The sequence below is a fragment of the Aegilops tauschii genome, chromosome 6 (assembly GCF_002575655.3).
Source record: "Aegilops tauschii subsp. strangulata cultivar AL8/78 chromosome 6, Aet v6.0, whole genome shotgun sequence".
NCBI classification, from domain to species: domain Eukaryota; kingdom Viridiplantae; phylum Streptophyta; class Magnoliopsida; order Poales; family Poaceae; genus Aegilops; species Aegilops tauschii.
The window spans coordinates 180081816-180153904 of NC_053040.3; the positions used below are offsets into that span (position 1 = coordinate 180081816).

General features: G+C 45.8%; 1 protein-coding gene and 2 long non-coding RNA genes across 3 annotated transcripts; 1 reads left to right on the forward strand and 2 right to left on the reverse strand.

Moving 5' to 3' along the window:
• Window positions 1-37809: 37809 nt before the first annotated feature.
• On the reverse strand, window positions 37810-38877 carry LOC109782099 (uncharacterized). The gene is made up of 3 exons (XR_002237437.4): window positions 38543-38877; window positions 38194-38402; window positions 37810-38111 (listed from the first exon to the last, which is right to left on the reverse strand). It is a non-coding gene; the product is annotated as an uncharacterized lncRNA (long non-coding RNA).
• A 6764-nt stretch (window positions 38878-45641) lies between these two features.
• On the reverse strand, window positions 45642-47124 carry LOC141025590 (uncharacterized). Its single transcript, XR_012187493.1, has 2 exons — window positions 46754-47124; window positions 45642-46663 (listed from the first exon to the last, which is right to left on the reverse strand). It is a non-coding gene; the product is annotated as an uncharacterized lncRNA (long non-coding RNA).
• Window positions 47125-49201: 2077 nt separating this feature from the next.
• LOC109782098 (23.6 kDa heat shock protein, mitochondrial) lies at window positions 49202-50166 on the forward strand. The gene is made up of 2 exons (XM_020340685.4): window positions 49202-49559; window positions 49641-50166. Exons 1-2 carry the CDS (start codon window positions 49205-49207, stop codon window positions 50024-50026), a joined length of 741 nt encoding a protein of 246 aa, XP_020196274.3. The 5' UTR covers window positions 49202-49204; the 3' UTR covers window positions 50027-50166.
• The last annotated feature ends 21923 nt before the right edge of the window (window positions 50167-72089 follow it).

A 72089-nucleotide genomic window follows, 5' to 3' on the forward strand; every position in this document is an offset into this window, starting at 1 on the left:
CTTATAGTCAACAGTTGGCTATACTATTAAGTAATATTAACCATGCCCTTATACACCTAGACGGGGGGATTAAATCAGGATGACTTGCAAGCGGGCAGAGGAGATGTAATAAATGGTTCATCATAAGTCTTTCACCAGTACTGTAGTAAAAATTCATACATGGAAGATTCTAGACTAAACCATAAACGGATACACTTTTATTCATGCGCGATACTCCAATAGAGCAAGATCCTGCATGGAAGTCTCCACATGCTTAGACAGCGGATTACATTGAGCGAAGACTAATGATCAACATTTAACTTGATAATGCGTACTTCCAGGTGAACCTCCTTGGAGTCCCCGTGCACCGCGTCGGCGGGTAAAGGAGGCCATGGGTTTTCCAAGTCCACATTGGCAGGATAGTCCCAGCTCCCCAGAGTCCAAGTCCGTTCGATGAGGCCGGTGTCGCCGCCCACGCGACCCGGAGGGGTAGTAACACTGACCACGCACTCGTACATCGGCCTCGTGTCAGCCCTGACGCACATTACAGAGACGGGGCGGCGGCCTGCGCGGGCCTCGCCGGTGCCCACGATCAAGAGGAAGACGCTGCCGTCCTCCTCCGAGACTAGCAGGCGGCGGTGATCCTCCAGCGACTCCGGCATGGTGAACGGGTAGCACATCTCGTACTTGATGTTCTCCGCCAAGGGCCAGCAGTGACCGCTGCACGCATCCGTGAGGTGATGCACCATGTCCGCCGGCGAGCCACAAAACGGCATCGGGCACTCATAGCAGTGGACGAAGGGCTCCTTGGAGGCATCGACCAGGTCGTCCATGAAACGGGAGTGGCTGTAGGGGACGTTGCGCCAGTTGAATATATGAGCAAGTTACTGCGAGATTTAATCCGAATAAGCACAAAATAAATCATGACGGCTATAACAGAGATGAAACTAATCATGTGGACTAGCATAGTAGTAGGATACAGAGTAGAAACATGAATTCTACCATGATTTCGAACAGGAAGGACAGAAACACATACGGTGCAACAGGAGCAGCACCGTTGGCGTTGAGGTTGTCGCCCATGTCCAAACACCACGTAGACACGGTCTTTGAGCATAGTTCATAGTCGTTCCACGCTCGGGCATTGAAGTTTGTAACTATTTTAGATTAGAATATACTACTCCTCCGGTGCTAGTAGTAGAGCAGAGTCCTACTCTACTACTCTACTCAAGCAAGTTAGGGCATAGCACTGTAGGGAGTACCAGTACTGTGATCACTCAAGCAAGTTGTCTGGCATCGACATGACCCTACACTGCTGGTATGTGTCTCGTAAGTCAAGCGGCGTGTTGTAGTCATCATCACCTGTCCACTTCCCGCAGCACATATTCGCTTCTCCATCTTTGTCCGCACATAATCTCGTCCAATCTTCCATCCCCGCTAACAATGGCAGAACCGAGCAGCGTCCGCCGAAAGAGTGGCTGGAATTCGCTCCCCACAGAGGTAATCAAGCTCATTGTTTCGCGTGTGGACAATCTCAGTACCATGCCGCTTGCTGCGTGCTCGTCGGGGTTGTACCGTTTACTCAAAGCCCTCAGGCCGGAGCTTTTTAAGCCAGCTCCTTGCTTGCTCATGCCGCCTGATCTTCAGAAACGGCGTGTCACGTAGCATAAGATCGTAGGGTGGCGAGCATCAACCCCCTTGACTGCGATCCGATCCCCGTCAGCCTCAACTACATTAACGGTATGTACTGGGTGGGCATGAACACGTCTTGGATGGTGCTCGTCGACGGTCGCGGCAGCTGGATGCTCGTGGACGTCTACACCCGGCGATTGATCCCCCTTCCTTCGATTAACACTGCACTGCTTTGGCACCGCGGCCCAGAATACTCGGAATCTTACAGTAGCCAACATGATACCAAGTTTGATTTGCTCAAGGTTGTAATCTGCCAAGTGCCCACAAGATCTGCGAATTATAAAGACTTCAGGCTAATTGCGTTCTTCAACCGCGGTCTCGCCTATCTGACAGGTCACTGCGGTAAGTGGATAAATCTGCACGTCCATCGCAGGATCATACATCCTCCATGGTTCTCTGATGCCATTGAACACAAGGGCTTCATTTACGCTGTCGACTCCTTCTATGGCTGGACGTATTGCTGGCCTACTCCAGTCATCGCTACAAACGCCTGTTACAGCAGTATGTTACTTTCCTATGATATCATGATGGCTTGCTTATATTACTGTCAACATTTGCTGAAAATATTCATGCTCATAACATGCTGTTCTTAAGATTGACTAAATCAAGAGCCCTTTTTTATTTGACTCCAACTTGATATGATGTTGTAGGCCGCCTGGTGTCCCTACCCTTCCTAATCCCAAAACCTTTCAAAGAAAAGCGGCATGGCAGTTGCAGGTGGTTCCTGGCTCGATCAGACGACGGCGAAAGATTGATGATTGTTCGCACATACCGGACGTGTTGTTTCGCGGAATACAATCACAGTCACTGCAAGGTCTTTGAGCAAGATCCCAGCTTCTCTGGGCCTTCAGGAATTTTTGACTGGAGGCTGGTAAGTAGCCTTGGTACACGCTCTCTGTTTGTCGGACTGAATTATCCGATTAACCAGGAGATAACCGACGGCAAGGATCATGATGGCAGCGCAGTTTCGTTCATCAGGCAAAACTGTGTGTACACAACGTACCATGCGTCTCTGCATGCACCATACCCTGATATGTGCCGCCACGCTCTGCAGCCCAAAGTAGGAGAGAGGGTCGCAAGTATCAGACTTTGACCTGCTGGCTGGAGTTTCCCCCGTCAGGCACCCATCTGGTTCAAGCCGTCAGCCAATCTCCACTGCTTAATAAATAGTAACGTCTAACTGAGCCAGTTAGTTAGATGCGTACACTTGGTGTAGTAGGATCTTTATTTAGTTTGATGCATACACTTGTTCTTTTTTGGTAGCCCTTTTGTAATGATGGCTGATGTTTGGTTTGGAAGAGAGAGCTGCGTCTTCACTCTTCTGGCCTGCTTACTGCTTCTGTTGCACCCCCAGCCCTGGTTGCTGCTGCTACTGTTTTCAATGTACAATCAGTAGTATATTTCGACTGTTGGTTGAATAAATGTGTTGTTAGAACGACAAACACAATGTCTTGGAAGTCGTTGCACGGTTCGATCCTTTAGTGCCCCGTACCGTACGTAGCGCATACTATTTTTCGTACGGAACACATTTTCCACTTGTTGAGAACATGCAGCCCACTGATGAAGGCCCAATAGAGAAGCCCATAATTAACTGGAAGGGAGGCTCTCACATGAATCCAGCCTAGGTACATGCTCATGGTCCCCTAAACATAAATAAGTAAATAAATAAATAAATAAAGCTAAATGCTCATGCACCAGTTCTTTGGGAAAATAGGTAGCCCGGTATTTCTTTTTGAAGAATACCCAAGCTAGGCCTATTTGTCTTCTCCGAATTACTGGGCTGCAAATCTTTCAAGACGAGGAGGGATGCATTCTGGCCTGGCTTAAGAGTATGGTCAATGTCTGTTAAAAGTAATATCAAAAGGGGTTGAAAATTCCAAAAAAAATTGCAAATGGGATATAAGTTTCTTTTTTTGTTTTTGTTCTTCACTGATATCTTATACGTATTTCATTGGATTTAACATGACATAGTACTAATTTATTTTTAAATCTGTTTTAGTATGGCTATTAATTTTTGGATTAAGAATATTTCGTTCCCCAGCAAAAATTTGCGAATTTTCAAAATTTCCCACATATTTAGTTAATTTTTTGACCCTGGTACTGACCAGAAAATGGCCAGCAATTCTCAAAATGGAAAACGGGCTGCAATAAATTCCATATGAATTAGAAAATGAGTAAAAATTATAAAAATAATAGCAAATGGGTTGTACACGCTACAGATTTCGAGGCTGACTTGTTTACGCAAGGCTTTGTCAGTGAACACACGATTCTAGTAGCTGTTGGATGTCCATCCAACGGCCGACGTGCTTCTTCAATCTCTGATCTTCCTGCTCCAGCCGCCTAAACTAGCGCCGACGGGACTGCCTGCTCCCTCCTCTTGTGGCCCGCTGTGATGCCGTGCAGGCTTCTCCGGCCCACCCTACTCCCTCCGCTGGCCTGGCCGCACGCAATCAACTGCCTCCTTATTACGCGAAAAAATGATTCCTCCCACTGACATCTGGGGCGCACCGGTTGGGAGGCTGGCCTGTTGGCCTACTAAGTTGACGCGTACGCAGGGCTTGTCAACTTAGTCAACAAACGATTCTAGCAGCAGTAACCGTTGGATTTGAATCAAACGGTCCTGCTGCTTCTTCAATCGCTGCTCTTCTTGCACCAGTCGCCCAAACCAGCGCCGGGGAGACCGCCTGCTCCCGCCTCCAGTGGCCGGTTGTGCTGCCGTTGAGGCCTCATCGCCCCCTACTACTCCCACCGCTAGCCAGGCCCTGCGGCGACGGCAGCCTCACACCGCAGCCGAACCAGTGAACCCTCGTACTCCTCTCCGCGTGGGCATCCACTGCCGCGTCTTCCCCGGCTCCACGTCTTCCACTTCCTAGGCCTCGCCGTCGTCCACCGCCTTGGTGCTCTCGGCGCGGCGTGGTCAACGACATTCCATCGGAAGAGTACTGTACGTGGAGAGGCTGACAGCTGGGTCCACGGCCACAGTCCAGTTTTTTTGTGATTTGCCAAGTAAGTCGCTTTGTCAGGCCTATTGGGTTGCAAATTTTTCAAGACGAGGAGAGCTTTCATTCGGCTGGCCGAGAAAATGGCCCATCAGTAATGAGAAATGGGCTATACATTTTTAAAACACATCAAACCGGCAATTAGTTTCAAATATCTTTTTTTTCATTTCGAGATTTTAAATTACATTAATTTTTATGCGTGGAGAATTTGTTGGATTTTATATTGATACACATTTATTTTTAAAATCAGTTTGAATGTGAGTCGAAATTTCGGGATTAAAAACAGTTCGGACCGCACCGAAATATGCAAAATTTCATATAATTTTTTAACCGTGGCCACAATATGGCCTATAATGCTAACAAAAAGAATATGGGCTCCAAAAAAACCTTAATAATTAGCAAATGGGTTGTAAATTATTAGAAATAATGGCAGATGGGCTGTATGCTGTTTTCCACAGATTTGAGGCTTTCCTAAAAAAAGGTTGACGCACAAGCACTGACTGTTGGATGTCCATCCAACGGCCGTCGTGCTTCTTCAATCTCTGCTCTTCCTGCTCCAGCCGCTCAAACAAGCACCGGTGGGACTGCCTGCTCCCTCCTCCCCGCGGCCGGCTCTGCTGCCGCGCAGGCCTCACCGCCCCACCATACTCCCATCGTTGGCCTAGCCATCCCTCTACTCACCCACACCTGCTGTTATTCTCCGGCGACGGCAGACGAACCAGTAAACCCTCGTACAGTCGTACTCCCCTTCGTGTGGGAAACAACTACCGAGTCTTCCCTGCCTCCGTGTCGTTCCCTTCCTAGGCCTCGCCGTCGTCCACCGCCCTCGTGCTCTCCACGCGGCCTGGTCAACATGGTCAACGACCGACATGCATCTGAAGTGGACTGTACGTGGAGAGGCCGACAGCTGGGTCCACGGCCGCACGCAAGGAAATGCCTCCTTATTACGCGCAAAATAATGATTCCTCCACCTGACATCAGGGACCCACTGAAAGGGCCTCTGTATTTCACGAAAAAAATGATACCACCGCTGACAGCTCGGACCCACCAGCTATATCTTCGCACGCAAGGAAGTGCCTCCTTATTACGCACAAAAAAATGAATACTCCCCCTGTTAGCTGGGACCCGGTATAGTGGCAGGCTGACTTGTGGGCCTACTAAGTTGACGGGGACGGAGGGCTTTGTCAACTTAGTCAATATGCACGATTCTAGCTCCAGTGACCATACGATGTCCATCCAACGGCCGTAGTGCTTCTTCAACCTCTGGTCTTCTTGCTCCAGCCGCCCAAAGCAGCGCCGGTCGTGCCGCATGCTCCTGCCTCCCGTGGCCGGCTGTGCTGCCGCAGAGGCCTCACCGCCCCCTACTATTCCCACCGCTGGCCAGGCCCTACGGCGACGGGAGCCTCACACCGCAGCCGAACCAGTGAACCCTCGTACTCCTCTCCGCGCGGGCTTCCACTACCGCGTCTTCCCCGGCTCCCCGTCGTCCCCTTCCTAGGCCTCGCCGTCGTCCACCGCCTTGGTGCTCTCGGTGCAGCGTGGTCAACGTGGTCAAGGAATGACTTCCATCGGACGTGGACTGTACGTGGAGAGGCTGACGGCTGGGTCCACGGCCGCAGCAAGGAAGTGCCTCCTTATTACGCGAAAAATAATTATTCCTCCACCTGACAGCTGGGACCCACCGGACGGGCCACTGTATTTCGTGAAAAAAAAAAGTTTCCCCCTGACTGTTGGGACCCACCAACTACATCTTCGCACGCAAGGAAGTGTGTCCGGGAAAAAAATGATTCGCCCCCCTGACTGCTGGGACCCACCAGCTACATCTTCGCAGGCAAGGAAGTGCCTGACAGTCGGGACCCACCTGGTCAAAGCGTACATAGCGTTGTCATTCTGGTCGCGAACGTGTACGTACATATATACTGGTGGATGTAGAGGCTTGCACATGTCGTAGTAGAGGCGCGTACGCGTCGTAGTAGAGGCGCGCACGTAGCATGTACACGTACGTACAGCGGCCAGGGTGCAAGAAAGAAAATACGGCCACATATGTGTACATACGGGCGGGGTCTCGAACGCCTACTCGCGCATACGTACGGCCAGGGCTCGTGTAGATGGTTGGGTCGGAACGGAGAAACAGCGTCGTCGTCGTGTTCATGGGGAGCCAACCGGCTGGGTCGGAACGGAATGCGTCGTCGTGTTCATCGGGAGGGCTTGGACGGAACAGCCGATGGAAACGAGGCCTGGCGTACCGCAGAACGGAGGAAACGGCCTTGTGTTCGACCGGCCATGTTTGAAACGGGATCCTGTTCATCGGGAGGGGTCTGGCGTACCACAAAACGGAGGAAACGGACCTCCTACGGTCGAAACGGGGGTCCTGTTGATCGGGAGGGGTGTGGCGTACCGCAAAACGAAGGAAACGGACTTGTGTTGGAGCGCTAGGGTCGAAACGGGGGTCCTGTTCATCGGGATGGGTGTGGCGTACCGCAAAACGGGACTCCACGGGATACTGTTCATCTCCACCGTCGACCCCCTCCAGCCTCCACGGGCTACTGTTCATCCACCGTCGACCTCCTCCAGCCTCCACCTGCGACTGTTCATCCACGGGCTCCTGTTCATCCAGCCTCCACCACGCGCTACTCCATCGGCTACTGTTCAACCAGCCCTCTCCACGGGCTCCTGTTCAACCACCCCTCCACGGGCTACTGTTCATCCAGCCTTCCACCGTCTACTGTTCATTCTGCCCTCCACGGGGTGGTCCTGTTCATCCTGCCCTCCACGGGGTCCTGTTCATCCAGCCCCAACCGGCTCGATCGATCGGGGTCCTATTCATCCACCCCCACCGGGAACTGTTCATCCAAACCCCCCCAGCAACGCTCACTGTTCATCCAGAGGCAGCATCGATCGACTTCAGTTAGCAGCAGTAGCGAAGGAATCGCTCGATCGGGTTCAGTTAACAGCCATCGATCGATCGCTCGGGTTCAGTAACGCGTAGCCTGCAGTGCAATCGCTTGGGTTCAGTTAGAGCCCAACGCCTCGCTCGGGTTCAGTTAGAGCCAACACCTCACACACACGTGCGTACGTGTACGAGAGAAACGCGCATCGCTCGGCCCCCGACCTCCCACCGTAACCGGGAACTCCCCGAAATTTTCCTCGCCCTCGCTTCTACCACGGTTTTTTCCGTCATGGACGGCCCAAAGAATGTCATGCAGCTGCGTCTCTGGCCCGCCCAGGACGAAAAGCCCATTTTCTGTCATGATTTTTTTTCATAGAAGTAGGAGCCCACCACATCTATGATGATACCGGGTTTTGTCACAATTATCGTCATAGAAGTGTCATATGTATGACAGGAAAAAAATTCGTTCGGCCCAAAATGTCACGGATGTGTCTTTTTTTTGTAGTGGTAGTAATGAGCAATGAGGCGTCAAATCACAAAGCTGCACCTTTCCCGCAGTTAAGTTGGAGGGACGAAGCAACCATCACATCATTTCACTCGTTGCTGAATCCGCTTCTCCCTCATCTTCTTCAACTTAACCATGTGTTGCTTCTGCCGTTGTTCTGCCTCATGTGGGATGCAGATCGGCTTGGTAAAGCACTGACACGTTGGACCGCATGTTAGCAAACCGCCAGGACAACGTCCTCCGAAAATAAGAAGCCTAATCCTAGACTTACAAAGGGCTACGTAGCTGCTACGTATACTTTCCATCTAATCTATATATGCCCCCACCCCTGATTTTCAGGTGGGGTGGGCCTAATCCTCTCCTTTAATCCAATCAAATAGTCCCACATCACATCAGTTTGTAACTTTACGTAAACCATTATGTGGATGTAGCATTGCTCAAATAAGAAACCTCCCCCGCCATCCGCGCGGCAAAATCACCTCCTTTTTACTAATCTTGATTCTATAATTTTTTAGATCAATATAATTGAGATTTGTATAGATAGCACACAGGAGCAAAACCAAGTGGTACGGTTAAGGGCATCCATAATGTGTAGCCAAATGTGAAAATAGCTTTTGGCATCGTGGGAACCATTGTGGACGGTGTTGCCAAAGCCAAAAAGATGGAACCGAAGCTCCCTGATTGATTGATTGAAGGAATAGAAAAATGCAACGTCTCTCCTCTTTCTCCCATGCTTGGACGCATGTAGTACAGTATAGAGCACAGAGTCTACTCCCCTGTCCCTTCTATCACAAATCACAAAGCAGTGAGGCATCAAATCACAAAAGCACGGACGAAGCAACCATCATTTCACTCTTCGCTGACTCCGCTTCTCCATCGTCTTCTTCGAGAAACCATCTCACCGCACTAGTACTCCTAGTAGTACTAGTAAAGGACTTCCTGGATGCAAATAAGGCCGTTGTCTCGGCTTGCAGGCGGCACTTGCGAACGACTTACCGTGGTCTCCCTCAATGGTGTTCTCCGTCGAACGCACTTCGCCAAACCACCAAAACAAAAAGATATCGTCGACGTCACTGCAATGGGGAAGGAAGTAAAATATAGTTACTACCTCCATTTTTTTGTACACAAGGCCAGTATATCAAAATTACAATTTTCAAAGGGCCACTAACACTAATCGAGGCAAAATTGATGGGGTTAGCAACCAAGGACATTAATATCCCCTGCATGCATGCGGAAGTGAGAAGGTTGGTTTGCATGGAGCTGCATTAATCAAGCGATGAGGAGCGAGATGGTTAGCTCTTTGGTCTTTGGAGGAAAAAATGCGCATCAATTGACACGTGAAACGAGGATTTGTATCGATTAAATCCCGCGAAGGAAAACCCTGCCTTTCTTTTTTAACACTAGTACTCCTAGTACATACGTACTTATCTTGTTTGGGTCTAGGCCTTGCATTGCCAAACTTCGCCACACATTTTTGCCAAGCTTGCCTAAAGTTTTCAAAATGAGAAGGAGGTACACTTGCGCACGGCTGTCGCGGTCGCACCGCACCCTCACACGGTCGCTCCTGCATGCCGCGGTCGCACCGCACCCTCACACAGTCGCTCCTGCACGCCGCAAACCCAACCAAGGGAACACACCCTCACTGACACGTGATGTCGCATGTGAACAAACCAAACTCAGCCATCCTATCGCTGACACATAATTTTCGTTCATAGAATATGTTTATCCAACCGCATGTTGGGGAGTATCCGTACGGCCCGTGCGGTGGTCTGTTGGGGAAGAAGAAGAGGTGAGGAAGAAGGAAAGAAGGGTTAGGAGACGTAGGATATTCATCCAACCGCCTGAAATGGTAGACTGACCCAAGTCAGGCGACTTGCATAACAAATATATGTTTTTACACAACAAAAGATCCATAAAAACAATAACATAAAGAAAAATATCACTGCTCGCGGAAAGAGACGGCCTCGTCGTCTTTGGCTGCCGGCGTGAACCAGCCGTCGCTGCCGACGTGTGTCTCCGCACCGTGGTTGTCCTCGGCCTCCAGCTACTCGTTCAAGCGGAGCATGCGGGCGCTCTGCATGGACGAGAGCACAGCCCAGTTCAAGTCGAGGACGTCTGGTTCCGCCTGCAGGAGGGCCTCGATGGCAGCGGCATCCGCGCGCTCCGCGTCGAGTCGAGCCTCCGCAGCCCGGTTCAAGTCCTGGACGTCCGGTTCCGCCTGCAGGAGGGCGTCGATGAGAGCGGCATCCGCGCGCTCTGTGTCCAGTCGATCCTCTGCCGCCCGGTTCAAGTCCAGGACATCCGGTTTCGCCTGCAGGAGGGCCTCGATGGCAGCGGCATCCGCGCGCTCCGCCTCAAGTTGAGCCTCCGTCGCCCAGTTCACATCCACGACATTCGGTTCCGCCTGCAGGAAAGCCTCGATGGCAGCGGCATGCGCGTGCTCCGCGTCGAGTTGAGCCTCTGCCTCCCGGTCCTCCTTTAGTATCGCCATGTTGAACCGCTGGTCCGCCTGCACCATGGGAGACTCGGACGCCGGCACGAAGTCGATGTCCATCGTCTCATACCCATCGGGGGCCTTCTGCGCCGCGACCTCCGCCATGAACATTGGATCGGCTTCCTCCTCCTCGTAGCTTGGCTCCAGAGAACTCGGGGATTGGCCCGCCGCAAAGCGGGCTTGGGAACGGAGGTCTGTGGCGCTGACCGCCGCCGCGATTTCTGCGCGGTGCTCCGGCGTCAGCATCTTGTAGTAAGTGATCTTGCGGCGCACCATGGCTTTCCGGCGAACTAGGGGACGCTTGATGCGGGCTAGGGGATCGAAAGGTGGGGGAATGGGCTGGAGATTTGGTGTGGTTTTAGGGCGGTGGCTGGCGTAGGCCGAGCAGCGAAGGTTCTGGTGTGAATAGTGGTTCTGGTGACGACCGGTCAATCGGTTTTGACTGTACATCGCTCTTGTCGCGTTCGCATTGCAGCCCAGCACGCTGGACCCTCCACATCGCTCACCGAATGGAACACGCTTCGTCTTGCATTTTCGCTCGCTTGTGGGACCGCAGTTGAGAGCAAACCGACGTCCCTCCCCCTCCCCCGCCCGCGTCATTTATTATACCACCACTCCCTCCGTTTTATGCGGAGTAAATAAAAACAGAGGGAGTATACTACGGATGAGGATCCCCTGACGTGGCCGAACCCATTGAGTAACTGACATGCAGGGCCTAGCAAGCATGGGGTCCGCCAGTAAGTGACCGAAAGGGAGGTAAGGCAGGGATACCTACTTTAGAGGATCCACTATACTACTTTGACCAAATGTTAGAGTAATAATATATGACATGCAACTTACACAAATGTTAGAGTAATAATATATGACATGCAACTTACACAAAGCATACAGGGTCTAATGCGTTTTTCGAGGCTAACTTTGACCAAATGTTAGAGTAATAATATATGACATGCAACTTACACAAAGCATACAGTCAAATTCGTATGTGAAAGGAGTTTCCAATGATATAATTTTCACGTTATACATCTCATGTACTATTAATCTTGTCAATAGTCAAACTGGAAACCATCTCGAGTACAAATCTAGGAGTACGTACGAATCTAACAATATTGATTGGGCGTTGTTGAATGTTGATACCTTTTTTATCAAAGTAGAGATACTTTGACTACACATAAAACTTATATGTAAACTAGAAAGGATAGGGGGAGTATATTGTACGTTCAAAAACGAAATGAACATTGAATACCCTTTATATATGATTTGCGGATGCTATGATCACCGGTTCAAAATTTTGAATCCGCCTTAGGTATCACGTGCCCCCACTCGTTCCCTCTCGATTTCATCTCAGGGTCCAGAGATCTATTGAAAGAGGACTAGGGTAGGTGCATGCGAATGATACTCGGCGGAATGTTCAAATGAGGCATGCGGGAGGATGGACTCGACTGGAGGGCGACATGATCGATGGAGAAGAGGGTTGGAGAGGAATGAGAAATAAGCAAACGCCACATGATTATACTTGAACGGCTCAAATAAACAATAAGTTGTCTCGCTTGGCCTACATAGTTAAAGTCCTAATGCACAACGCGGAGCACTGACGCTCGAATATGGCCGGGAAAACAGGGAAACCGACATGTGGGGCACACCCGTCGGGACGACGTAGCGCAGACTAGTCAATGGAGGAGCTGGCCCACGACCTCCTCGCCACCGACAACCATTCATGTGGGTCGTTGGGGCCAACAACGGGGCGCAGCTCCAGCACCGCCTCTGGACATGGCGACCGTGGTGAGCGACACGCTCATATCGTTGCTAGACACGGTCGGTTTCAGTGTGCCGAGGGTGGCGTTAGTGCTGTGGCACGACCAACAGTATGTTTGGTTTGTGCCCAAGGTTGCCCCATCAAAGCATTGGGTAGCCAAAATTTTGGTTGAGGTATTGGTTGCCCATGATTTGGCCGACATTGGCAAGAAAAATGAACTAGAGTTGGCTAGAGTTCATTGGCATGCCAAAGAAATGGCAACCATCCAAACAAAGACCAATCTTCGGGTCATGACCAAAATTTTGGTTGAGGTATTGGTTGCCCATGATTTGGCCGACATTGGCAAGAAAAATGAACTAGAGTTGGCTAGAGTTCATTGGCATGCCAAAAAAATGGCAACCATCCAAACAAAGACCAATCTTTGGGTCATGACCAAAATTTTGGTAAGGTGCACTTTGGCCACAATCCAAACACACCCCAACACCCGGCTCGTCGAGGATGCACGGGGCGCCGCGACGCGTCCGTGGAGTGGTGTAGCGCGGCCAACTGCATCCTCTGGACCTGAGACCATGCCGGGTCGTCTTGCTTTTTCAATGACATGCGGGGATCGCATCTGAGCAAAGGGCATCTCCAACGTTGCCACGACCGCAGCTGACTACCCTGGCACACCAAAACCCTCGTCCCTTGCGCCGTCGCGCGGTGCGTTCCCAGCCGGCGCTAGCTGCCCGCATTCATGCCGTTCGTTCGTATGTCATCGTTAAGAGGCTCGGTGCCCGAGGAACCAACTCCGGCGACTTAATGACGCACCCGGACGCTTGGCCTCACCGGAATGCGCTACTTAAAGCGGCAATGCCTAGCTAACCTCCACACCATAGCGCATCGTCCTCCTACCTGGCACCACATCCGCCATGACCGCAAGTGCGAACGCTCTGCGGGAGAGCTTGTCTTCGGGGATGAAGCTCGAGGTCGCCGCCCTCACTCAAGTCGCCTCTCGCGACGCAATAGCGGCGTAGCCGGACGCGGACGCGACCGCACAAGCGGTGGCCACACTGGCGGCCGACGACGGGAGCACCGTCAGCCACGCGTCCTACTTGCCGCCGTCCAACGTCCGACACCGCCGAGGTCGGGGACTCCTTCAAGGATGAGTAGGGCATGGGAGGCGGTAGGGCATGGTGTGCCAACTGGCCGGTCTGTATCCCGTGTTCTACTCTTCCTCGCCGGAGACCGCACCTTCACTTCACGGGTCTTGAACCCCGCCCCCGTACATAGAGATCGCAGATGGAGGACGTCGGTCGCCGCCGTAGAATAGGTTTAGGGTCGGGTTTCTTTTATTTTTCTATCCTATTAAAGTTCGAAATGTAATGAAAATCTGCCGTGTTTGCATTAATCTCGGCCGGTGTATATGAACTTTCACAATAATATACATATTGTAGGAGTACTAGCAAGATGCCCCTGTGTTGCACGGAAGATCAAGATCTTGTGGGAGAAAATGATGAATGAGGGAAGGCCGTATTGCAAATGTGGAGAGGAGTGCGGGTAAATTGTCATAGTTTCCTTCCTATCCGTTAGATATAGATTGGACGGCCTATATTGCAGGATGACAGGCACACCATCATCACCAACTCTGCTTTTTATAGAACCGAGACAAATCTAACATGCGAAGTAAAATAAACACATAGGGTCTATACATACACAAATTATCTTAGGCACTCCAATAGTACGTCCACTACACATTCACGCATTTCACATCTTTCCACATCTACGGCAACCTACGAAAGGGTTAACGTAAATTGCCTCTCTCTCTCTCCTCCCCTGATTTTCATGGTGGTGGGCCCCTCCCTCCCCCCAATCTACAATCAACAGCTCACACGTTTCACATTACGTTAATTACGTAACTGGGATTACGTAGGTGTAGCATTACTCGTCCTAAAAAACCCAACTAAGCCAACCTCCCAGCATATCGCGCGGAAAAAGACCCGGCCGCGTCGTTTTAGTCGGGATTACCAGATTACTAGTAATAGTATCGATGGATCGCGCGCAGCAACAATTTTTTTTGAGGGGGCGAAGCACCTAGTTTAAAAGGAAAAAAGGCGGTACACTCACAGCACTCCTGTCGCGGTCGCATTGCACCCCACACACGTTCGGTCCTGCACACGGCTCACGCAAACGGAACGCGCTTCGGCTTGCCTCTTCACTGACACGTGGGACTGCACTTGGAGAAACCGACCATGCGCCAAACTCCCCCCGCCCACCGCGCGAAAATCCTCCCCCCCCCCACCCAAAAATTCCCCCCCAAATCCGATTCAACCGCCCTTCGGCCAACTAGCCAATAATATTCGCCAAACCCCCCTCCCCCCTGTCCCCTCCACTCCATTCGCTCCGCCAAAGCCGCCCTCGCCGCCGCACCGATACGTCGGCGCCGCGGTTCGGCGATCCTCTCGCTCCCACAGTACGCTCTCGTAGACTGCCGTCCTCTAGCCATGCCGCCACCTCTGGCTACGTTCTTGTGGAGGCGCACGGCGGTCAGCGCCGCCACCGCTGGCGACGTTCGTGTGGAGACGCACGGTGGTCAGCTTCTCCCACGGTACGCGCATTCTAGACTGAGGCCCCGTTCATGTCGGTGTAGCGCTGAATGTTAGCTGATAGACACTGTTAATCTCATTGTTTGCCGAAGTAGTTTACTGTCAATATGCTCTGCTTAAGAAGGTTCCTTGCCCTGTTCTGCACTCAATCTGCTTAGCTGAGATGGCATGCCAAGGCCAATTAGTCGCTAAAATATCCTGCCATATATTTATTGTGACGTAGATTGCCATGGTCTAGTAGCCAATCTGTTAGGTGAAATAGCTCTACACCGTTTTATACTCGATCTTTGTTGCTGCGATGGCCTTCGATAGTTCGATGGCTGTGTGCTCGGCCTCATTGACTGCTAAAACAGCCTGCCATAATTTGGCACTCAAATATGTTTGCTGAATTAGCTTTACATATATTTCGTTACTTAGATCTGCTCGTCCAAATATCTTGCCATAGCTTTAGACATCAACCTAGGTATTTTTTTCTGGACTTCATAAAAAAGCATATATGTTTTTCCTGTAATATCTAGTAGAAGAACTAATTTGTATATCTAACAGATTGACAGGACTTGGATAACTTCTGCTCGAAGATTCTCCGCTGCATATGTCGAGGGGGTTGAAAACTTCATGAACTTTATCAGAGCTGAGTACGATGGTCCAAAATCAGATGTGCTCTGCCCGTGTAGCAGTTGTATGAATTCAGTTACAAGACCCCAGTCAACTGTGCAAAATCATCTACACTTATATGGGATGTCGGTCACATATACTAGGTGGGTTCATCATGGTGAAGCTGTGAACGTCAATGCTATTGACTACGTGGAAGCAGTAGATCACCATCTTGATCTGCCTGATGCTCAGGTGGAAGAGGAGGAGCAGGTGGTGGTGGCGGAGCCAGTGAGTTTCACCAACATTGAAACAATGCTATGAAATGCTCGTGCATTCCGTGAACTTTCACCTGCAGAAGAAAAACGGTGGGCCCGCATGTTGGAACAATGCAACGTTGTTGTCACCCCAGGAAATAAGCTGTCAGTATTCTCAGCTACGGTCACCTTTCTTCAAGTGAAGACATCTGAGCGGATGACCAACAAATCATTCAATGCGATGTTGGGTGCTTTCCGCAAATCTTTCCCAGATGCATCTGAGCTGCCACACACCTACAGTAAAATGAAGAATTTCCTTCGTGCAGTTGGAATTGGATATGATATGATCCATGTTTGTAAGAATAATTGTGTTCTGTTCCGGAAGGATTATGCCAACTTAATTGAATGCCCGAAATGCAAATCATCAAGATGGAAAGATCGCGATGCTGTGAAGAGGATTCCTCATAATGTTCTGAGACATTTTCCAATTACACCAAGATTGCAGAGGTTGTTTCATGATGCTGAAACAAGAGAGGATGTACTGTGGCATTCTAGGAACCAGGAGTACAGAGATCAGAATGTAATGAGCCATCCATCTCATGGTAGTGAGTGGAAAAGCTTCAATGATAAACACAAAGAGTTTGCTGCTGACCCGAGAAACATTAGACTTGGCTTAGCTTCATATGGATTTAACCCATTTGGCCACCAGAGCGCCACATATAGCATGTGGCCAGTGCTTGTTATCCCTTACAACATGCCTCCAAATGTCTGCACCAAAGAATCAAACTACATGATGGCCTTGCTCATCCCAGGTCCAAAAAGTCCTGGAAAGGATTTTGATTTGTTCATGGAGCCTCTTGTGGAGGAACTTCAACAGCTATGGAAGGGTGTTCTCACTCGAGACCTATATAGCAGCCCACCAGCTGATTTCTTTCTGTGTGCTGTTATAGTTTGGTGCATCCATGATTATCCGGCTTTGGGCATTATGTCAGGGCGAACGACACATGGTTACAATGCATGTGTTCGCAGTGACAGGAATCCACTGTCATACGCAATACTTAGCAAAATCTGTTACATTGGACACCGCCGTTTCCTTGCCAAGGACAAGCCGCATCCTAGAAAATACCGAAGACATGTGTTCAATGCAAAGCATGAAAACCGTGATGCGCCAAAGAGGCTCACCGCCGATGAGTTGCAAGTGGAATTAGAGAAGGTCAGGCATATTACACCAGGAAACCATCCTGGTAATGGTAGCGGGAAAAGGAAGCGTGGCAGGGTAGAAGAGAGATTATTGTTTACCCGCAGGTCCACTTTGTGGGACTTGGAGTATTGGAAAGATTTGGATCTGCGGCATAATCTTGATGTGATGCACATTGAGAAAAACATATGTGACAGCATTATCGGCACACTTCTTAATATTGAAGGCAAGACGAAAGATACCTTAAAATCTAGGATTGATTTGACACACCTGGGTATCAGAAAGGATTTGCAGGTGCAAGATGAAGGTAAACCACGGGATATTGCACCAGCTGTGTACGTCTTGGACAAGGTAAAAAGAAAAGAATTCTGCGAGGTCCTGTCACATGTGAGATTCCCACATGGATTTGCTTCCAACCCTGAAAGGAGAGTCGGTGCAGATGGAAACAAGGTACAAGGGTTGAAAACTCATGACTGCCACGTCCTACTTCAAAGGGTTTTACCTGTTATCCTTAGAGGATTGGGCCGCCCTGACTTATACAGAGCAGTTGCAGAGTTGGGACAATTCTTTAGGGAACTCTGCAGTAGGAATATCAGGATAGATGCTTTGGAGCGTCTTAGAGACAAGATACCAACTATCCTATGCGACCTTGAGAAGATATATCCTCCAGCCTTCTTTGATGTGATGGTGCATTTGGCTGTTCATCTACCTGATGAGGCACTACTTAGAGGTCCAGTATAGTATGGCTGGATGTACCCTATTGAAAGGCGGCTAGGCACTTTCAAGGGCTATGTTAGGAACAGAGCTAGACCCGAGGATTCCATTGCAGAGGCCTACATTGCTACAGAAGCGTTGACATTCTGCTCAAAATACATTGAAACAGCTGATCAGCTTAGCAAAGAGGTGGGTGAAGACAATCCCGGGCTCAATGTTTTCGATTATTCTGTTCGAGTTATAAGGAAGAGTCGACAAGAGGACAAACCTAAAGATTTGGACAAAATGGTTTGGTATGTGATGAATAACTGTCCTGAGATACTACCTTATATCAAGTAAGTGCAGTACTGCAGCTTATACGTCGTAATCTACTAAACTTGCAGCACATTCTTATATATTTAGATGTTTGACGCGATCACTATGTTGTGCAGCATCTACAAAGAGGAGTTACTGCCGCAAAATCCAAGAAACATTGAAAAACTGGTTATGGCAGGATTTGCGAAATGGTTCAAGAACCATGTAAGCTTTTGAAGTGCACTGTCAGTTTTTTTAATATATTGAGTACATAAGATGATCAGCTTGTCTATTTTCTAACCATAGGTTAAGAAGATGCGGGAGGATGGGCAGGCAGTTGATGATGCCCTTTACTCACTAGCAATGGGTCCTGATAATCGGGTAAGACATTATGAATCTTGCGTTGTTGGAGATGTGCGCTACAACACCCTTGCACGAGACGAAGGCAGGAAGACACAAAACAGTGCCATCATGAGCACGGATACGTATGACAAAGAGACAACTGAAATGTATGCTAACATAACAGACATTGTTCAGTTGCAGTATATCTCCAGTTTCGAGGATCATCGGTGTGTGGTTCTGTTGTGCTGTCGTTGGTATAACCTGTTTTCCAGGATCGCAAAACCCAGAGCTGATGATTATTTCAAATCCATCAATGTCAAGGCGGCGTACCAGACCAACGAGCCTTTTATTTTGGCAAATCAAGCAACACAGATATTTTTCTTGGAAAACACATTTGCACGTAGCGATGACTAGAGAGTATTGCAAAGGTTTGAGCAGAGGAATTCGTTTAATGAAGTTGCACAACAAGATGATGCTTACACTGCTCCTGATGTACTAGATAACACAGATGTTCCTAATATCTTTGAGAACCATCACGTCAATGACGCCGGCGAAAAGATTGCTTGTCGTGCTGTGGACATACAAGAGTTGATCAAGAAGAAGCCAACGTTCGAGGACGTTGAGGACGAAGAAGAATATGACACCGTGGGGAATTACGATTCAGACTGATACACATGGCGAAGATGTTGACGCTGCTGCTGCGGATGATGATTACATTGCTTTTGTTGTATTTGCCTGTTAGAAGACGTTTTTTTATCTACTATGTGAAATTGTGTTAGCTATGACAACTGAAACCTGATGAACATGTTGTTTAGTATTTTGCTGTGAGAACATCACTTGTTATGTATGCTGATTTGTGTTTGGTGATTGTATGACAACTAAAACATGATGACATTGTTGTTTAGTTGTACTCATATTTGGCTGTGAAACTTGAATTTGATGACATAGTTTGCTGTTGGACTGCAATTTGCTCGACGTCTTCGAATGAGAACAAAGCTGACCCGACAGGGCCTCTGCTATTTATTTATTTATATGAGCAAAAGGGGATACCCCCTGATTTCCGTTAATAGAAATCATTAGATGTTCACAACACTACGCCCAGCCTACTACACAGGTTTCATTCATTACTAGTTTCAGCAAAGTGCTCATGTCGTAGCCACTGAATACATCACGAGTGCTACATACACTACAAATAAAGAGACAATCATCCTATAGAGCACATCGATTTTGCCCATTATCTTCACAAGCTCTTTCATCTCCTCATTGCTGTCAAGGCCGTTCAGCAGCTGTTGCTTGGCCATGATCAGAGGAACTGCATCTTTAACCTTCTGCTCTGCATCTTCCTCTTCTGCCGTTCCTTCAGTTACTTGTCCAACACCCCAACCTGCTGGTATTGGGATTCCTCGGCTAACCAAATAATCAGCGTAGTTGCATTCCCCCACATCAGCAACTTCCCAGAAATACAAATCACACGAATCTTCCCTTTTCTGCACGAATCAAATTGGAAGATCATCAACCAAACTATTAAAAAAATCAGCAACTGAAAGCAGCAGAACAACACTTAAACATATTATTACCCCATGATTCGGGCATTTGTAGAAGACTCAGCCTGGGTTGCGGATTGTGGTTGAGACGCGACGGATGACTCTACGTGATTTGTAGCAGTGGCACCACACCAACGGCAGCGGGTTGCGATGAGCAATCGGCTGCGGTGCGCGTGCCGGCGGGGGTGTGATGAGACCCATAGGCGATGGTACAGGTGGCGACTTGGCGCATATCTGGTTGTTGCCAACTGAAGAGCGGGTGGACGAGCAGCCAGCGGACATGGTTGTTGCGGCCAGAGCTTCTGATGCTAGGAAGAGTAAGTAGAGAAGAGGAGAAGCGAACATTGGATATGTCAGTTTCATTACTTGCAGAGTAGCATAGCACCATATATAGTCATAGTCTAGGTTTGGATTCGAACCAGCTACAGGAGCACGTCTTTCTTTTTTCTAAAACTCGGCAACGTCTCTTTACTGGTACACTAGCTTGTTCTGTACGCCTTCCCAAGTCTTTGATTTTCTTTCCCTTTTTTGCGAGGAAGGAAGGAGGACAAAATTGAGTGTTCCTGGGACTCGAACCCAAGACCTCTCGGTTGAAAACCAAGGGTGCTAGTCACTTATGTGGCGAACGTTCCCTGTGAGGACGACGGCAGACGAACGCATTTTCCTCGCAGTTTTCTTCCTATATATAAAAAAGTATGCTACTTGGTGTCCGCTTAGTCAACAAACGATTGTGCCAACCTTGACCGTTGGATTGACATTCAATGTCTGTCGCGTTTCTTCAGTCTCTTCTTCCTCGAGCCGCCAAAGCCAAACCAGCGCCGGCGGGACCGCCTGCTCCTGCCTCCCACGGTTGGTTGTGATCTTCCCCGGCTCCTGTTCGTTCCCATCCGAGGCCTCACCATCGTCCTCCGCCTTGGTTCGCTCGCCGCGGCGCCACCCTCCAGTGTTGTCAACATGGTCAACAACCGAGAGGAATAAGGAGATGAATGTACATGGTGAGGATGACAGTAGGGACCCAGCAGCGCGCGCGGTAATTTTGTTTTTTCGGGACGGAGAAGGGTATCAACTGGGTTGTGCGGGACCCGTGGCCCGTCTAGCCCAGACTTTTATTTCATATATTTAGCACATGTCCAGCCCAGTTTGTTTTTTTCCTTTCTGAAAATGGCTAGCCAGCTATTTTGTTTTTTGCAAAATAACCAACGTAGGCCTACTTGCTTTTCTACGCCCTGCTGGGCCGGAAATCTTTCAAGACGAGGAGGGATGCATTTTGCCCAGAAAATGGGCTATAAGTAATAAGAAATGGGCTATAAGTAATAATAAATGGGCTGTAAAATGAAAAAATACAGCAATTAGGCAATTAGTTCCAAAATACTATTTTCTTTCGGATTTTGATATTTTAAATTTCATTGTTTTTGTGCGGGTAAAATTTCATTGAATTTAAATTAAGGTATATTTAGATTTAAAATTAATTTGAATCCGGCTAGAAATTTCGGGCTGGATGCTGTTTGGGACAGATTTGGAGGCTAACTTGTGGGTCTACTAGGTTGACGTGTACTTTGGCTTTATCAACTTAGTCCACAAACGATTCTAGCAGCAGTGACCGTTGGATGTTAATCCAACGGCCGTGCTGCTTCTTCAATATCTGATCTTCTTGCTCCAGCCGCCCAAACCAGCTCCGGTGGGACTGCCTGCTCCCGCCTCCCGTGGCCGGCTGTGCTGCCGCACAGGCCGCACCGCCCCACCCTACTTCATTGCTGGCCAGGCCTTTCCTCTACTCACCCACACCTCCTGTTATTTTCCGGCGACGGCAGCCGGACCAGTAAACCCTCGTACTCCCCACCGCGTGGGCAACCATTGCCGAGTCTTCCCCGCTTCCGTGTCGTTCCCTTCCTAGGCCTCACCGTCGTCCACCGCCATGGTGCTCTCGGCGCGGCCTGGTCAACGTGGTCAACGAACGATATCCATCGGCCGTGGACTGTACGCGCAAAATAATGATTCCTCCACCTGACAGCTGGGACCCACCGGAAGGGCCTCTGTATTTCACGAAAAAAAGTTCCCCCTGCTGACATATCGGACCCACCAGCTATACCTTCGCACGCAAGGAAGTGCCTCCTTATTACGCACAAAAAAAATGAATACCCCCTGCTAGCTGGGACCCACCATAGTGGGAGGATGACTTGTGGGCCAACTAAGTTGATGGGGACGGAGGGCTTTGTCAACTTAGTCAATATGAACGATTCTAGCTCCAATGACCGTATGATGTCCATCCAACGGCCGTAGTGCTTTTTCAACCTCTGGTCTTCTTGCTCCAGCCGCCCAAAGCAGCGCCGATCGTGCCGCATGCTCCTGCCTCCCGTGGCCGGCTGTGCTGCCGCGGAGGCCTCACCGCCCACTACTATTCCCACCGCTGGCCAGGCCCTGCGGCGACGGCAGCCTCACACCGCAGCCGAACCAGTGAACCCTCGTACTCCTCTCCGCGCGGGCTTCCACTGCCGCGTCTTCCCCGGCTCCCCGTCGTCCCCTTCCTAGGCCTCGCCGTCGTCCACCGCCGTGGTGCTCTCGGCGCGGCATGGTCAACGTGGTCAAGGAACGACTTCCATCGGACGTGGACTGTACGTGGAGAGGCTGATAGCTGGGCCCACGGCCGCAGCAAGGAAGTGCCTCCTTATTACGCGGAAAATAATGATTCCTCCACCTGACAGCTGGGACCCACCGGACGGGCCACTGTATTTCGCGGAAAAAATGTTTCCCCCTGACTGCTAGGACCCACCAGCTTCATCTTCGCACGCAAGGAAGTGCGTCCGGGCAAAAAGAAAACGATTTGCCCCCATGACTGCTGGGACCCACCAGCTACACCTTCGCACGCAAGGAAGTGCGTCCGGGCAAAAAAAACGATTCACCCCCCTTACTGCTGGGACCCACCGGCTACATCTTCGCACGCAAGGAAGTGCGTCCGGGCAAAAAAAACGATTCGCCCCCTGACTGCTGGGACCCACCAGCTACATCTTCGCAGGCAAGGAAGTGCCTGACAGTCGGGACCCACCTGGTCGAAGCGTACGTAGCGTTGTCATTCTGGTCGCGAACGTGTACGTACATACTGGTCGATGTAGAGGCGCGCACATGTCGTAGTAGAGGCGCGCACGTAGCATGTACACGTACGTACAGCGGCCAGGGTGCAAGAAAGAAAATACGGCCACGTATGTGTACATACGGGCGGGGTCTCGAACGCCTACTCGTGCATACGTACGGCCAGGGCTCGTGTGCATGGCTGGGTCGGAACGGAGAAACAACGTCGTCGTCGTGTTCATGGGGAGGCAACGGAATGCGTCGTGTTCATGGGGAGGCAACGGAATGCGTCGTGTTATGGGGAGGCAACGGAATGCGTCGTGTTCATCGGGAGGCAACGGAATGCGTGGGAGCCAACCGGCTGGGTCGGAACGGAATGCGTGGTCGTGTTCATAGGGAGGGCTTGGACGGAACAGGCGATGGAAACGAGGCCTGGCGTGCCGCAAAACGGAGGAAACGGACCTCCTACGTTCGGAACTGGGTCTTGTTGATCGGGAGGGGTGTGGCATACCGCAAAACGGAGGAAACAGACCTCCTACGGTCGAAACGGGGGTCCTGTTGATCGGGAGGGGTGTGGCGTACCGCAAACCGGACGAAACGGACCTCCTACGGTCGAAACGGGGGGTCCTGTTGATCGGGAGGGGTGTGGCATACCGCAAAACGGACAAAACGGACCTCCTACGGTCAAAATGGGGGTCCTGTTGATCGGGAGGGGTGCGGCATACCGCAAAATGGATGAAACGGACCTCCTACGGTCGAAACGGGGGTCCTGTTCATCGGGAGGGGTGTGGCGTACCGCAAAACAGGACTCCACGGGATACTGTTCATCTCCACCGTTGACCTCCTCCAGCCTCCACGGGCTACCGTCGACCTCCTCCAGCCACCACGGGCTCCTGTTCATCCAGCCTCCACCGCGCGCTACTCCACCGGCTACTGTTCAACCACCCCTCCATGGGCACCCCTCCACCGTCTACTGTTCATCCAGCCCTCCACACCACGTGGTCCTGTTGAACCACCCCTCCACGGGCACCCCTCCACCGTCTACTATTCATCCAGCTCTCCACACCACGGGGTCCTGTTCATCCAGAGGCAACGCCACCGCTCACTGTTCATCCAACCCCCCCTCCCCCCGGCAATGCTCACTGTTCATCCAATCGATCGGCTTCAGTTAGCAGCAGTAGCGAAGGAATCACTCGACCGGGTTCAGTTAACAGCCATCGATCGATCGCTCGGGTTCAGTAACGCGTAGCCTGCAGTGCAATCGCTCGGGTTCAGTTAGAGCCCAACGCCTCGCTCGGGTTCAGTTAGAGCCAACGCCTCGCACACACGCGCGTACGTGTACGAGAGAAACGCGCATCGCTCGGCCCCCGACCTCCCACCGTAACCGGGAACTCCCCGAAATTTTCCTCCCCCTCTCTTCTACCATGGTTTTTTCCGTCATGGACGGCCCAAAGAATGTCATGCAGCTGCGTCTCCGGCCCGCGCAGGACGAAAAGCCCATTTTCTGTCATGATTTTTTGTCATAGAAGTAGGAGCCCACCACATCTATGATGATACCGGGTTTTGTCACAATTATCGTCATAGACGTGTCATATGTATGACAGAAAAAATTTCGTTCGGCCCAAAATGTCACGGATGTGTCTTTTTTTTGTAGTGATCCCACTGCCTCCACCGCCTCGCCGCTCTTGGCGCATCAGGCTGAGGAAGGAGAAGGAGAAGAACAATGAGAACTGAACTATGTCAGGTATGTCAGATCTAAAAAATGATCTATATATACTTAGCTTTGTTTCCTCCGAAATGACATAAGTTAGCTCTAAGTGAGCTCTAATATGCTTAGTTACCTATGTTAGCTCAAGTATGCTTAGTTACATATGTTAGCTCTAATATGCTAAGTTATCTCTACTATGCTTAGTTTTCTATGTTAGCTCTAGTATGCTTAGTTTCCTATGTTAGCTCTACTATGCTTAGTTTCCTATGTTAGCTCTATTATGCTTAGTTTCCTATGTTAGCTCTACTATGCTTAGTTTCCTATGTTAGCTCTAATATGCTTAGTTTCCTATAGGTTAACTCCAAAATTACTTATGTTAGCACAAAATGACCAAGTTTACATAATAAGCTTATAGTCTTCTTCTTCTTCTTATTCTTCTCCAAAATGACATAAGTTAGCTCTAATTAATATACTTAGTTTCCTATAGGTTAACTCCAAAATTACTTATGTTAGCACAAAATGACCAAGTTTACATAATAAGCTTATAGTCTTCTTCTTCTTATTCTTCTAGTATTCTTCTTCTTCTTCATTTTCTTTTAGGTTAGCTCCATTTTACTTAAGTATGCTTACTTCTTATAGTCTTCTTCTTCTTCTTCTTCATTTTCTTCTTCTTTTTCTTCTAACATCTTGTTTATCATTTTGCAGATTTGATTTAATTCACGGAAGCTTGCATGGATGGAGTCCTTCTTTTCCGTTTGTGCTTTTATTTTGTATCAATGAACTTGCATGGTTGGAACTTGTTATATATGGATGGATGGATAACGGTGTTGGATGAACAATGTGAAACTTTTGTAATATGTAAGGATGCATGGAACTATATATGTGTTGGTTATGTATGTATATATGATGAAACTTGTGTGTTGGATATTCTTGTTGTGTATATATGTATATCTGTGAATTGTTGTCAAATTGAATGAATTAAACTAAAAACAGGGCTGTACAGGCTCTTTGCCGTCAGCTAGCTGACGGCAAAAAACTGTAGCTGACGGCAAACATGCCACGTGGCAGATACATGTGATTCCTGGGACTGGCATGTTTGAGCACTTTGCCGTCTGCCAGCGGACAGCAAAGACCGTAGCCTCTTTGCCGTCTGCTGGCTGACGACAAAGCACGCCGTTAACCCCTAACGGCTCTCACCCCACCTCACTGCCGTCCACAATCTTTGTCGTCTGCTGGCCACCAACGGCGGACGACACAACCCTTTGCCGTCCGTTCCCAGGAAGCGGACGGCAAAGAAGGCCTTTGCTGGCTCGTGTTCAGACGGACGGTTTGCCGTCTGCTGGCGGACGGCAAAGGAGTTTGCCGTCCGTGATCCATGCCTGTGTCGTCCGCCATGGCGGACGACAAACACTACAAGAATCCTGGTAATCCATGACGGATACCGTCTGTCACAGACGTGTGCAAAACTATCACAGAAGGGCATCCATGACGGAATTGAAATCCGTCATGTATATCGCGTCATAATTGATGATTGTACCTTCATGACGGATTTTGACCGTCATGAATTGCACTTAACCGAAGTGCTCGTAACGACGTTAACTTGTCTGCCACATCATCCGCTGACATGGATATTACGTGGTAGCCCATTAACTTAATGGCCCAATTAGAATTGCAGCCCACTAAATTTCTGAAGGAAATATGCCCTAGAGGCAATAATAAAGTTATTATTTATTTCCTTATATCATGATAAATGTTTATTATTCATGCTAGAATTGTATTAACCGGAAACATAATACATGTGTGAATACATAGACAAACAGAGTGTCACTAGTATGCCTCTACTTGACTAGCTCGTTAATCAAAGATGGTTATGTTTCCTAGCCATAGACATAACTTGTCATTTGATTAACGAGATCACCTCATTAGGAGAATGACGTGATTGACTTGACCCATTCCGTTAGCTTAGCACCCGATCGTTTAGTATGTTGCTATTGCTTTCTTCATGACTTATACATGTTCCTCTGACTATGAGATTATACAACTCCCGTTTACCGGAGGAACACTTTGTGTGCTACCAAACGTCACAACGTAAATGGGTGATTATAAAGGTGCTCTATAGGTGTCTCCAAAGGTACTTGTTGGGTTGGCGTATTTCGAGATTAGGATTTGTCACTCCGATTGTCGGAGAGGTATCTCTGGGCCCACTCGGTAATGCACATCACTATAAGCCTTGCAAGCATTGTGACTAATGAGTTAGTTGCGGGATGATGTGTTCCGGAACGAGTAAAGAGACTTGCCGGTAACGAGATTGAACTAGGTATCGAGATACCGACGATCGAATCTCGGGCAAGTAACATACCGATGACAAAGGGAACAACGTATGTTGTTATGCGGTCTGACCGATAAAGATCTTCGTAGAATATGTGGGAGCCAATATGGGCATCCAGGTCCCGCTATTGGTTATTGACCGGAGACGTGTCTCGGTCATGTCTACATAGTTCTCGAACCCGTAGGGTCCACACGCTTAAAGTTACGATGACAGTTTTATTATGAGTTTATGTGTGTTGATGTACCGAAGGAGTTCGAAGTCCCGGATGAGATCGGGGACATGACGAGGAGTCTCGAAATGGTCGAGACGTAAAGATCGATATATTGGACGACTATATTCGGACTTCGGAAAGGTTCCGAGTGATTCGGGTATTTTTCGGAGTACCGGAGAGTTACGGGAATACGTATTGGGCCTTATTGGGCCATACGGGAAAGAAGGAAAAGGGCCTCAAGGGTGGCCGCACCCCTCCCCTTGGTCTGGTCCGAATTGGACTAGGGAAGGGGGGCGCCCCCTTCCTTCCTTCTCTTTTTCCCTTCCTCTTTCCCTATTCCATATGGGAGGTGGAATCCTACTAGGACTAGGGAGTCCTAGTAGGACTCCTCACTTGGTGCGCCCCCTCCTAGGGCCGGCCTCCTCCTCCCTTGCTCCTTTATATACGGGGGCAGGGGGGCACCCCAGAGACACAACAATTGAACCTTGAGATCTCTTAGCCGTGTGCGGTGCCCCCCTCCACCATATTACACCTCGATAATACCGTTGCGGAGCTTAGGCGAAGCCCTGCGTCGGTGGAACATCATCATCGTCACCACGCCGTCGTGCTGACGAAACTCTCCCTCAACACTCGGCTGGATCGGAGTTCGAGGGACGTCATCGAGCTGAACATGTGTAGAACTCGGAGGTGCCGTACGTTCGGTACTTGATCGGTCGGATCGTGAAGACGTACGACTACATCAACCGCGTTGTGATAACGCTTCCGCTGTCGGTCTATGAGGGTACGTGGACAACACTCTCCCCTCTCGTTGCTATGCATCACAATGATCTTGCGTGTGCGTAGGAAATTTTTTGAAATTACTACGTTCCCCAACAGTGGCATCCGAGCCTGGTTTTATGCGTTGATGCTATGCACGAGTAGAACACAAGTGAGTTGTGGGCGATATAAGTCATACTGCTTACCAGCATGTCATACTTTGGTTCAGCGGTATTGTGAGATGAAGCGGCCCGGACCGACATTACGCGTACGCTTACGCGAGACTGGTTTCACCGTTCGGAGCACTCGTTGCTTAAAGATGACTGGCGGGTGTCTGTCTCTCTCACTTTAGTTCAACCGAGAGTGGCTACGCCCGGTCCTTGCGAAGGTTAAAACAGCACCAACTTGACAAACTATCGTTGTGGTTTTGATGCGTAGGTAAGAACGGTTCTTGCTAAGCCCGTAGCAGCCACGTAAAATATGCAACAACAAAGTAGAGGACGTCTAACTTGTTTTTGCAGGGCATGTTGTGATGTGATATGGTCAAGACATGATGTGATATAATGTGTTGTATGAGATGATCATGTTTTGTAACCGAGTTATCGGCAACTGGCAGGAGCCATATGGTTGTCGCTTTATTGTATGAGATGCAATCGCCATGTAATAGTTTTACTTTATCACTAAGCGGTAGCGATAGTCGTAAAAGCAATAAGTTGGCGAGACGACAACGATGCTACGATGAAGATCAAGGTGTCGCGCTGGTGACGATGGTGATCATGACGGTGCTTCGGAGATGGAGATCACAAGCACGGTGCTTCGGAGATGGAGATCACAAGCACAAGATGATGATGGCCATATCATATCACTTATATTGATTGCATGTGATGTTAATCCTTTATGCATCTTATCTTGCTTTGTTTGACGGTAGCATTATAAGATGATCCTTCACTAAATTATCAAAGTATAAGTGTTCTCCCTGAGTATGCACCGTTGCAAAAGTTCTTCGTGCTGAGACACCACGTGTTAATCGGGTGTGATAGGCTCTACGTTCAAATACAACGGGTGCAAAACAGTTGCACACGCGGAATACTCAGGTTAAACTTGACGAGCCTAGCATATACAGATATGGCCTCCGAACACAGAGACCGAAAGGTCGAGCGTGAATCATATAGTAGATATGATCAACATAGTGATGTTCACCATTGAAACTACTCCATCTCACGTGTTAATCAGACATGGTTTAGTTGCTTTGGATCACGTAATCACTTAGATGATTAGAGAGATGTCTATCTAAGTGGGAGTTCTTAAGTAATATGATTAATTGAACTTAAATTTATCATGAACTTAGTCCTGATAGTATTTTGCAAATTATGTTGTAGATCAATAGCTCGCGTTGTTGCTTCCCTGTGTTTATTTTTTGTTCCTAGAGAAAAATTATGTTGAAAGATGTTAGTAGCAAAGATGCGGATTGGATCCGTGATCTGAGGATTATCCTCATTGCTGCACAGAAAAATTATGTCCTTGATGCGCCGCTAGGTGACAGACCTATTGCAGGAGCAGATGCAGACGTTATGAACGTTTGGCTAGCTCAATATGATGACTACTTGATAGTTTAGTGCACCATGCTTAACGGCTTAGAATCGGGACTTCAAAGACGTTTTGAATGTCATGGACCATATGAGATGTTCCAGGAGTTGAAGTTAATATTTCAAGCAAATACCCGAGTTGAGAGATATGAAATCTCCAACAAGTTCTATAGCAAAAAGATGGAGGAGAATCGCTCAACTAGTGAGCATGTGCTCAGATTGTCTGGGTACTACAATCGCTTGAATCAAGTGGGAGTTTATCTTCCAGATAAAATAGTGATTGACAGAATTCTCTAGTCACCATCACCAAGTTAGTAGAACTTCGTGATGAACTATGGTATGCAAGGGATGACGAAAGTAATTCCCGAGCTCTTCGTGATGCTTAAATCGACGAAGGTAGAAATCAAGAAAAACATCAAGTGTTGATGGTTGACGAGACCACTTCAAGTGTTGATGGTTGACGAGACCACTAGTTTCAAGAAAAGGGCAAAGGGAAGAAGGGGAACTTCAAAAAGAACAGCAAGCAAGTTGCTACTCGAGTGAAGAAACCCAAGTCTGTACCTAAGCCTGAGACTAAGTGCTTCTACTGCAAAGGGACTGGTCACTGGAAGCGGAACTACCCCAACTATTTGGTGGATAAGAAGGATGGCAAAGTGAACAAAGGTATATTGGATATACATGTTATTGATGTGTACTTACTAGTGTTTATAGCAACCCCTCGGTATTTGATACTGGTTTAGTTGCTAAGAGTAGTAACTCGAAACGGGAGTTGCAGAATAAACAGAGACTAGTAAAAGGCGAGGTGACGATGTGTGTTGGAAGTAGTTCCAAGATTGATATGATCATCATCGCACACTCCCTGTACTTTCGGGATTAGTGTTGAAACTAAATAAGTGTTATTTGGTGTTTGCGTTGAGCATGAATATGATTTGATCATGTTTATTGCAATACGGTTATTCATCTAAGTTAGAGAACAATTGTTGTTCTGTTTACATGAATAAAAACCTTCTATGGTCATACACACCAACGAAAATGGTTTGTTGGTGTAACATCCCAAATTTTCAATTTGGAATGTTATACATAGATCATCATTGCATATCATGTTTTGTTGCATTTTGACAAATCCTCGATAAATCCTAAGCAACTCAAGGACCTTCGGAGAGAGTTGGATATTTTCCCGAATTTTTCAAATTTGATTTTCCAACGAGGATTTTGGTTTTAATTATTTTTCTCTCCGGGAAAATATTTCATTTTAAAAAAATTAACGAGAGGAGAAAATATGACTTCTCCAAAACAATTGAAATACTGGAGGAAAAATGTTAAAATCATTATTTGAAATTTATTTGGATTTTATTTGCAATTTTTATTGCATTAAAAATATTGCATGTTTTCAAAATACTTATTTTTGATTTTAAAAATGTTCACCCTATTCTAGATTTTCTAACTAGACGGGAAAAATTTATTTCATATTTTTCTGATTTTTATTTATTTTTCTATGCAATATTTTCCGCGGAACCTTAAAAAAAACGCGCCCGCGCCGACTGGTCCAAAGGCCCAGCCGACGGCCCGCCCGCGGCCTCTCCTCTTCCCGCACGGCACCTCGCCGCCCGAGTCCGGCCGCCGCACGACACCGCCGGCCGACCCCTTCCCCAAGTCGCCGCCCCCCCCCCCCCCCTCCTTATATACCACCCCTCTCTTCTCTCCTCACCCCGAGCCGCCGCCGACGACATCGCCGCCGCCGCCCGCCCGCATCTCGCCCGCCGCCGCCGCCGGTTGCCTCGCCCGCCGCCGCCGTCGGGAGCCCCGGAGCCGCCTCCCCGAGCCCCGCACCCCGCCGCCGAGCCCCGCCCCGCCGGAGCCCGCCCGACGAGGTACTGCCGCCGGCCGTTTTTCCGTCGTTGACCGGTTTTCTGTTAAAAAAACCCTAGATTGGTTTTTTTCGGTTTTCTTATTTTGCGAGCGTTCACCGAACCGTTCGTTTTAACGAACGCGTTCGTCGGTTTTTCTCTGTTAACGAACGTCCGTTATTTAATCGTTCGTCCGTTTTTCTTTTTCGTCGGATTTTCTCGTTATTTTCTCGGATTCGATTTCTGATCGAAACTTCGAATCTGTTTAACTTTTCGCTCGTTTATCGGAATCAGGCGATTCAAGCGCCTAGAGTTTCGTCTCGAAATTCTCTTTCCGTTTAACCTACTCAAACAAGTTTTTGCTACAGTAAAATTTGACCTAGATCCAGATTAGCAAACGAAGTTTCTTTCTTTCGCCGTTTGACTTTCGTTGCTTCTTTCGAGTTGATTCTTTTTGCAAACCGGAGTTCTTAAGTTGAAATTTCTGGTTGGGTCTTTCATTCGAGTGTTACCTGTGCATTAGTTGAGTACTGATTGTATGCTTGTTTGTTTGCGATAGAGTACCCGGAGTGTGCCGCTTGTTACTTCGACTCGTTAGGTTTTGCGGATCATCAGCAAGCCAAGTAACACTTTGATCATATCCCGTTCATACCCAGTTTTATTGCATTAGATCTTTTTCCTCAAACACATTGCATGATTAGGATCTAAATAAACTGTGGGTATTGGGAAGTAGTTGAGGTAGTACCCATTACCTGCTTTACTATATCAAACCCTTGGGAGTTACTTCTACGTTGCTATTATATTGCCATGCTATGCTCGTAGACGTGGATTGGGTTTGAGTGATATTCATGACAGATGTGAGATGTTTAATAATGGTTCAACTTAAGGTGGCAACTAAAACTCACATCTGGGTGGATTGAGGCACCTGGAGAACCCAGTGTTGTCTGTATGTATAAGGTCCGCCACCCAGGCTCAAAGGGATCATAAGATTATTCATGCTAGAAACTTCCGTGTGCAGCCACAAGCTATTATGGGCTCTAGCATAACTGAGTAGGTTACAGGATCTCTTGAAGAGGTGGACTAGCAGATGTAGGGGAAAGTAGGTGTACCGGTCCATCCAGAGTAAAGAGTGATTGTTTCTGAAAGACTGTGTCTCGGTCATCCGTTTCTCAAACATAATGCAGTGTGAGAATCAAGCGGAGGCGATCGAGTCTTGTGGGGAAAAGTGCACAAACCTCTGCAGAGTGTACAAACTGATCATGATTAGCCGTGTCCCCGGTTATGGACAACTTGAGTATCTAGTATCTGGATTATCATTTGAATCTCATCACCGTGATACTTATAATTAATTTTGTTGGGTTAATGATGTTACTTAATTGGGATTGAGTTGGAGGTACCTTCTCAATGTTTCAACCACCATGATAGTTAAATAAATTTTATTCCTTTGCAGTAGGATAAAATTGGCTTTTCGCAAAACTGTAACCATAGAGCCTTTCCACCAGCCATATATGCATATAGTATAGCATTATTATTTTTCATTGCTCTCTATGTGTTACTTTGCCAGCATATTCTATGTGCTGACCCGTTTTCGGGCTGCAACGTTTCATGTTGCGGACTTTTCAGACGACGAGTAAGGTGCTTTAGGTCGTGGTCTTATACTCAGTGATGCCGCTGGAGTTGATGGACTCACTTATCTTCCAAGTCTTCCGCTGTTATCGTTATTAGATGGCCTTAAGCCATGTTTATCATACTTAATCTCTTTGGAGATATTCGATGTAATAAGTGTGTGATTGCTACTCTGTTATAAATCCTCCATTTGTACTGTGCGTGTCAGCATTACTGATCCAGGGATGACACTGGTGCACAGCAGCACAGGCCATTTGAGGTCTGGTCGCTACAGTTGGATCTCGATCGTAGTGATACACATATTCATAATATTGAAGCCAAAAGATGCAAAGTTAATAATGATAGTGCAACTTATTTGTGGTACTGCCGTTTAGGTCATATTGGTGTAAAGCGCATGAAGAAACTCCATACTGATGGGATTTTGGAATCACTTGATTATGAATCACTTGATGCTTGCGAACCGTGCCTCATGGGCAAGATGACTAAAACGCCGTTCTCCGGAACTATGGAGAGAGCAACAGATTTGTTGGAAATCATACATACAGATGTATGTGGTCCGATGAACATTGAGGCTCGTAGCAGGTATCATTATTTTCTGACCTTCACAAATGATTTGAGTAGATATGGGTATATCTACTTGATGAAACACAAAGTCTGAAACATTTGAAAAGTTCAAAGAATTTCAGAGTGAAGTGGAGAATCATCGTAACAAGAAAATAAAAGTTTCTACGATATGATCGCAGAGGTAAAATATTTGAGTTACGAGTTTGGCCTTCAGTTAAAACAATGTGAAATAGTTTCACTACTCACGCCACCTGGAACACCACAGTGTAATGGTGTGTCCGAACGTCATAACCGTACTTTATTGGATATAGTGCAATCTATGATGTCTCTTACCAATTTACCACTATCGTTTTGGGTTATGCATTAGAGACAGCTACATTCACGTTAAATAGGGCACCATCAAAATCCGTTGAGACGACGCCTTATGAACTGTGGTTTGGCAAGAAACCAAAGTTGTCGCTTCTTAAAATTTTGGGGTTGCGATGCTTATGTGAAAAAATTTCATCCTGATAAGCTCAAACCCAAATCGGAGAAATGTGTCTTCATAGGATACCCAAAGGAGACAGTTGGGTACACCTTCTATCACAGATCCGAAGGCAAGACATTCGTTGCTAAGTATGGATCCTTTCTAGAGAAGGAGTTTCTCTCGAAAGATGTGAGTGGGAGGAAAGTAGAACTTGATGAGGTAACTGTACCTGCTCCCTTATTGGATCACAGAAATCTGTTCCTGTGACTTCTACACCAATTAGTGAGGAAGTTAATGATGATGATCATGTAACTTCAGATCAAGTTACTACCCAACCTCGTAGGTAAACCAGAGTAAGATCCGCACCAGAGTGGTACGGTAATCCTGTTCTGGAGGTTATGTTACTAGACCATGACAAACCTACGAACTATGAAGAAGCGATGGTGAGCCCAGATTCCGCAAAATGGCTTGAGGCCATGAAATCTGAGATGAGATCCATGTATGAGAACAAAGTGTGGACTTTGGTTGACTTGCCCGATGATCGGCAAGCAATTGAGAATAAATGGATTGTCAAGAGGAAGACGGACGCTGATAGTAGTATCACTATCTACAAAGCTAGATTTGTCGCAAAAGGTTTTCGACAAGTTCAAGATGTTGACTACGATGAGAGTTTCTCACTCGTATCTATGCTTAAGTCTGTCCGAATCATGTTAGCAATTGCCGCATTTTATGAAATCTGGCAAAGGGATAAACAAAACTGCATTCCTTGATGGATTTATTAAAGAAGAGTTGTATATGATACAACCAGAAGGTTTTGTCAATCCTAAAGGTGCTAACAAAATATGCAAGCTCCAGCGATCCATCTATGGACTGGTGCAAGCATCTCGGAGTTGGAATATACGCTTTGATAAGTTGATCAAAGCATATAGTTGTATACAGACTTGCGGTGAAGCCTGTATTTACTAGAAAGTGAGTGGGAGCACTACAGCATTTCTGATAAGTATATGTGAATGACATATTGTTGATCGGAAATAATGTAGAATTATTCTGCAAAGCATAAAGGAGTGTTTGAAAGGAGTTTTTCAAAGATAGACCTCGGTGAAGCTGCTTACATATTGAGCATCAAGATCTATAGAGATAGATGAAGACGCTTGATAAGTTTTTCAATGAGTACATACCTTAACTAGATTTTGAAGTAGTTCAAAATAGAACAGTCAAAGAAAAGAGTTCTTGCCTGTGTTACAAGGTGTGAAATTGAGTAAAGACTCAAAGCCCGACCACGCCAAAAGATAGAAAGAGAATGAAAGTCATTCCCTATGCCTTGGCCATAGGTTCTATAAAGTATGCCATGCTGTGTACCGGATCTATTGTATACCCTACACTGATTTTGGCAAGGGAGTACAATAGTGATCTAGGAGTAGATCACTGGACAACGGTCAAAATTATCCTTACTGGAATAAGGATATGTTTCTCGATTATGGAAGTGACAAAAGGCTCGTCGTAAAAGGTTACGTCGATGCAAGTTTTGACACTAATCTAGATGACTCTAAGTCTCGGTCTAGATACATATTGAAAGTGGGAGCAATTAGCTAGAGTAGCTCCATGCAGAGCATTGTAGACATAGAAATTTGCAAAATACTTACGGATCTGAATGTGACAGACCCGTTGACTAAAATTATCTCACAAGCAAAACATGATCACACCTTAGTACCCTTTGGGTGATGGTCACATGACGATGTGAACTATGGGTGTTAATCACATGGTGATGTGAACTATTCATGTTAAATCACATGGCGATGTGAACTAGATTATTGACTCTAGTGCAAGTGGGAGACTGAAGGAAATATGCCCTAGAGGCAATAATAAAGTTATTATTTATTTCCTTATATCATGATAAATGTTTATTATTCATGCTAGAATTGTATTAACCGGAAACATAATACATGTGTGAATACATAGACAAACAGAGTGTCACTAGTATGCCTCTACTTGACTAGCTCGTTAATCAAAGATGGTTATGTTTCCTAGCCATAGACATAAGTTGTCATTTGATTAACGAGATCACCTCATTAGGAGAATGACGTGATTGACTTGACCCATTCCGTTAGCTTAGCACCCGATCGTTTAGTATGTTGCTATTGCTTTCTTCATGACTTATACATGTTCCTCTGACTATGAGATTATACAACTCCCGTTTACCGGAGGAACACTTTGTGTGCTACCAAACGTCACAACGTAAATGGGTGATTATAAAGGTGCTCTACAGGTGTCTCCAAAGGTACTTGTTGGGTTGGCGTATTTCGAGATTAGGATTTGTCACTCCGATTGTTGGAGAGGTATCTCTGGGCCCACTCGGTAATGCACATCACTATAAGCCTTGCAAGCATTGTGACTAATGAGTTAGTTGCGGGATGATGTGTTACGGAACGAGTAAAGAGACTTGCCGGTAACGAGATTGAACTAGGTATCGAGATACCGACGATCGAATCTCGGGCAAGTAACATACCGATGACAAAGGGAACAACGTATGTTGTTATGCGGTCTGACCGATAAAGATCTTCGTAGAATATGTGGGAGCCAATATGGGCATCCAGGTCCCGCTATTGGTTATTGACCGGAGACGTGTCTCGGTCATGTCTACATAGTTCTCGAACCCGTAGGGTCTGCACGCTTAAAGTTACGATGACAGTTTTATTATGAGTTTATGTGTGTTGATGTACCGAAGGAGTTCGGAGTCCCGGATGAGATCGGGGACATGACGAGGAGTCTCGAAATGGTCGAGACGTAAAGATCGATATATTGGACGACTATATTCGGACTTCGGAAAGGTTCCGAGTGATTCGGGTATTTTTCGGAGTACCGGAGAGTTACGGGAATACGTATTGGGCCTTATTGGGCCATACGGGAAAGAAGGAAAAGGGCCTCAAGGGTGGCCGCACCCCTCCCCTTGGTCTGGTCCGAATTGGACTAGGGAAGGGGGGCGCCCCCTTCCTTCCTTCTCTTTTTCCCTTCCTCTTTCCCTATTCCATATGGGAGGTGGAATCCTACTAGGACTAGGGAGTCCTAGTAGGACTCCACACTTGGTGCGCCCCCTCCTAGGGCCGGCCTCCTCCTCCCTTGCTCCTTTATATACGGGGGCAGGGGGGCACCCCAGAGACACAACAATTGAACCTTGAGATCTCTTAGCCGTGTGCGGTGCCCCCCTCCACCATATTACACCTCGATAATACCGTTGCGGAGCTTAGGCGAAGCCCTGCGTCGGTGGAACATCATCATCGTCACCACGCCGTCGTGCTGACGAAACTCTCCCTCAACACTCGGCTGGATCGGAGTTCGAGGGACGTCATCGAGCTGAACATGTGTAGAACTCGGAGGTGCCGTACGTTCGGTACTTGATCGGTCGGATCGTGAAGACGTACGACTACATCAACCGCGTTGTGATAACGCTTCCGCTGTCGGTCTACGAGGGTACGTGGACAACACTCTCCCCTCTCGTTGCTATGCATCACAATAATCTTGCGTGTGCGTAGGAAATTTTTTGAAATTACTACGTTCCCCAACAATTTCAGCTACATCTAAGAATCAATGGCCCAATTAGAATTTCAGCCCACTAAATTTCAGCTCTGTCTAAGACTCAGTGGCCCAATTAGAATTTCAGCCCACCATATTTCAGCTCCGTTTAGGACACACAGCCCATGTGTAGTAATCAACCAAATTGAGAGTTTAGTCCATTAAATTTCAAGGTCTGTCCAAGGCCCACTAATTTCAAGCCGAGAGATTAGCTCTTCTCACAATAAAAAAGAATTTTTTAGCCAATATATTTTTTCCAAAATATATGCTACAGTATGTCATTAAATAAATGATAAACATACTGCAAAACAACACTTCATACAAATGGAAGAAAGACAACAACAATTTACAGATAAATCTCTATAATATTGTAGCATATCCCACATATTCAATCTACAACATGTCCAAGATATTCTTCAGCGAAACAGCGGTGACACCATATCCACCACCATATTGCCTCTCTTTTTTGCGGGTACACCACCATATCGCCTCTACCCATGCTCCTGTGTAGTCGATCTCCAGCGACGAGAACATGGAATAGTCGTTGCCTGCGCGTGGACAACCAAATACTGTCTCAAAAATTCAGAAATAAAACACAGCGAACTCGAGATGGTGGGGCAAGCCACTGACAGCCCGCGAGGTCGAGGGAGAAGCCAGGGGTGAGGACGCCGTCTACGACGGACGCGGACACACGGCATTGAAGGGACTGCAGCGTCCCAGCACAGCAGAGTCGCCTCCGCCAGGCGCCTGTGCTTAGTCGATGCGGCTTCCTCGGTGGTTCAGCGCATCGGACAGAGATGGGGCGGCCTGAACCGTGGCTGAGTTGCTGCTGACTCCACCTGCACACGACGTGAGGTGTGATTAGAGAAAGAAACCGGTGGTTAGGAGCATGCGTCTGGGAGGGTTGCCGCTCATGTACCCATTGCGTTGGGGGCATAGAGCATGCACATATCGAGCACGCACGGAGAACAACGCTTACCAGGGACAGTTTCCTCTGCCGCGGCTCGACGAGCCATCGCACTAGCGCCAGATCCTGCCGCCCGCCGTCGCTCGGGCAGTCGATTCGTCGCTTCCCTTCGTGTTCTGTGTCAACGCCCACGACGACGCAGCTCCCCGGGGACGAGTCGATGCGGCCCCCCGAAATCCAAGCGCACACCACCGCACGGTGTGGGTCGGCCTGGACGTCGCGCCCTCGGTGCTTGCCACGGTGTGGACTCGGAGCCGGGAGAAGGAGCTAGGAGGGGATGGAAGGCGGCGACTGGAGAAGGAGATGGGAGAAAGGAAGGCACTGGAAGCCGGCGACTGTGCGGTGGGGAAGAAAGAAGAGATGGATCGGGAATTAGGGATTGTGTGCCAACCATTTGATCTCGGAAAATCGAACGGTGGAGATGCTTGATCCATGTGCGGGTAGGCTCAGCCAATCAAAACACACGGTTTGTCTCACGCAGGATCGCCCCCCTCGACTGAGAACCATATGGGCTTTTGCTGATTCCAGCCCCGCGTGAGTGAGGCCGCCCAGATTTAAAACTTTTTCTATTTTTCAAATAACTAATAAAGCTTTCCCCTAGAAAAAACTAATAAAGCCACCTTTGTCTCAAAACAAAAACCTTTGTCAAGTAACTTGCAAAAAATTATATTATACGTATATCCCAATAAAAAATTACATGCAATATAAAAAATATTATTTAAAAAATAAACCAAGAACCCCAAGTTTGTGCTCGATTCTTGCCATGTCCATCCTTGGAATTTCTTTTCATTCCTTTCATAGGGCCTAATATAAACATAGAGGGAGGAAGACAAATATAATTTTTAACCCCTTTCTCATATTTTAATGTGATTGTAAATAGGATGTATCTATCAAATGCATAGAAATGTTGTAAATGACTTTGAAATAGCAAACAAAACATGAAAAATGTCAAAATTTGACATATGATATGTGATGGTGTATGTTAGGTGTCCAAAAAGATTCAAGGATAAAGGATTGAACAAGTATCATTTCTCCTTCAAACTTAACACATTCTCTTTGGAGATCATGATTCCTCCTTGCAGATTGTTCGACTTCAAAGCAGTTTGCATGATTTTTTGTGTGAAATATTTTTGATTATTTTACCAAAGAATCTAGATGTCATATCATGACACCATGCGAGATTCCATGTTTTTCACACTTTGTTTGCATTTTTTCCTAAATTTAAAATACTTTTCTTGTTATCATGTTCCATGTTGCTGCTCGAGTCTTGGCATAATCCTATAGTAAATACCACCAATAAGATCTTTCAACCCATTTCTGAAAACTATTTCAAGTGTTTTCAACTTAAATTTCAATTGTATCCATTAAATTTCTAGATATGCACTTAATGACATAAATATATCAAGAAGGTCCTAAAAGTGCCAAAAATTGGCATGTTGCGTTTAGTGTTGTATGCCGAGCATAGAACAAGTTTGAAGGTCATTTAATGAAGCGGGTTTCAAGGTTCATATTTTTTCTGTTAAAAAAATTCTCATTTGAATAATAAATGTAAGAACAAATATATTTGCCATGAAGTGTAAGGAAAGTTTTTGTGCATTTGAAAATATGTTTGGAATGCTTTTGAAAAATACATTTCTAGAATTATTTATTAGTACACAATACTTTTAATACATATTTTCAATTGTTTCATAATTGTATTTTTAGAAAAATACAATGAATATACACAATAGGTGTGTGTGTGTGTGTGTGCGTGCGTGCGTGTGTGTGTGTGTGATCTTCAATGAATGTACGTATTGTTTTTAAAAGTTCATGTTTACCCCTTATTTTCTAAAAGAGCGTTGAACATTATTGAAAATACGTACAATTAATGTATTAAATAAAGCAGATGAACCCCAAAAATGCCAAATTTTGGCATGGAACACGTGATGATGTATGTTGAGCGTGGAACAAATTCAAGGTCAAACGATCAATCAACCAACACCTCACCTTCAAACCAGACCCGTTCCTTCCCAAAATCACAATTCTTTCTCAGAGATCTTTCGGCTTCCAAACAATGTACATCACAACTTTTTGCGAGTAAAATCACTCTTGCATTTCAAGAAACATGTTGCCATTTTATACTAGTTAAGCTATTTTAATGCATTTCAAGAATTTAATAGTAAAGGCTAAAAAGAAGGAAAAAAGTGCGACTTAGAAAATAGTATTGCGTGCTTCTGGTCCGTAATGAAGATACAAAAAAATTCCTTATATTTGCTTATTTAAATCAATATAAATTTTATAAAATGTTCATGCTTACCTCTTCAAGGTACAAAATGATGAAAATAGAAAACGAAACAAACTTATTTGTATGAAAAGTGAAATTTGGAAATAAACACCAAGTTAGAAATAAACACAAAGTTGGTAAAATAAAATAGAAAAAAAACAGTAGAATATGCATCAGGAAAATGGCTTGAAGATTAAATAAAAGGTTGCTACACCACTGGGCCGGCCCAAGTGCTGTTTAAGGCGAGCTATGCTCTCTAAAAAAAACAAAGTTAACTCCTGTACGTCTCACGTTCGTGGGCTAGCCTATTTCTCGCATTAATATTGGGCCGGCCCCTCGCTGATGGGAACGCTAGTTGGGCTGGCCCACGCGCGCGGGAAACTCCAGGCTGTTTTCTGTTTCGTTTTTTTCGTAGATTTTTTCTTTACTTTTGTTTATATACTGTAGAATATTATATATATATATATATATATATATATATTACAAAAAACTCTTCAGAAAATATTTGAAAAATGTTGAACAATTATTGAAAAATTGTTGAACAAGCATTTGGAAAAAAATTGAAGAGAAGAGACCCACGTCCTAAACCAAGATCCTTCCTTGAAGATCATCCGGTTTCTAAGCAGCGTATGTCACAACTTTTTTGAAACCTTCAAAAAAAATTACCACAGCCTCCGGTTGTCATATTTTTTGAAATCATGAATATTTTTTGTAATGGAGAATATTTTCTGAATTTACGGACAAGTTTTGAAATCACTAACATTTCTAAGCTGCGTATGTCACAACTTTTGCCAAAGCTTCTCAAATTTCTACCACAGCCTTTGGATGTCATATGAGGGCATCATGCCAAATTTCATGTTTTTCCGACTCCGTTTTCATATTTTTCTGAAATCATTTGTTAATATTTTGGTAATAAATGATTTTATAGCTATAATCGATTTCTAGCTATAAAGTTTTGTGGATGTCATTTTTTTGTTTTGCTTTAAATCAATTTATACACTTTTATTTATTGAAAAAGGATTTCCCATTCAATCGGGCTGAAATTCCTAGGTCCAAGCTTACGGTTTTGTTTTATTTATTTTATTGGTTTTATGTGTTTTTCTGTAGGTTTTCATCAGTTTTTGGGTTTTTTCCTGTTTGTTTTTTATTTTTATTTTTTATTTTTCATTTCCTTTTTTTAAATACATGTCAACTTTATACAATAGATATTCTACATTGCTAGTATACACATGTAACATTTTTTGATAATCGTTTAACATTTTTCAAATACACGATGAACATTTTTCCAAAACATGTTTGAACATTTTCTGAACAAATGTTGAACATTTTTTAAGTACAAGTTCGACATTTTTTTAATCATACAAAACATTCTTTATCACAAATATGATTTTTCAAAGCTAAAGGTCCCTGGTTTGATCCGCTGCCTTAAAATTGTGGTTGTATATACTTTCCTAATTAAAAAAAATCTCACTCATATAGCAACAATATTGTTGCCTAGTGGGAAGGAGCTAGTCGTTTAAAATTCATGTCTCGGTTTCGAGTTCCATTCATGTGCGGTTCTTTTTTCAATTAAAACACGCATCACACCCTTATAGAAGTGTTACATGTAATATAATACATATATTTTGTTTTGTACGAGTTTCAGTAATTATAGAGATGATTTAATATTTTCTGTTGTTTAAATGAATTTATGTGTGCTTATTGGACGTAATTCCATTTTGATGTATATGTATGTCAAATAAGGTTTGAACATATCAAAAATATATTTAAGGCATTATGTCTTTTTAGCTCATATCCTTGAAATGGATGAAAATATCAAAAGATAGTTAGGGATAATTCAAACTTCTATTTGCAACCTATTGGTTAAAATGATAATAATATCAAAATATGGAAGAAAATTCTTATAATGGGGCATGGAACAATATTATTGATTCATAAGATTGGCATAAATTTGTTAGGAGATTTCGCGAATGTTCGCTATACATTGACGTACAGAACTATTGTTATTTTTTCGCAAAAAAAACTATTGTTGCCTACGCCTGCAAATTTTTAAAACAAATTACATTCAGGCATGGTTGGTCTGTGAACTGTAGCCAACCTGGCAAAAGAACATAGAGGTTAGTGCTACATGGTTTGGTTCCCAGTTTGATTTCATTTTTTTAAACTAAAAATCTCGGCTGGTTGTATGTAAGAACTTAGAAAAACGTTTCACACAAACTTAGACATTGCCCACCGGTAGCACCTAAGGCATATAAGTGGGAGGTCGCTAGTTCAATCCTCTCTCGCAGCTTCTCATTTTTTAATTAAAAAACAAGATAGCTTTCTGTAAAAAAAGACCTTACAGTGCTCCAACGACACAACACCAGCAGCAGTCCGTCCATTTTTTCTTAAAAAAGAAGCAGCGTTGGGGTGTGGGTTGCACGCATGACACGTCAGCATGAATCATCCATGACGGTCTGGGTGGTGTACAACAGGTCGATTCATGACGGTATCCATGACGGTCTGTCCTAAGGGCGCCATTGTCGTTCGGCTTGTTCTCATCTCACTGATCCATGACGGTTTTCGTGACGAGCTAGACAAATCCGTCATCGATAGTGATGGATCCTGAGTACGTCACCAGAAATCCGTCATGGATTAACGTATTTATTGTAGTGAAAGAAGTGGATTCCAGTAGTGTGTTGCTTTGAACGGGGAGTGGAGTGGATTTTGTTGGTACCTCCACTCTTCCAGGCATACTTTTGTAGGATTGTAGGATTGTGTGACACCTTTATAGTCAGTAAATGAATCAGGCAGGTTATTTGCAATGTATTGCAAATCTTCTGAACGCATGGTTCATATCTTTGAGTACGTGGATCTGAGGCAGAAATGTGTTGAACATTTCACTAATTTCCTGGCATTCTTTATGGTACTTGAATTCTCCCCCTAATACCTGAAAATGTTCCTCATTGAATCAACATACTGGCCTTGAATAACTCCCCATGTGAGGGGCTTGAGGTATTGACGGTAATACAGTTATTCCTCACATAGATGCCAACTATATGTTGAGGGGCCAATAATGTATGCTGGGTGGTGATATCGGTATGCAACCGAATTACCGCAGATAGGAAATATTTGGTAGATATCCACATATCAAAGATAGAGGGGAATAATAGTATGCAGTTTGGTCATGAGCGTGTAAAACTATATGACTCCAACGTAAAGTTGGTAAGTTGCAATTTCAAAGTAAAGATCATGCAACGAGCTCAATTCTTTGGATGGGATTCGACCAAACCATTTCGAGTCTAGACATTAGGACAAATTGCTAAACTTCAATCCAGGGCCATAGAGAAGGCACTCAAGGAGAATTCTGCAATGTTATCCATTCGATTTGCTTGAAATCGATGTCAGGATAATGAGCCAAAGCTATTGTGTGAATTAAGCACACACTTAAGACCATCATGTAGATATATCTTTTAGAACCATGGAATACCTGGATAGTCTAGTCAATGGATGGGAAGAGCCACTTACCTCAACTTGATGCTTTAAGGAGTCTGAGTGGTTCAGCGTAGACTTTAAGGTCTGTGAGCCTTAAAATTAGCTTCCCTATGTCACTTGTAGTGCACATAAAATCCAATTGTTGTTAGAAGTTAGCATCATAATAATCATAAACTATTGGAATTGTTGATAGTTTCGGTTTCAATCCATTGTCTCGATGACCAAGGCGAGTATGCCAAGTTTGTCATGTACAAGACACTAGAAAACTATCTCGTACGCAACATGTGCTACGGGTTGTGTTGTATGTGTAGTACAATCTAGATGACACACAGAGAATGTGCTTGCCATATTTGTTGCATATGGTAAAGAGAAGTTATTTCTCTTTGTTGTCATCATAAGTTTCGCTATGGAAATATTTTGATGGATACCTCCATAGTTTATTAGGGTACGAATTAAACCTGGAAAGCAATAAAGCATCCCGACGTTACTCAAGTACCCACAGGGATAGTAAATATGACTCGAGTTGAGCCAACAAATACCTCATCGCGTCTAGCGATTTTAAAATATCTCATTTCTCTCAATGAGAGTGGAAACATTGGACTTCCCTAAGTATAGAGTTTGTGGTGCATATGTCCACAAGGCACATATCATTTTTCATCGGATTGACTCCCGTAGAAATCTATATAGACATGAAGATTCTCAGTATGAAAATCACTGTCAGATATATAGAATACATACAAATGTATTTGTACCAAAGTACTGATACAATATATTGTGATATACAATATATGATGACAACAATACTTATGTTGTTGTTATAACATCATAAATGGACATTAATTATATTAACCACTCAGGAGATTGAAAGACTATTCATAGTCTCCAACCATATCAGTTGAGGCATATTCAACTATCACATTCCCTAGGGTCCCGTCACAGTTAGTGATGTCGGATTGAAGGTTGAAGTAAGATTCAAACCTTTGCCCTTGAGGTTCATTGTATCCCAGGAATTGCTGATACAGAATAACCAGATGCTGAGATCTGAATCTAATGCCTTATGATATATAAGACACCATTTTTCTGTTAGCGGTGTGACTCTGATCAGAGGTGAATCCAGGATTGCACACATTATCCCACGAGACACAAGAGCGATCATGATGTCCATGGCCCAGATAGGGCAATAGTGGCCATTGAGGGCGAATGCCTCAAACTCTATAGCCATATGTTATCTCTATGGGTAAACCAGAGATAATTAATTTACAACCAGTAAATTAAAGACCATCATGGTTGATGTTGTACTGAACTTAGCAAAATCAATGGGTATTTCAAGAAGTTATCTTAAAACCATTAGTGTGAATCTGGAATACCCATTGATTTGGCAAACATGGAAATATATTACATCAACTTAGAATCTGGAATACATCGGTACTCAACAGAAAACAGTACTAAAATATGTATACTGATTTTAGCAGATCTAAAACAGAAATAAATTACAGCTAGAAGTGCTGTTAGGAGATTAATTGGTAATCTGCTAAAACAAATGTGCAAATGAGCAAAACGTGGTATGCTATGCTGGATGCCTAAATTCCCAGCGCATGCATATGGCCAGTTGGCCACGTAAGGCAGCCCCGACCTGGTCAAAGCGAGTAGATAAGGGAGGGCGACTAGATGAAATAAACAGGTCTAGCAATTCCCGAGTCACTTCGATCCCAAATCCACAGCGGAGACCGGCGGAGGACCCCAGCGCCGGCTGGCCGGCCGCATCACCGGCGGAGAGAAGATCTCCCGCCGCGCTCGTCCTGGAGGAGGAGCCACCGCGGAGGTGGGTGCCGGGCCCAACGCCGTTGTAGGCACCATCCGCGAGCGCGAGCGCTGCTGCTGCGCGGCCGGAGCGGCTGCTCGACGGCGGACTCTTCAGCGGGACCGCGAGGGCCCCGGGGCGGCGGCGCGTGCCTGTGCGCCGCAAAGGCGGAGGAGTGGTGGGTGTCTGGGACGGTGCGGCAGCTTTGGCATCGACTGCCGTGGCGCAAGAGGAGCCGCTCACGCCGGAGCCATAGATGAAGACGAAGGCCCCGAGTCCCCGACCGGCACGGACACGAAGGCGAGCGCGTGACAGGCGGCGACCTCGACGACCACAGAGGTCGGAGATGGCAGCGCCGCGGCCTCGTGCTCGTCGTGTCGTCGTCAAGGACGACGATGTCGTTCCCTGGCGCCGCGCTCAACCGTCGCGTGCTCCGCGTTGGGAGCCGCCACCGGCTCGGACTGCAGCAGGCCACTGAGCCATGGTCACGCGCAGAAGGGCGCCGCTGAGCCGCGTTCTAGATGGAGCGCTCGCACTGCTTGCAGGCTGTAGGTCGTCCGTGCCGTGGATGCGAACAGAGGCTGCTGCCTCCGGTCTTGGACATGAGACCGCATCATGGACAACATCATTCACCGTTTGAGGTGAGTGCCGAACCAGAAAAGTAATAAAAATAGAATAGCATCACCTGTGAAGAAATCCACAGGAAGAGGGTGTCGAGAGGGTCGCCGTGCCGGGGCTGTGGTCGCCTCGGGCTGGTGCAGGAGGTCGAGGCTGCGGGGTCACTCGGCGGCTGAAGACATGCGCCGCCGTGCCGCTCTGCTGGGTGAGGCCTGCTCGCGCCATACGCCGGAGGGCTTGTCCTGCCACCAGTTGCCGACGACGACGCTCCGTCGGAGAGCGTGCTGATAACGTGTGAAGAATCGATTGTAAACGAACAAGAGAGTCGAACAAATGAATCGATAAGATACTTTTCCATTGATGATTGAACACTTAGGGGAACGGACGCATCCAAAGGACGCGAAGGTTCAGGAGGCGGTTCCGACATGTGGGTTTCACACCGTGGGAATATCCACGTGCGGTTACAAGTAAAGATTGAAGTAACTAATTACATTAATTAATTAAATTCTAACAGGATTATCCTGTGAGCCATGCGACAGAGTATATAAAGTATCCATGAACCTTGCTCGACACGTAGATGCAAGTGTTCTTTTTTCTCCATTAGAGCAACTATATAGCAGTCGTCATAAAAAATGTCGATTCAGAGATTTGGGCTTAAAACGCACTCTAGAAGAGTCGCCATCCATCCCCCGCCGTGGCGTTGATATGGAGCGGCCTCCAACCGCTCGTGTAGGAAAGTTTCAGCCCGACCCCTTCCTCTCGTGCGCAGCCCAGTCAATTGTGCCGTCGTTCATATTGGCTTCATATGGCTATGGCTTTCGTTCCTGCCAATGTTCTAGCCGCATATCCACTAGGAAGTGCACCAATTAATGTGGTTGCCGTGTTTCACACCTGAACACGACAAATCTCACCCTGTTTCTCGCCAAAGCGCGCCCATTCGCGAGTATAAATCCCCATACCCTCATTTGCCATTGCCATCACATTTACCCTTTTCCCGAGCCCCATTGCCAACACACTCACTCCCCTTCGTCGGCCACCACCACATTCACCTTCTTCCCCCATCCCTGTTGTCGGCACCATGTCAATGCGGCCGTGCTCTTCCTGCGGCCTTTTCCCGACGAGACATAAGAGGACCACGCCGAGAGTAAGGATGACAATTTTAGCCATGGGTACGGGTACCCGCGGATACCGTACCCGCATGGGCAGGGTATGTGCATAATTTTGTACCCACGGGTAGTACCCATATCATGCCCATTAATTCATGGGTAGAGCACGGGTATAGCTTTGTACTCATGAATATACCCATACCCTACCCGTTTATACTGACATGTTACATACTTGTCAGATGTTATTTGGCGAAGTGTGTTGCAAGCTTCTGAACCTATGTTAAAGTTGTCACCAATTATCAATTTGAATTCAGATAATTGTCTTGTACTCATCTATTTGTTATTGAGTTGAGATAAATGTAATTTTTCAAACATGTTATGGATGGATGTAAAATTATGAATAACTTGTGTAGTGTTTGATCTACCCGTTGGGTACCCAATGGGTATGGGTACCTGTCAGGTATGGGTACGGGTGAAGTTTCGTACCCATGGATACGGGTATGGGTAGAATTTTGTACCCATTGACTACACGGGTATGGGTATGGTATTGCTCTACCCGCCCCATACCTTACCCATTGCCATCCTTAGCCGAGAGAGAGTTCTGGGAGAGGGCATGGAAGTACTTGGAGTGGATCGAGGAAGACGCACGCCTTAAGGCTGTATCAGTCGTTGCCGTGCCCGTTTTCATGTCTCCCTCGAGTACTTTGACTGCATTTCGCTGGACGCCATGCTCACATCAGCCTTCAAGCGCACATGCGTTCATCGGCCGCATGGCCACGGAAGTGGAGGCAACTAAAGCTTCCCCTGCATGCGATGTGACTTCGAAGAGGAGGAAAAGTCAGTAGTTTAGCAGAAACGGTTACTCCTTGAAATTTATTTTATAAATCTATGTCGTCCTGATCCTGCTTGAAATCAATATTTAATTTTGAATGGAAATATTGAGGCGGGGATTGATATATCGAACTAAAGTCTGTCTATCACAAGTGAAACACACATGTCTTTTCTGCACAATAAAAGAACACATGTCTTTATGTGCACAGCCAATGCGGTCATATGAATTGCTTTCTCTGTAAAGAAATATAAAAGCGTGGAAGAGGATTTATGGCTCTCACGTGCATCCATTTACCACGAAAATGAACATGGGTTTACACTGAATACTCATTTTTTATATCCCAAAAAAATTAAATTTTTTTAATGCTATTTTTATATAGGGTTGTGTGCTGCCCGGGTTCTCCAATGCATTTCCCAGCGTTTAGATCACCACGCTCCATATTCATAGGGCGACTTCGCTAGAGCAACTGCTCTAGTTGCTACGAGAAGGTTTCGGAAGTGTTCGGTTTTCCAGAGTTCCAGATGCCTCTCCTTGCTTCTCTTCCCTTGTGCGTTGCCGCTTTATAATGCAACCCGTCTCCATGTGTTCAAGCAGAGCGACCAAAGAGCAAAGTGACGAAGAGCACGCTGCAACTCACCGAGCAGAGTTTGTTACAGGACACATGGCTTTAGCTCGCCTGTGCCTCAAGAAGGCCCTCGCCGGCCGCGCGGCAGCTATGGCGAGGCCAGCGTCAGCCAGTTCTCACGGAGGAATGGACCTCCGGTCCCTCTTCTCCTCCGCGGCAGCTGACAGCGCCGCGACCAGGGCTCCCCTGGAAGGAGAGACGAACGGTCGGGAGGTCGCCGTGGCAGACCGCTCCAGCTCTGCCACTGCTCGCGGCGGACGTTGGCCTTGGAGAGACCTTCGGGACTTCGTCCCGTTCCGTCTCGTCAACGGTACATAGCGGCTACTCCGTCCGTACTTCTTTCCAGACTGTCGCGTCCCGCCGGCGGTTGTTGACGTACGTGTACATGCAGGGCTGGGGAGCGCGCTGTCGCACGTCGCGGAGACCCTGAGCCGGCCGCTGGAGCGGTGGCGGCCGCTGTTCGGGAAGGTGCGGGAGGACGAGGAGCGGTACAGGCTGCGGTTCGAGGTGCCGGGGCTGGGGAAGGACGACGTGCGGGTCACGGTGGAGGACGGCGCGCTGGTCATCCGGGGCGAGAAGAAGGTGGAGGATGAGCACGGTGGCGACTGCGAATGGTGGTCGGCGAGCAGCTACGGGTGCTACCACGCGAGCCTGCTGCTCCCGGAGGACGCGCGGGTGGATGGGATCGCGGCGGAGGTGAAGGACGGCGTGCTGTACGTGACGGTGCCGCGCGTGCCCGGGAGGGAGAGGAGCGTCACTGAGGTGAAGGTGCAGTAAGAACGTCCGTCGGTCACCGCATAGTGTATCGGCTGCGCGCACTGCTGTGCTGTGTTGTCTTTGCTTATCTGCGTGTATTGTGTACGTGTGCATGTATGCTCATTTCTTTTTTAATTAAATGATGATCGATCCGACTTTATTTCGTGCCTAGACCACGGGATGTGAGGGCATCTTCAACGGCAACCTAATTTCCTCCACCTAATTTTCTCCTCACGAATTGAGGGGGCATCCTCAACGGCAACTTAGTTTTCTCCTCACGAATTGAGGACCAGTTCGCAAACACGAATTCGAAGGTCTCTCAATCGCAAACAAATGTTGCTTCAGCTTTGACGACCAGCTGGAATCATATCAATCAAGATGCAGCCGGTTTCGGCTAGGAAATCACGAAGCTCACATCAACAATCACCAAACTTAGAATCATCGGAATTCGTCTTATTTAATGCAATAGGCTTATGAACAATCACATCTAGATTTAGTAAGGAATAGTTTGAAAATCGTTTTTCAAGAAATCTCCATATGATGTAACCACAATCAAGAGTAGGCAAGCAAACAATCAAATTTCTAGGCAAACCTCAAATGATAAGATTGACAGTTCTAAGATTACGGATCATGTCAAGAGACTCATCGGGAGTAGGATGCAAAGGATCAACAAGAGGCAAACAAGGGCTAATAATGTACTTGTTTAAATGATATTCATTGAAAATCTCAAGCATCTCATTTTTTTATTCATGAAACTCTTCATCAAAAATAGGCACTCTACATTTAAGACTCCCCAACGTAGACTAATCCATCTTTCTTCAATCATGATTAAACCAAATCAATGGAGACCAAAACTCTGATACCAATTGAAAGGATCGAGAAGAGGTGTCTAGAGGGGGTGATTAGACACTCAACAAAGATAAGTAGCAGTTTTTGATTTCTTCAAGTTAAGGTGGAGTTTTAGCACAAGTTTAAACATTCACAATACATTTCAAGCAAGCATGACAAAAGTATATGAGCAGCGGAAAGTAAAACATACAAGTTGCAAGAAAGTAAAGGATGGGATTGGAGTGTGCAAACGCAATTTGAGACACGGAGATTTTTGGCGTGGTTCCGATAGGTTATGCTATCGTACATCCACGTTGGTGAAGACTTCAACCCACGAAGGATAACGGTTGCGCGAGTCCACGGAGGGCTCCACCACTAAGAAGCAATATTGTCTATCCCACCATAGCCATCACCCACGAAGGACTTGACTCACTAAGGAAGATCTTTATGAAGTAGGCGATCTTCTTGCCCGTACAAACTCCTTGGTTCAACTCCACAATCTTGACAGAGGCTCCCAAGTAACACCTAACCAATCTAGAAGACACCACTCTCCAAGAGGTAATAGACGGCGTGTTGATGATGAACTCCTTGCTCTTGTGCTTCAAATAATAGTCTCCCCAACACTCAACTCTCTCTCTCTCTCACAGATTTGGATATGGTAGAAAGATGATTTGAGTGGAAAGCAACTTGGGAAAGGCTAGAGATCGAGATTCTTGTGGTAGGATTGAAATATCTTGGTCTCAACACATGAGTAGGTGGTTCTCTCTCAGAAAATGAATGCTGGAAGTGTAGGCACGTTCTGATGGCTTTCTCCATGAATTAAGGATGAGTGGAGGGGTATATATAGCCTTCACACAAAATCTAACCGTTACACACAATTTATCAAACTCGGTGGGATCGAATCATGAAACTCGGTCAAACCGATTCAGTTCAAAATGTGAACGTTAGGCTTTTCGATGGGACCGACATGATCAACTCGATGGGACCGATGTGCTAGGGTTAGGGTAAAACCTCAAATCGGTTTGACCGATTACACACACTCGGTGAGACCGATTTTGGTAATGAGCAAACAGAGATTTGGTCAAGCAAACTCGGTGGGACCGATTGCGTATCTCGGTGGGACCGAAATAATTGCAACAGGCAACAGAGAGTTTGCAATCCCATCTCGGTGAGACCGAGATCCCATCGGTGAGACTGAACTGATTAGGGTTTTTGGTAGTGGCTATGTCAAGTGAACTCGGTGGCGCCTGATAGATCAAATTGGTGGGGCCGAGTTTGACTTTAGGTTTGGGACATATGTGGACATGAGAAAGTGGTTGAGGGCTTTGGAGCATATCACTAAGCACTTTGAGCAAGCAAGCCATTAAACAACACCCCATCCCCTTTTAATAGTATTGACTTTCATATGGACTCAATGTGATCTTGGATCACTAAAATGAAAATGTAGAGTCTTGACCTCTTGCCAATCTTTGTTCTTAGTATCTTGAAGGGGTTCCACATCCTCTTGTCCATGCCACGCCTTTGTTGAACTTTCTGAAATAGACTAGATGAAAATATTAGTCCAACAAGAGATATGTTGACATTAATTACCAAAATCACCCAGGGAGCACTTGTGCTTTCAATCTCCCCCTTTTTAATAATTGATGACAACATACATCAAAGATTTAGATAATGATATGAAGAATAACAAGTAAAGCTTTGGAAGGACATGTAACATGCATATGCTCCCCCTACATGTATGCAATCATGTGAATATAGAATATAAGAGCATGTGAATGCATAAGCATGATAGAGCAAGCAATGAGTTACATGTATCTTGGCTATATGCATAAGAGAAAATGATGTAACTATAGGAAATGTACCTCTATGTTCATGATTCCTTCTTGCAAGCAATATGTACATTAGAAATAAATTATCATGTACATGAGTGTGATGCATATACTTACCTTGTGGTCTTGAGCTCGCTTTGGAGGAGGTGAACTTGAGAAAACAGGGTTAGATAACACAAGAACACCTACTAAACAATGCAAGAACAAGAAACCACAAGAGTATCAAGATTGGGATGACATGTAGAGAGTGAGTACTAGGTACTCTATTTGGATATAGACATGTCCCCAAAGAGTAAAGATATGCAATGAATTCGAAAGATTTTCTTCCCTTGGAAATGAGCGCTTACTCCCCCTGAATCTGATATTGGATAATGGGAGAAGATAGGGAAAAGAAAATCACAGAAAAACAATCATAAAAAACATAACACATATTAACATGTCTTTCCCCTGTTGAAGACATGTGACTTCTCTTCTGTATGGATAATAAGCATCTAGAGATGCTTAAGGTGTGCATTCTCTCTTATGTGATAAGCTTTGATGTGCTCTCTCTCCCTCTTTTGACATCAATTTCCAAGAAGGGATCTTCTGGAGCTTAAGTCAAGTAGGTTTGATCCTTGAGTCACAGTACAAAGCAACATGTAATATAAGATGCTGGTAGAGGACAAGAATCATCGACTGGAGCTGGAACAAATATGCAGGATACAAATGGCAAAGTGTTTTCTCAGTATTGAATTCAGTTACTCCGAGTTATTTGCTTCGATGGCACCGAGTTGTTTCGGTTTAGCCGAAAGAAACAAACCGGTGAGGGCGAACTCAACACAGAGAGAAAACAATTGTCATCTCAGCTCACTTAGGCAAATAAGATCTCACAAAGATTTGCAAGGAATTAGCTGAAAGATTTGCAATGAATTGAATGCAGGGAATGGAGAACATAACAAGGAAAAAGAAAAGAGATCTAGTTGAAGTTTTTTTTAAAAGGGGAACAAACATGCAAGAGACAAATGTAAGAACACAGATAAACACTAGAGAACGCCATCTAGAATTGGTCGGCGACAAAGTCACTAGAGTATATTGACTGAGGAGTCAAGTGAGAACACTTGATCGTAGGTCATACTCATCGTTTAAGCTCAAAATGGGGTTGCCATTTTTCGTTTAAGCATTTTGATGTATTCACATCTTATTGAGCTGCTTTGACCCATGACTGGGGTAAAAGCTTCTGTAAGATGGAATGACATACCTTGGGTGGTGGTGTTGATCTTAATCATGTAGTCGAACTTGTGTAGGATGCTCAAGGTTGATGTACCTCATCGAGAGTTAGGAGCACCACTTGTAGTTTGAGTTCATTTACCTACATGGGTTAGTCTTGCAAGGAAGAGCACTTGTGTATCCAAAATGACAAGCATGAAGTTTAATACCAAATGAAATTTGATATATATATATATAGAGAGAGAGATTGTCAAAGGATATGTTGAGATGGTTTATGCTTCCTTGTCTTCAACCACCGTGTTGTAGATACTTGGTGATGTAGAGATTGCTCAAGATGTGAGTGAGTTGCAATCTCATAGATTTAGATTCATCCAAGTACCTACAAGGGTTAGATAGCATGCAAGGGTGCAAGTATATCCAAGACATATGATCATCATTATAAGAGAAATATCAAGGATTGGTCAAAGGCTCATGCCTTGCATGTATCCAAATGGAGTTTCTACTCCAAGTTTAAGGCATCAATGATGTTCAATTCACTTCTCAAACGGCAAAATACTTTCTCATCAAGCGGTTTAGTGAATATATCCGCCAATTGCTTATCGGTACGAATATGCTTAAGATCAATGTCTCCTTAGCAACATGATCTCGAATGAAATGATGACGAACTTCAATATGCTTAGTTCGAGAATGTTGCACGGGATTATGAGCAATCTTAATAGCACTTTCATTATCACAAAGCAATGGAACACGTTTCACATATATCCCATAATCTTTAAGAGTTTGTGGAACGCCCACGATGCGGCTATATCTCCCACGTATCGAGGCACGACTTAGAGGCATAACCACATTGTGGTTTAGTCGCAAGAAGGATCATCTTCACACAATCCCATGTAATGAACAAGAATGGGATAAAGAGTTGGCTTACAATCGCCACTTCACACAATACATGAATAAATCATGCATCAATCAGAGTACAATCAAGGTCCGAGTACGGAACCGAAATAAAGAAGACAACCCCAAATGCTAGATCCCCGATCGTCCCAACTGGGCTCCACTACTGATCAACATGAAAAGAAACATAGTAACGACCAAGGTCCTCGTCGAACTCCCACTTGAGTTCGGTAGCATCACTTGCACTGGTATCATCGGCACCTGCAACTGTTTTGGAAGAATCTGTGAGTCACGAGGACTCAGCAATCTCACACCCACGAGATCAAGACTATTTAAGCTTATAGGAAGGAAAAGGTAGTGAGGTGGAGCTGCAGCAAGCACTAAGCATATATGGTGGCTAACATACGCAAATAAGAGCGAGAAGAGAAGCAACGGAACGGTCGTCAACTAGTAATGATCAAGAAGTGATCCTGAACTCCTACTTACGTCAAACATAACCCAAAACCGTGTTCTCTTCCCGGACTCCGCCGAAAAGAGACCATCACGGCTACACACGCGGTTGATGCGTTTTAATTAAGTCAAGTGTCAAGTTCTCTACAACCGGATATTAACAAATTCCCATCTGCCACATAACCGCGGGCACGGCTCTCGAAAGTTTATACCCTGCAGGGGTGTCCAACTTAGCCCATTATAAGCTCTCACGGTCAACGAAGGATATTCCTTCTCCCGGGAAGACCCGATCAGTCTCGGAATCCCGGTTTACAAGACATTTCGACAATGGTAAAACAAGACCAGCAAAGCCGCCCGATGTGCCGACAAATCCCGATAGGAGCTGCACATATCTCGTTCTCAGGGCACACCGGATAAGTCAAGCTACGAGTAAAACCAGGCCTCGAGTTTCCCCGAGGTGGCCCCGCAGGCTGCTCGGTTCGGACTAACACTCGAAGGAGCACTGGCCCCGGGGGGGGGTCTAAAATAAAGATGACCCTTGAGTCTGCAGAACCCAAGGGAAAAGGGGATAGGTGGTAGCAAATGGCAAAACCAAGGTTGGGCCTTCCTGGAGGAGTTTTATTCAAAGCGAACTGAAAAGGGGGTCCCATAAATCACCCAACCGCGTAAGGAACGCAAAATCAAGGAACAAAACACCGGTATGACGGAAACTAGGGCGGCAAGAGTGGAACAAAACACTAGGCATAAGGCCGAGCCTTCCACCCTTTACCAAGTATATAGATGCATTAATTAAAATAAGATATTGTGATATCCCAACATAAACATAATCCAACATGGAGCAATCTTCATCTTCACCTGCAACTAGCAACGCTATAAGAGGGGCTGAGCAAAGCGGTAACATAGCCAAACAACGGTTTGCTAGGAAAGGTGGGTTAGAGGCTTGACATGGCAATATGGGAGGCATGATATAACAAGTGGTAGGTAGCGCGGCAAAGCAATAGAGCGAAAAACTAGCAAGCAAAGATATAAGTGATTTCAAGGGTATGATCATCTTGCCTGAGATCCCGCTAGGAAGAAGAACGAGTCCATGAAGAAGACAAACGGACGTAGTCGAACGAATCCTCACAACTCCGGAACGGAACCGAAGCTAACGAGAGAAACAAACCGGAAAGAAGCAAACAACATGGTAAACAATCATCACATAAACATGGCATGATGCACAATCAAGTATGATGCATGTCCGGTTTAAGGAGGCATGGCATGACAAAGTGCAACAAACAATACTACAAATTCAATGGAGCTCAATATGTAACAAGTTGCATATTGACGAAAACACCACATCAAATATTTAGTTCTCTCTCGTTTATGTACCCAACAATATTAAATGTTGATTAACATTGCAAGAGGTGAAGCATAAGTAAACTAACTATTTAAGCAAGTTAAATGAGGCCGGAACAACAAATAACAATTCCGGAAAATCCTCATATGCATATTTCGAATTTGCTATTGTTCTGCCATAAACACAATTTTAATGTTGTTATACAGCAATATAAAGTGCACCAAGTTAAACTATGCATTTTCTACCCCATTTACATATAAAGTTTATTAAATTCCGAGTTACGGTTAATTAGTTATGAATTAAATCATTTCAACATGGCATTTATGCAAATTTAAACAAACAACATTTTAAACATTTTAAACATGCATGAAAGTGGCATATTATGAAACTAGATGAAATTCTAAGCACTTTACATGTTTAAATCATTTTAATCCGATGCACGGTTTGTGAATTAGTATATGCATGATGTATGAGGGGTTTTCTGCAAATCTGTCGTTCACTGGATTAATAGGCAAATTCGTTCAGAAAAAAAAAACACGGGCCGAAACTAGCTGGCCCGACAGAGGGAAAAGACTGGGGCTGCTCACATTGGGCCTTGGGGAGGCGCGCTGGCCCAGGCGTGCTCAAGAGGTGAGACGAGCAAGCTGCTGCTCGTTTCTGAAGAACAAAGGCAGCAGCAGGGGTTCAAGGCGATGCAGAAGATGGCAGAGGTGCGATGCAGGCGCAGGGGACCAACGGGCGCGGTGGATCCGGGTAGTCCAAGGGTCGAGGAGGCAGTTCCCGGCGACGAGGAACTCCGGCGGCAACACTTTTCTTGAGGGCGGCCATGGCAGATCAAGGCGGCGGCTGTTCCTACAGAGGATGCCCATGGCGGTCAGGACAGTGAAGAGAAAGAGAAAAAAGGAGTCAGGGGAAAAAAGAGAGGAGGGAGCAGGGCGGCGGCGACGGCTGATGTTTACAGAGAACCAGAGAGAGAGAGATCGGGAGTGAGTAGGGGCAGGAGGTAGAAACAGAAAGGAGAAGGGAGGAGCAGGGGAACGACGGCCTGGACCTTGGGGCGACGAGGACGGCCTACTGGGTCGGGCGAGGGATGGAGCATCTCCAGCGGTGGCGCAAGTTCCGGGGCGGAGGCAAGGTCTAGGTGACGGCGCTGGTCGGAGACGGCGACGAGGAAGGTCGGGCGAGGCAGCTTGAGCTCGGCGGCTGGGCTCGTCCTGTAGGCAAACAAAGAGGGAGGGGAGTCGAGTAAGGGAGATGTGAGAGCCAGAGGAAGAAGGAGACGGGGGAGAGGTGTGGCGACCTGCTAGTGCTCGATGGCGAAGGGAGCTCCTTCTCCGATGGGGATGGACGGGAGAGGTGGCTCGGGAGGAGGGGATCGAGGGGAGCTCTAGTTGGCCGGGCATGCAGATCGAGGAGGAGAGGAGTGGCGGCTGCTGGATGGGGATGGAATGGTGGATGGGACAGGGGAGATCCCGAAGGGGAAGAGGGGTGGTTGACTGGCAGCGGCGGCGATTGGACAGGCGAGGATCCCTAGAAAATAGGGTTTGGTCTAGAAATGCACCGGTTATATATAGTAGGTGGGGTTTAGGGTAGGGGTTAACGCGATCCGTCCGATCGTAATCGGGCGGTCGAGAATAAGTAGGCTTAAGGCGTCCAATTAAGAAAACGGAGATGTTTTGTAGATGTTAGGGGATGATCCGGACCCAACGGTAACGATAGTCCGGTTCGGGTTCGGGGAAGTTTCGGACGCGCGAGAGGGGTCTATGCACTGCGCAAGGAGGGGTTAGGCGGTCACGGTCAAGAAGGAAGCGAAAATTCGATAGGTCTGAAACGGTCAACGAAAGCAAGGGGGGGGGGCGCGGCAACTACTAGGGGATGCAAGTTTGAAAACAATGACGGCAACAGAGTGCCGATGCAATGCGAATGATGCGATGATGAAAGCAACAAACAAATAAATCACACGACGAACTCGAAAAACATGGAAGGCATCTGGAGCGTCGGTCTCGGGGCGTTACAACACTCCACCACTACAAGAGGATCTCGTCCCGAGATCTAGTATGGCATCGGAGATAAACGGAAGGGGAAGAGAAGAGGTAAAACTAATTGCTTCTTAGACAAATGAGTGAAACCAAAGAACCTTGCGGGGTTGAACAAATCGAAAGAAATGACCCAACAGAGATAAGCGAATTGAGAGCACTCCGTAGTAAACGGAAGCAAGGAACACCATGAGAACCTTGAGGTTAAGTGAGACGATAGATATTTAAACCACTCCGGTTAAAACAAGATAGGGAAGGAATAAGAATGAAATAATTTGGACAGCACTCCGACTGTAAATGGAAGGAATTGAACATGATCTTGACAAGATGAGAGGATACTTGATGAAATTAACAACACACTGCCTCCGGAACTAATGAAAGAATGGCACAAGGGGTAAGAAAGATTTCAGACAGCCCTCCGGTTGAGGAAGGAGACAAAACTTGATAAGATGAGAGAACTCGAATGAAAACACGACACTCCGGTTAAATGGATAAGTAAGAAAAGAACACGATCCTCACAATTCGAGATGATGAGCGAAGAGAGCAACATCACCATGCCTCCGGAAGAAAAATAGAAGATAGATCATTGGAATAAAGAATGGAGAAGAAAATGACAACTTCCGCCACAAATGAGCTTGGAAAGCATCCTTCCAAGAAGGTTATAACGGAGTTGTTGGGAAATCAACAACGAAAAGAACAAGCTTGTTGTGGGCTTATGGAACACATCTCAAAATTATGAGGTGACAACCCGCCACTAACGGAAGCAATTGCTTGCTTGAGATCAACGAAGAGATGAAAACTTCTCTCGCTGAGAGGATAGGAGAAAACTTGGATCATTGATAGACACCACAATTAGCAACATTCCTTAGGGAAGGCTTTAGGTGAAACATGACACAAGATAACTCCAACGAAGAGATTGGTGGATTTAAAATATCTCATTCTTGACAACATGTGAATCATGAAACATGGGGAGAAATTGCCAAGGATGACATAACACCATCTCAAAAGGTAAGGGAGAAAGAATTGCACTTCGGAATGCAAGATGAAGAATACTTGAACTCCCCAAAACAAAACATGTGTTGAACACCATGTTTATTTTAGAGTATAGCTTGGTGGATCTTGACTCCGAGAGAAATCTTGAAGAACAATTGAAGAATGAAAAGAATCCTTGACGAACCACCATGTAGAGCCTCCATGAAGAACTCTGGTAATAAAAGAATGATCAAACAAAAGGGAAAATTGAAAAGAACTCCGGGAGAAGCCTTGCAATGATTAGATGAAGCTTTGAAATGATATAATTGAAATAACTTGGAGCTCCGGAAAGAAAAATGAACAAATGAGGTCAAGAATTTTGATGAATCTCCGGAATAAGGAATTAATCACTTGGGTAAAACAAGAATAAGAATTAAGTTATGCATATCCTTCCCCAATTTAAATTGATGACAAGCAACGGATTTGGCATACCACTTATTCTCGTAGAAAGGTTTAAGAGAGATATAGCATAAACTTAGGAAAAGTCTTCAACGATCCGCCGGTAGGATTTGGAAAGAACGAATGAGTTGATATGATAACCAAGGAAGAGAACTCTTGAATGAACCACCGTAAGAATTGGAAATGAAAGTAGCAAAAGCGCAATTCATCGGGAAGAATTAGAAAACGAATAAAGATACTTGACAGAATTTAGACACATGAGAACGAATAGATCACGAGCTGGCTAGAGGATACTTGACCGATGCACCGGAAGAATATGGAGATGAACGAAGAGACATCAATTAGAATAATTGGAGAACAAGGCTGAAAACTTAGAACGAAGAAATCTTCTGAAATGATGGCCTTCGGAGAATCAAACCGAAAAGACTCCTGAAATGCTCCAGATGGGTGAAAAGAATTCTCACAATCAAAAACAATTATGAGAGGATGGCATCAAGCTAGAACCATGAATCTTCAAGAGAATGGAGCAAGATTTAAGAGAAACTCTTCTTCGGTCTTCAAATGTTGAGAATGACGACGAGAAACACCACCATGAATTATTGAGACACTCCGGAACAATGGATAATAGAAATGATGAACCAACGATGAAAGAATTTGAAAGATCTTGGAGAAAGACATTTGACTGATGATAATTCATTCTTACGTCAAACTTTGCAATGAATTTGAGAATAACTCCGGAAAGAATTAGAAGAGTTAGGTAAGATCCTGGGAAAAGAACTGTGGGTTAGGGCCCACTCAAAGAAACACTGCTGAATGATTAAAAAAAAGATTGCGCCGGTTGAATTAAATAGCTTGAATGAGGTAACAACCTCGAAATAGTTAGAATTGATGCGGAGTGGATACACGAATCTTCAGAGATATCTTCAGCACTCCGGAACAATTGAATAGCACGCGAAGAATGATTAAGAGTTGCACCGGCATTAGAAAACATTTGAAACAAGGAAAGGGTATGATCGACAAAGCTTGAATTGAATCCACCGGAGAAGAAAAGAATGAAGAATGATAAACTTGAAGCTTCGTTAGTATCTTCATGGGAAATCACCGGATAAGAACATTGAAAGGAAAGAATGAAGAGACTTCTCACAAATAAAAGGATACATGGTTGAGAAATCTGAGTCCTTGAAGCAAAAGGGTGGGAGGGCGGGAAAAACAAAGGCAACTTGGGACGGATGAAACAAACACCGTTGAGAAAACTTAGAATTGATCTCGCGAATGTTGAAATGATCGGATCCACTTGAAGAGAAGCACGCCGGTTGGAAAAGAATTAACATGACGACCTCGATGATCAAGAAGGATTAGTATTCACATAGCAATATGAGAACACCGTTTAGGAAAGGTATGGATTCAACATTTGACTTCGAAGCAACTCAAATACCACAAAACAAAACAAAAACAAAGGATTGGCTTAGGAAATAAGTCGGAACAAACATATGATAGAGATTTCGTCCGAAGTTTTCGTGGTGGGGCCCACACGGGCTCGATCGTACAGCACCATCATGTACAAGGCAGTGCACATGACATACGAAGCGTCCCCGAGTCGGCATAGCCAAGGACTCTTTAAGACACTACGAGACCACTGTAAAACCAACCGTGAAAAGGCGGACCACTAGACGTCGAACCCCAATCTCATATCATGCATCTGTCGGAAAGATATCCTAGGAGCTACTTGAATTCCCACTTATAAACTCCCGAAACTTTCTAGTTATGCAATCAGGTGTTGGGGATACAGGGGACACAATATATCTCACCCAAACTAACAATACCTAGATCCAGCTGTATCCATCCTTCAACACATAACCAAGAAACCTTCGGAAATCGTGTACCTCAACCATCGAAAAGCATCCATTATACGAGTTATGGCAATACTCCCGAACTCCCGCCCCAGTACTGGGTGGCGTCGAGGTGATCTCACCAACAACTGCATAAAAGAGATTTTCGATGTCGGCGAAACTCAGGTATTCCAGAACTGCAACGATAAAATTGTGACGACAACACCTCGGAGATCAACTCCCTGAGACACTGCCACAACCCCTAAATGTCAGGAGGCACCAAGAACAATGTTCTCGTCACAAAACTATCGGAACGATTCCAAGATACCCGTGTGATCCTAAATTTTTTTTAGTGAAATTTGAGGAAGAAGAGTCAAAACTTCTACGTCAGGAGACCTCACCAGAGCGACGAAGGGACTGAGGAGTACAAAGAATCCTACTCTCCGATATATATAATCCTAAGACTCAAAACATTTTTGTTCTAGACTCAACAACGTCAGCGATTCGATCAAGCAGGGGGCTCCTAAGTCGGGGATGGCTCTGATTACCAACTTGTAATGCCCACGATGCGGCTATATCTCCCACGTGTCGAGGCACGACTTAGAGGCATAACCGCATTGTGGTTTAGTCGCAAGAAGGGTCATCTTCACACAATCCCATGTAATGAACAAGAATGGGATAAAGAGTTGGCTTACAATCGCCACTTCACACAATACATGAATAAATCATACATCAATCAGAGTACAATCAAGGTCTGAGTACGGAACCGAAATAAAGAAGACAACCCCAAATGCTAGATCCCCGATCGTCCCAACTGGGCTCCACTACTGATCAACATGAAAAGAAACATAGTAACGACCAAGGTCCTCGTCGAACTCCCACTTGAGTTCGGTAGCATCACTTGCACTGGTATCATCGGCACCTGCAACTGTTTTGGAAGAATCTGTGAGTCACGAGGACTCAGCAATCTCACACCCGCGAGATCAAGACTATTTAAGCTTATAGGAAGGAAAAGGTAGTGAGGTGGAGCTGCAGCAAGCACTAAGCATATATGGTGGCTAACATACGCAAATAAGAGCGAGAAGAGAAGCAACGGAACGGTCGTCAACTAGTAATGATCAAGAAGTGATCCTGAACTCCTACTTACATCAAACATAACCCAAAACCGTGTTCTCTTCCCGGACTCCGCCGAAAAGAGACCATCACGGCTACACACGCGGTTGATGCGTTTTAATTAAGTCAAGTGTCAAGTTCTCTACAACCGGATATTAACAAATTCCCATCTGCCACATAATCGCGGGCACGGCTCTTGAAAGTTTATACCCTGCAGGGGTGTCCCAACTTAGCCCATTATAAGCTCTCACGGTCAATGAAGGATATTCCTTCTCCCGGGAAGACCCGATCAGTCTCGGAATCCCGGTTTACAAGACATTTCGACAATGGTAAAACAAGACCAGCAAAGCCGCCCGATGTGCCGACAAATCCCGATAGGAGCTGCACATATCTCGTTCTCAGGGCACACCGGATAAGTCAAGCTACGAGTAAAACCAGGCCTCGAGTTTCCCCGAGGTGGCCCCGCAGGCTGCTCGGTTCGGACCAACACTCGAAGGAGCACTGGCCCAGGGGGGGGGGTCTAAAATAAAGATGACCCTTGAGTCTGCAGAACCCAAGGGAAAAGGGGATAGGTGGTAGCAAATGGCAAAACCAAGGTTGGGCCTTACTGGAGGAGTTTTATTCAAAGCACACTGTCAAGGGGGTCCCATAAATCACCCAACCGTGTAAGGAACGCAAAATCAAGGAACAAAACACCGGTATGACGGAAACTAGGGCGGCAAGAGTGGAACAAAACACTAGGCATAAGGCCGAGCCTTCCACCCTTTACCAAGTATATAGATGCATTAATTAAAATAAGATATTGTGATATCCCAACATAAACATAATCCAACATGGAGCAATCTTCATCTTCACCTGCAACTAGCAACGCTATAAGAGGGGCTGAGCAAAGCGGTAACATAGCCAAACAACGGTTTGCTAGGAAAGGTGGGTTAGAGGCTTGACATGGCAATATGGGAGGCATGATATAACAAGTGGTAGGTAGCGCGGCAAAGCAATAGAGCGAACAACTAGCAAGCAAAGATATAAGTGATTTCAAGGGTATGATCATCTTGCCTGAGATCCCGCTAGGAAGAAGAACGAGTCCATGAAGAAGACAAACGGACGTAGTCGAACGAATCCTCACAACTCCGGAACGGAACCGAAGCTAACGAGAGAAACAAACCGGAAAGAAGCAAACAACATGGTAAACAATCATCACATAAACATGGCATGATGCACAATCAAGTATGATGCATGTCCGGTTTAAGGAGGCATGGCATGGCAAAGTGCAACAAACAATACTACAAATTCAGTGGAGCTCAATATGTAACAAGTTGCATATTGACGAAAACACCACATCAAATATTTAGTTCTCTCTCGTTTATGTACCCAACAATATTAAATATTGATTAACATGGCAAGAGGTGAAGCATAAGTAAACTAACTATTTAAGCAAGTTAAATGAGGCCGGAACAACAAATAACAATTCCGGAAAATCCTCATATGCATATTTCGAATTTGCTACTTTTCTGCCATAAACACAATTTTAATGTTGTTACACAGCAAGATAAATTGCACCAAGTTAAACTATGCATTTTTCTACCCCATTTACATATAAAGTTTATTAAATTCCGAGTTACGGTTAATTAGTTATGAATTAAATCATTTCAACATGGCATTTATGCAAATTTAAACAAACAACATTTTAAACATTTTAAACATGCATGAAAGTGGCATATTATGAAAGTAGATGAAATTCTAAGCACTTTACATGTTTAAATCATTTTAATCCGATGCACGGTTTGTGAATTAGTATATGCATGATGTATGAGGGGTTTTCTGCAAATCTGTCATTCACTGGATTAATAGGCAAATTCGTTCAGAAAAAAAAACACGGGCCGAAACTAGCTGGCCCGACAGAGGGAAAAGACTGGGGCTGCTCACATTGGGCCTTGGGGAGGCGCGCTGGCCCAGGCGTGCTCAAGAGGCGAGACGAGCAAGCTGCTGCTCGTTTCTGAAGAACAAAGGCAGCAGCAGGGGTTCAAGGCGATGCAGAAGACGGCAGAGGCGCGATGCAGGCGCAGGGGACCAGCGGGCGCGGCGGATCCGGGTAGTCCGAGGGTCGAGGAGGCAGTTCCCGGCGACGAGGAACTCCGGCGGCAACACTTTTCTTGAGGGCGACCATGGCAGATCAAGGCGGCGGCTGTTCCTACAGAGGACGCCCATGGCGGTCAGGACAGTGAAGAGAAAGAGAAAAAAGGAGGTAGGGGAAAAAAGAGAGGAGGGAGCAGGGCGGCGGCGACGGCTGATGTTTACAGAGAACCAGAGAGAGAGATCGGGAGTGAGTAGGGGCAGGAGGAAGAAACAGAAAGGAGAAGGGAGGAGCAGGGGAACGACGGCCTGGACCTTGGGGCGACGAGGACGGCCTGCTGGGTTGGGCGAGGGATGGAGCATCTCCAGCGGTGGCGCGAGTTCCGGGGCGGAGGCAAGGTCTAGGTGACGGCGCTGGTCGGAGATGGCGACGAGGAAGGTCGGGCGAGGCAGCTTGAGCTCGGCGGCTGGGCTCGTCCTGTAAGCAAACAAAGAGGGAGGGGAGTCGAGTAAGAGAGATGTGAGAGCCAGAGGAAGAAGGAGACGGGGGAGAGGTGCGGCAACCTGCTAGTGCTCGATGGCGAAGGGAGCTCCTTCTCCGATGGGGATGGACGAGAGAGGTGGCTCGGGAGGAGGGGATCGAGGGGAGCTCTAGTTGGCCGGGCATGCAGATCGAGGAGGAGAGGAGTGGCGGCTGCTGGATGGGGATGGAATGGTGGATGGTACAGAGGAGATCCCGAAGGGGAAGAGGGGTGGTTGACTGGCGGCGGCGGCGATTGGACATGCGAGGATACCTAGAAAATAGGGTTTGGTCTAGAAATGCACCGGTTATATATAGTAGGTGGGGTTTAGGGTAGGGGTTAACGCGATCCGTCCGATCGTAATCGGGCGGTCGAGAATAAGTAGGCTTAAGGCGTCCAATTAAGAAAATGGAGATGTTTTGTAGATGTTAGGGGATGATCCGGACCCAACGGTAACGATAGTCCGGTTCGGGTTCGGGGAAGTTTCGGACGCGCGAGAGGGGTCTATGCACTGCGCAAGGAGGGGTTAGGCGGTCACGGTCAAGAGGGAAGCGAAAATTCGATAGGTCTGAAACGGTCGACGAAAGCAAGGGGGGCGCGGCAACTACTAGGGAATGCAAGTTCGAAAACAATGACGGCAATAGAGTGCCGATGCAATGCGAATGATGCAATGATGAAAGCAACAAACAAATAAATCACACGACGAACTCGAAAAACATGGAAGGCGTCTGGAGCGTCGGTCTCGGGGCGTTACAGTTTGGGTCATCCAAAGTAATTGAGCACAACATTAACCGGCGGCAATGTATTCCGCTTCGGCGGGGATAAGAATACCGAATTTTGTTTCTTGGAGGACCAAGACAGAAGAGATCTACCAAGAAATTGACAAGTACCCGAAGTGGACTTTGTGTCAACCTTGTCACCGGCATAGTCTGAGTCGGAGTAGCCAACAAGATCAAAAGAGGACCTCTTAGGATACCAAATGCCAAAATTTGGTGTATGAATTAAGTATCTCACTATCATTTTCACAGCCTTAAGATGACATTCTTTGGGGGCCGCTTGATATCGTGCACACATGCACACACTTAGCATAATATCAGGACGGGAGGCACATAGAGTGATAAACCTTTTGGTCAACCGGTTCACCATCCTTGGTCAAGTCAAGATGTCCACTAGTAGGCATGGGTGTATTCATACCTTTGCATTCTTGCATGTTGAACTTCTTGAATAAGTCCTTGGTATACTTTTGGGAAACAAAGGTACCCCCATTAGTTTTCTTGATTTGCAAACCAAGAAAGAACTTGAGTTCACTCATCATAGACATCTCAAACTTCTCCAATATTAGCCTTCCAAACTTTTCACTAAAATGAGGGTTAGTCGAACCAAATATGATATCATCCACATAAATTTTGCACACAAATAATTCACCATTAACCCTTTTAGTAAAAATAGTAGAATCAATCTTTCCAATCTCAAAGACTTTTTAATAAGGAACTTGGTCAAGCATTTATACCATGCTCTAGGAGCTTGTTTAAGACCATAAAGAGCTTTGTGAAGTTTGTAAACATGGTCGGGTTTCTTAAGATTAACAAAGCCGGGAGGTTGTTTAACAAAAACTTCCTCCTCAATTTCACCATTTAGAAAAGCACTTTTAATGTCCATTTGGTACAAGGTAATGTCATGGTGATTTGCATAGGCAAGTAAGATTCGTACGGACTCAAGTCTAGCAACGGGAGCATATGTCTCACCATAGTCCATACCTTCGACTTGAGTGTAGCCTTGGGCGACGAGGCGTGCTTTGTTGCGAACGACTTGTTCATCTTCGTCTTGCTTGTTGCGAAACACCCATTTGGTACCAATGATGTTGTGGTTGTTGTCGGGCTTCTCAACCAATGTCCACACTTGGTTCCTCTTAAAGTTGTGTAGCTCTTCGTGCATGGCATTTGTCCAATCCGGATCTTCCAATTCTTCTTCAACCTTCATAGGTTCAATGCTACAGATAAATGAATAATGTTCACAAAAATTAGCCAAACGAGTTTTAGAGCGAGTAATTCTCCCGGTTTGGATATCATTGAAGATTTGTTCGACGGGATGGTCTCGTGAAACTCTTGCTCTAAATCGTGAGAGCTTTTGTTTGGGTCGGGGTGGAACATCTTCTTCATCATCTTGTTCTTCCTCTTGGTCCTCTTCGTAGTTGGTGTTGTTGTTCTCTTGTGGAGGTGGAGAAGGAGGTTGATGAGGTTCATCTTGGTGTACTTCCTTGTTTTCTTCATCTTGGCGTGTCCCACTTGTGGATGCCTCCGTGTCAACTCTTGGTTCACCTTGTCGTGAGGTAGAAGCTTACACTTGGACGGACGAGGTACTCTCCTTCACCTCCGTTGGACGAATCTTGCCAATAGACAAGTCTTGGATTGCTTCTGAAGGGTCTTTATCTCCTACATCAATTGACAATTGCTCTACATGCGAGCCGTTAGATTCATCAAACTTCACATCTACCGTCTCCTCAACCTTCCGGGTGAAATTGTTGTAGACACGGTAAGTGTGAGAGTTTGAGCCATAACCGAGTAGGAAACCCTCATGAGATTTAGGAGAAAATTTAGAACGACGATGCTTATCAAGAATATAGCAGTTTGAGCCGAATACTCGAAAGTATCCAACTTGGGGTTTGTTACCGGTGAGAAGCTCTTATGCCGTCTTGCCTAGTAGCTTGTGAAGATATAGACGATTTGTTGCATGACAAGCTGTCTCAACCGCTTCCGCCCAAAATTGTTTTGGCGTCTTGTACCCATCAAGCATCGTTCTCACCATCTCAATAAGAGTCCAGTTCTTCCTCTCAACAACTCCGTTTTGTTGAGGTGTGTATGTAGCCGAGAACTCATGTGAAATCCCTTCTTCGTCAAGAAAGGTGTCCACATTGGCATTCTTGAACTCCGTTCCGTTGTCACTGCTAACCTTCTTGATCTTCACTTCAAATTGATTTTGGGCCTTCCTAGTGAAGTTCTTGAAGATCTTTTGGACCTGCGATTTATCATCAAGAAATAACACCCATGTAAATCTTGAAAAATCATCGACTATGACTAAACCAAACGAATTTCCACCGAGACTTTTATATGCATTTGGACCAAAAAGATCCATATGAAGTAGTTCGAGCCGTCTTCTCGTGGTCATGATGTTCTTCGAGGGGTGGCTTCCTCCAGCATGTTTTCCTGCTTGACAAGCACTGCACAATCTATCCTTGTCAAATATAACATCTTTCACTCCAAGGATATGATCACCTTTAATAAGCTTATCAAGATTTTGCATGCCCACATGACCTAACCTTCTATGACACAACCAACTTTTAGAAGATTTAGCTATTAAGCAAGTTCTAGGTTGAGCCTTTTTAGTGAAATCAACAATGTATAGATCACCTCTACGTATACCGGTAAAGACCATTTTATGATTATCTCTTGAAACACTTGGCAATCTACTCCAGTAAATAGGACATTGAAGCCAAAGTCGGCTAGTCTAGATACGGAAAGTAAATTATAGCCAAGAGATTCAACGACCATAACATTTTGTATGGAGCTATCATGTGAGATGGCCACCTTACCAAGGTCAACCACCTTATCCTTTGAGTTACAACCAAAAGTCACATATTTTCGAGGGCCGTCATTTTCAGCAAGCTCACGAAACATATCCTTGTCTCCGGTCATGTGATCGGTACATCCACTATGAAAAACCCATTCCTTTCCTCCAGCCATGTAGCCGCGAAGATTTTCCATAAGACCAAAGTGTCTTATAGACTCATCCAGATCAAAGTCACTATCATCATTCTCATCATATTATCCATGATCAACATCGTCTTGTGATTGATCATTTCCTAGAGAGAGTGATTCATTACATAAATGATCATCACAATGTTCATCTTTATGAATTCTAATGACTTCGGAGATGATATTACTAATGATTCGAACATCTCCTTTGGCACTCATAAGGTCACGAAGCTCACACCAACAATCACCAAACTTAGGATCATCGGAATTCGTCTTACTTAAGGAAATAGACTTATGAAGAATCACATCTAGATTTAGCAAGGAATAGTTTGGAAATCATTCCTCAAGAAATCTCCATATGGTGTAAGCACAATCAAGAGTAGGCAAGCAAACAATAAAATTTCTAGGCAAACCTCTAGTGATAAGATTGACAGTTCTAAGATTCCGGATCATGTCAAGAGACTCATCGGGAGTAGGATGCAAAGGATCAACAGGAGGCACACAAGGGCTAGTAATGTACTTGTTCAAATGATATTCATTGAAAATCTCAAGCATCTCATTTTTCCATTCATGAAAGAACTCTCCATCAAGAATAGGCACTCTACGTCTAAGACTCCCCAACGTAGACTCATCCATCTTCCTCCAATGGTGATTAAACCAAAGCAATGGAGACCAAAGCTCTGATACCAATTGAAAGGATCGAGAAGAGGTGTCTAGAGGGGGGGGTGATTCGACCCTCAACAAAGATAAGTAGCAGTTTTTAATTTCTTCAAGTTAAGGTGGATTTTTAGCACAAGTTTAAACATTCACAATACATTTCAAGCAAGCATGGCAAGAGTATATGAGCAGCGGAAAGTAAAGCATGCAAGTTGCAAGAAAGTAAAGGGATGGGATTGGAGTGTGCAAACGCAATTGGAGACCCGGAGATTTTTGGCGTGGTTCCGATAGGTGGTGCTATCATACATCCACGTTGGTGGAGACTTCAACCCACGAAGGGTAACGGTTGCGCGAGTCCACGGAGGGCTCCACCCACGAAGGTCCACGAAGAAGCAACCTTGTCTATCCCACCATGGCCATCGCCCACGAAGGACTTGCCTCACGAGGGTAGATCTTCACGAAGTAGGCGATCTTCTTGCCCGTACAAACTCCTTGGTTCAACTCCATAATCTTGACGAAGGCTCCCAAGTAACACCTAACCAATCTAGGAGATACCACTCTCCAAGAGGTCATAAACGGTGTGTTGATGATGAACTCCTTACTCTTGTGCTTCAAATGATAGTCTCCCCAACACTCAACTCTCTCTCACAGATTTGGATATGGTGGAAAGATGATTTGAGTGGAAAGCAACTTGGGGAAGGCTAGAGATCAAGATTCTTGTGGTAGGATTGGAATATCTTGGTCTCAACACATGAGTAGGTGGTTCTCTCTCAGAAAGTGAATACTGGAAGTGTAGGCACGTTCTGATGGCTTTCTCCATGAATGGAGGATGGGTGGAGGTGTATATATAGCCTCCACACAAAACCTAACCATTACACACAATGTACCAAACTTGGTGGGACCGAATAGTGAAACTCGGTCAGACCGATTCAGTTCAAAATGTGAACGTTAGGATTTTCGGTGGGACCGACATGATCAACTCGGTGGGACCGATGTGCTAGGGTTAGGATAAAACCTCAACTCGGTTTGACCGATTACACAAGCTCGGTGAGACCGATTTTGGTAATGAGCAAACAGAGAGTTGGTCAAGCAAAATCGGTGGGACCGATTGCATATCTCGGTGGGACCGAAATAACTGCAATAGGCAACAGAGAGTATGCAAGCCCATCTCGGTGAGACCGAGATCCCATCAGTGAGACCTAACTGATTAGGGTTTCTGGCAATGGCTATGTCAAGTGAACTCGGTGGCACCAGATAGATCAAATCGGTGGGGCCGAGTTTGACTTTAGGTTTGGGACATATGTGGAAATGAGAAAGTGGTTGAGGGCTTTGGAGCATATCACTAAGCACTTTGAGCAAGCAAGCCATTAAGCAACACCTCATCCCCTTTAATAGTATTGGCTTTCATATGGACTCAATGTGATCTTGGATCACTAAAATGAAAATGTAGAGTCTTGAGCTCTTGCCAATCTTTGTCCTTAGTATCTTGAAGGGGTTCCACATCCTCTTGTCCATGCCACGCCATTGTTGAACTTTCTGAAATATACTAGATGAAAATACTAGTCCAACAAGAGATATGTTGACATTAATTACCAAAATCACCCAGGGAGCACATGTGCTTTCAATCTCCCCTTTTTGGTAATTGATGACAACATACATCAAAGCTTTAGATAAAGATATGAAGAATAACAAGTAAAGCTTTGGAAGGACATGTAACATGCATATGCTCGCCCTACATGTATGCAATCATGTGAATATAGAATATAAGAGCATGTGAATGCATAAGCATGACAAAGCAAGCAATGAATTACATGTGTCTTGGCTATATGCATCAGAGGAAATGATGTAACTATAGGAAATGTACCTCCATGTTCATGATTCCTTCTTGCAAACAATATGTACAGTAGCAAGAAATCATCATGCACATGAGTGTGATGCATATACTTACCTTGTGGTCTTGAGCTCGCTTTGGAGGAGGTGAACTTGAGAAAACTGGGTTAGATAACACAAGAACACCTACTAAACAATGCAAGAACAGGAAACCCCAAGAGTACCAAGATTGGGATGACATGTAGAGAGTGAGTACTAGGTACTCTATTTGGATATAGACATGTCCCCAAAGAGTAAAT

What these genes read in the sequence shown, in the direction of transcription:
- LOC109782098 (XM_020340685.4), top strand. Translation starts at nt 49,205, where the DNA reads ATGTGTTCAAGCAGAGCGACCAAAGAGCAAAGTGACGAAGAGCACGCT. An exon ending in CCCGTTCCGTCTCGTCAACG is followed by an intron (nt 49,560 to 49,640) that starts GTACATAGCGGC and finishes GTGTACATGCAG; the next exon opens with GGCTGGGGAGCGCGCTGTCG.